Source organism: Chenopodium quinoa, unplaced genomic scaffold (assembly GCF_001683475.1).
Source record: "Chenopodium quinoa cultivar QQ74 unplaced genomic scaffold, ASM168347v1, whole genome shotgun sequence".
NCBI lineage: Eukaryota > Viridiplantae > Streptophyta > Magnoliopsida > Caryophyllales > Amaranthaceae > Chenopodium > Chenopodium quinoa.
The window spans coordinates 4,436,347-4,502,800 of NW_018744626.1; the positions used below are offsets into that span (position 1 = coordinate 4,436,347).

Genomic DNA, 66,454 nt, shown 5'->3' on the forward strand with positions numbered 1-66,454 from the left:
GGCAGGCCAACAAGGGCAAATCAAGCCAAACTTAAATGGTTTCACCAATCAAATGCCCTGCTATCAATGGCCTTACATGTGGAATCCGGCAGTTCCTGTACCACCATTTTTCCCTTCAGCTTTCCCTATGTCATTTTACCCCCCTCCTCCTTATTGGAATGGTGCAATGCCTTGGAACTTTCCTTGGGTGTCTCCATGTCCCCCTGGCCAAAAAAGCCCGGAATCCAACCCTAATTCCCCAACTCTAGGCAAGCATTCAAGGGATGGAGAAATGCTTAACCAAAGTGAGAATGAAAAGAGCATAGGAACACCCACTGTTTTAGTACCAAAGACATTGAGAATTGATGATCCGGATGAGGCTGCCAACAGTTCTATATGGAGTACTCTTGGGATTAAGAAGGGTGACTCTGTAAGTAAAGGAGGAGGTTTCTTCAATACCTTACAGTCAAAGAAGAAAGACGATGATTTACACAATATAGACGTTCCACCTGCATTACAGGCTAACCCTGCAGCTTTATGTCGGTCAATGAACTTCCAAGAGAGTGCTTGAAGGTGAAACCGAAACTTAACAAAGGATGAGTTTTCGGAAACTTCACCTACATGTATGGCTCAGAATATTAGTTGATGAGCCTATTATAGATTATTAGTGATCCTTAACCAGGGAAGTGGAAGCAGGGAACAAGTTTCTGTTTAGGGAAGGGTTGGAGCAGAAGCAGCAACCAGAAGCATGTCATCATCTTGTAGAATTATGCAGAGTTTTTTTTTTCTTCTTTTTCTCAAATTTTTCTTGTTTGTGATCTTGTACATAAACCTCTTTTTGAAGTGTTTTGAGGTATAAATAGAGTGGGTGTGACAGATACATTTAGCTATACTTAGCTTCTTGTTGTAATATATTCTATCCAATAATGAAAATTGCCTTTGTTTCACTCCCTTTTTAGATGTTTCTGAAGTACCACTTCTTCAGACTCTGCATGTTTATGCAATTTAAGTTAGTGCCAAAATTGTTGAATCCTTTTTTTAGGAAAACAGAAAATCAGAAAATATCTATGCAATGTACAAGTGTTAGGTTGAAATTTTGATGAATTTCAGAGCTTTTTTGCCTAGATATAATTAATTGTTATCCAGAGAAAGATAATGTTACCAGAAAAGAATTTTTTTTTTTTTTTTTTTTTTTTCTAGTGAATATCTAAAGAGATTTTAAGCAGCCAATAATGACTAGCAGGAAGTACTAGAGGGGTATGAGTGACAGTTGTGGAAAGATGTTGAACAGTCTGTTGATAGCTGCCAAATCAAATAGGATGATAACTGTTTAAGACCTTTTTGCTGTGTTTTGTTAGCTATCTGACAACAAAATAATTGATGGTCCATGCTTGCAGTCTTATATCCATCTCCTGGAGAAAAGTTTGAGTTTGGGTAATTTTGCTTAAAAATCAGCGAAAAGACTAACTGTTAGGTATCTAATGATTATTATGATCACGGAGTATTTCATCGATTTGATAGTTAATTAGGTAACTATAATATGTTAGCCTTTTCAAGTTTTCTTTTAATTTAAATTTGTTCTACTTATTTACATTTGGATAAGCTTAAAATTTAGATAACAATGGTATACTCCCATTTTCTAGGAAAATAGTGAAGAAAATGAAAGAAACAAAAAGAAACTCAAAAGAAAAGACAATCATTAAAAAAAAAACCTTGTAACATTAATACATGTATTGTAATCATGTTTACACTCGAATTAATTAAACTACAAAATAGGAATGCTAACTAAGAAAAACCTTGTGAGCAAATCTAGTCCATGAATTGATAGATAGTGTATACAATCCGGAGATACTCCAATAGTTGAGATCGGAGTATCATCTTTTAACTCGACTAAAATAATAAAATAATATGATATGTCATATTCCCATCCCTTGTGTCTTCATTGAAGCCAAAAGATTAAGATTATTATTCATTCAACCAAGAAAATGATGAATATTCCTAAACAAGGAGTAGAAAAACTGTGAGGCAAAAATATGATATGCCAAATCATAGTGGTGAACTAAGGGGGGTATGTGACCCAGATTTCTCATCAACTAAAAAACAGTCAGATATTTTTTCAAAGTATAAGCAAATGTAAGCCACAACTTGTATTAAAAATATTAGTGTAAATGGGTCCCAAGCATATAACTTATTCACAAGTGCTTTGGCTTTTCTTTTGCTTTCTTTCTCTTTCTTCTTTTTCTCTTGCCTTTTTATTTACCTTTTTATATAGAAAATGTGCTCTTTCACTATCATGGATATATCAAATGTCCACTCACTTTTCTTTTTTTAAATTTTTTTATTACATTATTTAATTAATGTACAGTTTTTTTCCCCTTTCTTTTTGTGCATTTTTGCTTGGAAGTTTGCCCAATGCTTAAGATTATGCAAGAAAGTTCAAGAAACTTTCAAAGAAAATATCTACTTTGAGACCTTTTTTTTTTTTTTTTTTTTTAAAAAATGTTTTCTTTTTACCTTTATAATTATCTTACTTTATATGAATTTAATTTATTTTGATATATAATATAAGTATATTATGTAAAATTAATTAGAAAACTCAATTATAACTATTGGAATTTACTTGCACTTATTTAAGATTAAGCATAACAATTATGGATGACTGTACACGTGAAATTTCAAGGTTACCATTTACGTTGTCTTATGTATAATTTTCCTTCTCACATCCCAATCATGTATGATGACCTATCTTAGACCAAAAATGAAAGGAAGTTAAAGCAGTTTGATCCCCTTAACCTCAATTATAATCTTTGATCACCTAACCACATCGTTACACCTTTTCATGCACATTTTAGGAAACAAATCAGTTATTATATTTAAATAATCTAAAAAAGGTTAATCTCTACGATCGTAAATAAGATCTGTCATTGATTACCCGAGATCCCAGACCCCTAGTGTTTCTTGGCCCTGAAGAATGTGAGATTCATCCTAAATATATATATGTGTTGGAAACTGCAATATAACTCTATACCAACTACTAAGGGCATGTTCAGATTTACTGAGTTAAACTAAATTGTTTATGAGAGAAGAAAATTAAGAACTGAACTGAACTAAACTGAAATTAAGCTGAGGTGAACGGACCCAAAGTATGTAACAGACAATTTGTTTACCAAAACTTTCTTGATAATTATTATTAATTAAAATAATCATCCTAGAAAGTCAAATGAAAAAGGATTTATTTCATATTTTCACTCCATGCTATTAGGGGTGAGCGTAACAGGGTACCTTATAAAATCTCGGGACCTGGAACCGGTACCTATAGCAACAGGTTCCTAAAAATAGGAATCGGAACCCATTCAACAGGTTCCTCAAAATTGGGAACCTGCAGGTTCTGGTTCCGAAACAGGGTACCTTGTGTTTCAATCTAAGCTTAATAGTCGTTTGATAAATTGTTACAAAATTTAAATGTTCACAATAAAATCTTACAACTTTAATACAATACTACAAATATAACAAACCAGCACCGATTATCTAGAATATTTATTACAAAATCACAAAAATACTTATATTAATACCATTAATTAAACCTTTAAGAGTAAGATGAAAAATGATTAAGAGGGGGTAGAGAGGTAGAGGGCGGCTTTTATACAATTTTGATAAAGGGCTTTTGTATTTGGGCCTAAATTATAGGTTTCGGTTTTTTGTATATATCCTACAGGGAACCTAAACTAACAGAGTACCTTATAGATTTCGGGTCTAAAACTTTATTACTCGAAACCTGTTATAACAGGTTCTCAATTTTATTACCCGGAACCGAATCCTAATTTATAAAATTCGGTTCTAAAACCCAGCCCCGTTCCTAGAAATTTATGGGCCCTAGGCATAATGTAAGAAAATGGCCCCTTACGTAAACAATTTTTTTTACACGTAATAGCTTTAAATATAAGACAATGAAAATAACTTAAATTATTTGAATAATAAGTCTCCATACACAATACTGGAGTAATAACTTTGCATAATATTTCGGTAATTGAATAAATATGAAACGGTGTAATTGGAATATTAGAAGAAGAAGAAGAAGTTATATTGCATAATTATCTCCACCTAATTGACATCTAAGTAATTTAATATTAATTGCTAACTAAATGCATTTATTATCTTTTTTAAAAGTAGCTTATTTTTTAACGAGTAAAAACTACAGTTTAGACAGTTTAAATTCTACCGCTATGCAAATTAATTTTTTTTTTGAATTTATGGGCCCTTTCTGGCGTGGGCCCTAGGCGGTCACACTCGAGGCCTACCCCTCCGGGCCGGCCCTAAAAACCTGCGATTTTGAACAGGTTCCGATTCCAAATTAGGTTACCTTCAATTTTTGTTCAGCCCTACAAGCCATAACTCCACATATGACTTTATGACTTTATGATCGAGCAGACAAATATCACGTGAATGTCCTAAAATAAATAGTCAAGCTTCTCTTCTTAATTGTTATCCTACAACTTACATCATGCTAGTTCATCTGATTTTGCCTAAAATTATTTAATTTAAATTTATTTAAATTTATTAATTATTTGAACTTATACTATGTATTACTTTATCTAAACTCATTTTATTTAGTATTTTATAAATCTATTTTATCTAATATTATTTTATGTAACTTTATTTTATCTGAAATTATTTGAACTTATTATATATTTTTAAAGTAATTAGGTCTGCTAACGCGCGTATCATAGTTAGTCATGTCCGAAAGTTCTTTCGGCTTGACGTTAATAGTAACGTCAATTAGGAAAAATATGTAAACAAATAGTTTAGGGGTATAAATGTCTACAAGCTATTTTTATTAAGGGGTTTTTTAAAAAAAAAAAATTAACATCAATGAGAAAAAAAAAGTAAATAAACATCTTTGAGACATAATCGTCTTTAACACTATTCATAAAGTGTGGCCATAATTTTAAAAGGGGTTAATACATAAATAAGCGCTATTAGGGGCATAATAGTATCAACAGTATTAAAAAGTTTTTTTTTTATTTTTAATTTTTTTTTTAACAGACACAATTTATAAGAGTTTGCTCATACTTTTTACAAGGTAGAGTTAAATTAAGATAAGATAAGATGAAACAAATAGATCCTCAATATAGACCAGTACTTCATATTAATCTTAGCTTGGATGATTATGGGCTAGTTCTGATTTACTAAATTGAACTGAACTGAAATGAAATGATTGGAGTTGAATTGAACTGAATTGAGCAGAACTGAATTGTTTATAAAAGAAGGAAATTAGAAATTAAACTGAATTGAATTGAACTGAATTGAAATTAAGTTGAAGAAAACAGACCTTAAATTTAATTTTAGCTTTGCAATAATGTCACAATTTGCCACTCCAACATGCATAAGAAATTAAACAACTATATATTCACGTAAAGCTATGCTTAATTCAAATGAACTCGTGTGAAGTTTTCTAATTTGGTAAATTTGACCTAACTTTGAACTAATTTGTGCATTAATGCATAAGATAATAAATTATCAAATGAGAGCTCAATAATTAGTTTTGTATCAATATATATTTTTCAAATATAAACTTTTTTTTATAGTATTTTAAATCACGAAATTAAAGATATTCAATGATAAATAACAAAAATAAAAAAGAATTGATGTGACAATTATTTCTTAATTAAGTTGAATTAGATGAAGCCCGTGCGATGCGGTTTGTTTGAATTTTGTAAAATAATTTTTTACATATATATCTATGTGCTAAAAACTGTTAAATATTTAGATAAAATTCATGATATTAAAAGATAATATTTTATATTTAATTATTTTAAACTGGATAATCTCATTCACTAATTTTGCTTACGTCAGTTAAATTATTTAATTCTAAAAGAAATGAAAAATCTCGTATTTAATTGGCTACCACTGAAATTTATTATCCTTGGTGGCGCGCTGAAAAAATTAAATCCTACTTTACTCTCTAAAAATTCGGGAAAAGCTCCCTTATATATATATAAGTTCATGATGAAGGTATTATGAAAATTACAACACTCCACCAAAAAGAAAGCTAATTTGAATTTAAAAGAAAATCAGTTCATGATGAAGGTATTATAAAAAAATCGAGGTAGACTTGCCCCTTTATAAATTTAAAAATATGTGCTAATGATAAACATACAGAATTCAGACAAATTTTTTAAAAAAATCGAATCAATTAATAATTAATATTAATAATCTATACTAAAAGCGAACCTAAAGTGACACTTGACATGATGTCATTGAAAAGTTTCCCGCCTTGTTTTTTCTTTCTTTATTTTTTTTTTTGCCAAATTTGAATGACTTCCAATTTTTAACCTACAATAATACTTATCTCCATTTTAAAAACACATTTAATCCAATCATACTCAATTTTTTTTATTATTATTTTTTAACATATATTTTATATAGTAGGAATCTTTTAGTTACAAATTTAGTAACATAGATTAAAATTAAGGTATTGAAATACTTCGTATATCATTATCCAAGATTATTATAATATTATCAATTTTTTTCCTTCAACTTAAAATTTATTTTAATTAAAAATAGAAAAAAAATATTTTGGTAGCATACTTTGTATAAATATTAAAATCATGCATAATGTGCATAAGCACAACCAAACAAAATTATTTTATTATTTTATACTCCTCCATTTTTTATATGTTATAGTTGGATTTGCACATTTGTCCAGAAACAAGTTTAACCATTAATATCTTTAATTAAAGAAATAAAGACTATTATTTTGTTACAAATATTTTTTTTTTGGTAAATTATTGTTAAATTAACATCATTCTTTATAATTTTTGTTATAAGTTTAATTATTACCGCGCATGGCACAGGACTTAACCTAGTGTACAAAAAAATAATGTACCTCTATTATAAAGTTACTCTAAAATGATCAAAAGTTACTCTAATATGAATAAAAGTTATCATAACATAAATATAAGTTATGAAATATTTTTATAAATAAAAGTTACCCAAAAAATTGTAAAAGTAATCTCCGACGTACAGTAAATTACTGTACACCGGATGTATACAAAATTTACTCAAAAACTCAAGGAATGAACACATGTAGAAGATAATATAAATACCCAAAAATAATCCCCTAAAGGATTGAAACTGTAAAGCGAGTAAACATTGAGATCACATGAAAAATCCACAAAAGTTGTCCCATATTGGAGAACAATAGAAGACATATATTACTTTATAGAATCTTTTTAAAATTTTTAAAAAAAAATTATAGAATTGACAAATTCCTCTTGGCATATTGTTCTCACAAGTGCCAAATTAGCCTAATTTGACAATTGATGAATTCGACAATTGATGAACTTGATATATCCCTGACCAAACCCCTCAAGTATATGACCGAGTAACTCAAGTAACCTCTGCCACATGGTATGACCAGCTACATATAAAAATTTGTCATGTCCTATTATTATATTAAAATCTTAGGATGATGTCTCATTTAAGTCGTCATTTGAATTTAAGTCATTAAGTGACTACTACGTCCATATTACAATAATTTTAGGATAGAATCGCGCTAAACACTCACCCTTAAGCTCTCTTCATGCTTAGCTTGTGCCTTTTGGTAGGCCAACAATTACATTGATCAAACTTTAACATTATCCTCCTTTACTTCCAAAAGGAAAGCACAAAAAATTTAAATGATACCGTGTAAGGAAAAGATCCCAAAAATAAAGTCAAAAACTAGAGGCAGAGAAGTGATGTAATATCCACCAAGTAACTTATATAGAGATTGTATTAGTGAATTTTGACAATTAGTCAAATAAAAAAACTTTCACAAGAAATGATAGCATTAACACATGTACGGCCTATGAAAATGAGGGAAAATGCTCCACTCTTCAAAATCAAAAGTGAAAAAAAGGTTTTAGCCACCACCAAAGTTTGCCCTCTTTATTTTGTTAAATTCGTTTTCATTATCGTTAATTGTCAATTGTAGATGTCATATGGCTATTATTAATGAAATTTAATATCTTTTAGGACTTCTTTCAAAAAAAAAAAAGTTTTGCCCTCTTTAATTGTACTTATCACACTTGTTATGCAAGATTTAAAAAAATATACTTCGTATTATAAATTAGCATAGAGATAAATATAAATTTGATATTTAAAAAATATATATTTTGACTATGTTTCCATTTATCTACATTAGAAAAATGCCATAAGTCAACTCACTTTAGTAAGCTAAAGACAAAGCTTCAAAAGTATTAATTGTAATTTTTACAAACACTTAAAAATATAATTTTGATGTTTTTTTTTAATTATGTATGTTTTATATTAAATAATGATGTGAATTTGAGTGAAACTACCTATATGTTGTAGTTGAGACTGTTGAGAGAGGATCTCTTAGAGTCTCAGCCAACTTAAATTACGATGTAGTTGAGAGACACAAGGATCTATTAGAGTCTCACCCAACTTAAATTACGATGTAGTTGAGGGAGACACAAGGATCTCTTAGAATCTCAGCCAACTTATATTAAACCCTAGGGGGATAATCGAAGCCATGTTAACCGTGCCCAAGAGTCCGATCCCTAAGAGAATTTGTTCTTAAGACTTTGAAAACAAGCTTACAATTAGCTTCATTGGTAAAATTAAGGTTTCTAGTTTTCTAATGCATACTAGAATACTAGAAGTAGAAGCCACGTTGGTGTCCACACTCCAAATGCACACTTGCTAAGGTAATGATTAAGCAACTTTTTTAAGCATTTAGCAATATTTATTAGTGCGTCTTCTATGCTTTAAAAATCCTTAATTGTTAGTATAATGGGGTACATTGATTGTATTTGGACTGGAATTGTTTAAGTGTTAAGATTTGGTTGAGTTGGCATGAAACTACTCTTATCTAATTTAACATTTTAGATTTGACAAGAACCTAAATAATGATACCTAGAATGAAATTAATCTTATTTAATTATGCACTAGAGTTTAAATCTCACTTGTGGGAAGGCTTATCATAATCAATAGTTGATCAAAATTGTTCCAAACAGTAAAGACACCAATAGATCGTATTTGATAAGAGATCATAGAGATAAATGGTAACCATTAACATTCTAAAGAAAGATTATTTTAGTAAGTTTTATTTTCCACAATTTGTAGTTCAAAGAGTCATAATTGAAAAATAATGTAGTCGGAATTCAATTTTAAAGATCACTTTCAAATTCTCAATACATGATACAACACAAAGATGGTCAAACACTTCTCAATAGAAATCCACTAATAAAGATCATTCATATAAGTCAACCTTTCTAATCTTATCTTTTACTCCTCTTATTAGAATTCTAATTTAGATTTTAGAGTTAATTCTTGTAAGTTTTTCCTGGTCAAAGTTAAATCACTTTTTTGAGTTTTTCTTTTGAATTATCATGGTTCTTTCCATATCATCATGCTTCTCCTAGTCTCCATCATTTAAGTATGTGTGAAAGCTATAAAGTTCCAGTCAAGCCACCATTTTAGTAAAAATTGGGCGAAAATAAAAGAGTTGAGGGGTTAATTCACAACTTTTAAAGTTTAAGGGTTATTTTGCTCAACTAAAAAATAAATGGGACAACTTAAATTGAAAAGATTGGAATAAAAGATGTGGTAGAAACAGATATTTAAAACCTTTTTTTCTTTCTAATTATTAACAGTAATTACAGTGTTATTCTGAACCTATAAACAATTGCATCATCATACATCAGACATCCAAACAAATCTAATCAGAGTATACAAGTTACGACAGCTTTTGCTAAATGCTAGGCAATGATCATCTCTTAATGAACAATTAACAAAAACCATGAGCATTAAAGGTGGAACTAAGAGTCTAAGATTGTTTTGTGAATATAAAACGCGAGAACAACATCAATTCTGCGCTGTTACTGAATTCTACATACACCTGAATCTGCTCCTTGATGAACTATTAAGAATGTTTTATGAGCATATAACATTAGGACCAATTTGCTACCATTCAGTGTTGTTACTGAATTCTACACCCACCTGAATCTTCTCCTCGACGAACATTACCAAATGCCGACAACTCAAGGAGGTCCATGTCACGGCCTGCAAATTTTTTCCAGAATAGTAACAATAATGAGGAAGCTACAGGGGTGTTACACAAAAGATCAGCAGAAATCCAATATATAAAGCATGGATAAGGATAGAAAAAAGAAAATCTATCTACACAAATATTGACAACTAACACATTCATCATTCAGATTACATTTCATTACAGTGTACTTTGTAGCACCTAAGATCATGCAAGTGAAATGCACAAATGCCACAAGATATGACCAGAATACCAGATTGATTTATGTGTCTAATAAAGCGAGTGCAGAATGCAGATAGCAATATACCTGAAACTCGACAATAGGAACTCTTCTGTATCAGATCTGCTCTGGATATGTCAGATCGATTCCCTTTTGAGCGATTAACAGTAGCCTGACATGATGAATAGCACATAAATGATCAATGTGGTTTGAGATAATGAGAAGATTGTGAGAACTAAAATTCTTAAGAGTTACATTTCAACTTCCAACATGAGGAAGACAATAAAACAAAGTTGTGGAAGGTTGCATGAAAATATGAAATGATGAAGTGAAAGTGACGTGATATGCAGCCACCACAACATTTAACATTTCATTAACATTAACAAAAAGCACACAAAACAAACTCAAACTAGGACTTACCATTGATAGCCTGCCTGCAATGAATCTATTGCCACCAAGGCACCAATTAAGTTGATTAAGGGCTATGTCTCCAAAGCCTAACATTATAAAAGGGAAATGCCAAACGTTGTTGCTATCACACTGGTAAAATGTCAAAATCTTAGGCATCTCTCCCGGTAATATTCTAACTCTTCGTTTGGCCTAATACGCTCATATTAACATGACAGGCTTGACAGCTCATTTAACACCCAAAATTATGTGTGACTTGCTCTTGGAAGCACTAAGAAGTATGATCGTTTGATATCTATTCCTTTCTGAATCCATGCAAGTTGGCCACAATGCAAAAGAGTCCAGGCTTAATTTCAATATCAAAGATGGGGGTTAGGAACAAAAGGCAACATGTAAAGGCTTTGTTCCTTGATCGAAGGATACATACTCCCTCTGTTCACATTATAAAAATAACAATCACATAGGCTACCACTATTTCCGAAAACAAAAATCAATCGAAGAGAGTGATGATGCGGTAAATTGGTGTAAGAACAAGGTGAATTAAGAGAGAAAGTGTAAAAGGTGGCTAGGTGTGAGAAAAAAGGTGGATATAGTAAGAGAGAGTAAGTGGAAAGATGCAAATATTGTGGGGTAAGAGGGGTAAGTAGTAAAAGGGGTTGCCAAAACTGGGATAAAGTGAAAGTGTTACGAAGTAATAACTTTCTGAGACTGAAGAAACGGAAATCAGTAAGAACTTTCGGAATCAGGGGTAGTACTAATTTAGGGTGCTAGGGAAAAAGGCCACATTGTCTAAATCAGTAATGGTTGAAATTATATTTCTTAAAATAAACTTACTACTCCCTTTGTCCATATTAGTTTATCCCATTTTCCATAAAAGGTTGTCCCTCAAATATGAACACGGAACAGACTATTAGGAATGGAGGGAACAATTTATAATGGAAGTGGGAAGGATGATTGCAACTATAACAATTCTTTCAGTAATATTGCCAAATATGAAGGGTTAATTGAGGTGTAGTAATATTTATTAAACTCTACACTTATACCAGAGTTAGGAGATCTTTGCACAAGTTCTCGAATCATTGAATTTAATTATTAAAATGTAAGGCGCTTCAATCTACACTCAAACACCTAAAACTAGATCTGAGTAACATAGCTTCAAGTCATAACTAGATCTGAGAAATATAGTTTCAAGTCCCCTTTGTGCTTCAAAGGTATCATTCCCACTATTTTAGCCTTTTCAAATCTTCTGTCTGATTGTCTGGTCAGTAAGATAACTTCGTACTCACATGACATATTGCTCATCAAATTCGTAGGGTAACCAGCTAAATAGCTAATCACACAAAATGTGAAGAAGTGTAGCTTTGTAAGAGGGGGTTGGGGTTGGGGTAACAAATTTATGCACACACTACGTGCAACACAAGGTTGGAAGAAAATAAGAAATAAGAAGAATCAAAGCAAGGATAATTCATATGCACAAGATTAGTGTACCTGTAAAACCTGACAATTGTCCAGCGTACTTTTCCCCCCCTGAAAATAAAAGCATCTGATAAGAAGAATATCATTATCAAATACGAACAATGAAAAATAAAACTTAGCTTATAGAAGGTTCAGAACAAAGCACTCTGTTGCCAAACCAATACCTAAAGGTATCTCCCAACTGGATAACAAAGATCAATTATAGAGACAAGAAGGGCCCAGATAAGGTAAGCAAAGTGATAGATTATAAACCTGCAATTACTTAGACTTGCCAACTTGCTAAAAATTCTGATCTACAGCACTAAATCAGGTACACCATATGCACAAACACTTATCAGATAGGGATATTGTTAAAATTTTAGAGAAAATAAAAAAGGTTCAAGAAAACCCAACCACCCATAAGGAGGAGAGTTTGGACATCACAAGGTCAAAGGAGGTCCCATCTAAAACCCATTAGTGATATGAATAAATCCTCAAGCTTATAATAGTTATAAAGTGGTTATGTTCTCCCCTCTTCCCTATAGTGGAACCCTAACACGTGCAATGAAGGGGATTCCACAGGTGCACTTTTTATTTAAGTTTCAAGCAACGATCTTGAACAATATTGTTGAAAATTAAAAACTTGGATTTTGTCATTGGAATCTCTTTACAAAGTGTTTAATCAATTCTGTGCAAACCCTGCCACACTTATAGTCTTATAGTAAATAGTTCCGCTAACAAAATAACTGCCAAGTTAGTAGAAATTTAAAAGAAGTATTTGTAATTGGGTTGTATTTGAAGTAACTTGGTGAGTCGGTGTTGTTAGAGCACGTAACAATAGCTCACAATGATCTTTTGTTAAAAATTTGACATGTGTAAGACTATTTTACTCTACATCCTCTACACTTGACTTTCAAAAAGCACTATGGCAAGGCAAGAAAAACACAAACAGACAAAAATGGTCATATGCTAACACTATGTTTGGATAAGAATAGTGAAGAGCAAGGGAAGTAAAGGAAAAAGGGGAAAGGAAAGGGAGGTGAGGGGAGGGGAGGGAGAAGGTGATCTCTCCAACAATGGAGGAATGTGTTCGCAAACATTTTTCCAGTACAATTGGCCGAATAGGGGAGTTTTCTTTCTAAAGAGAGCACTACTGCTAGCTTAGAGCCTTACACATAGGCTTTCTAGATCTACTCTCTACTGTTTACTTTCAATAGTGAGTACATTATAGTATTTGAAATCCTTATTTATTCCTGAACTAGTAGCATTTTTCCTATTGTGATTACATTTAAGGCCGATCTTTTTAAAGAGAAAATACAACTTCAAATCAAACAATAATCATTAATGCTAGAATGGGTTTAGTCAAGTCATTGTCTAGCAAACCAGAATAAGATTTTACTGTGGGATTCAAAGTGGCTTACAGAAATTGTCGAAATTTCTACTATTAAGTCTAATGCATCTGTGACTAGCAAAGATAATAGTAAAGAGTAAAGAAGCTAGAGGCAAAACGGGATCAGAGTGGTATTTTGAGAAAAATCATGGGTAGCGGGCAGGCAGTAAAGATGTTTGCTGTGTCATTCATTATTTTGATACATATAAATGTCTAGCGAGTCTATTCAACCAATCCCTCCTCTCCAGTTGATTCTAAAGAGATATGTGAACATGATAGAATTTTGAGGGAGACATGGAAGGTCATTTGCAAAGAATGAATATTGAAATGAAGGATCAGGTAACAATTCAAAAGAATAGGGTTATCCAACAGTTAATAGTCAATTAAGGTTCATTGTCTAATTTGCTAAATTTCACGGATGGGACTTTTAAGAAATTATGTACCAAGGTGTAACAGTGCAAGTTGAGGATAGAGGCAATTTTATATGTTTCAATTTTATATTCATGAATTTGCACACAGAACAAAGACAATGATAAACCACCCAACTCAATCCCTTTCAATGAAAGTGTTATTGACATTGTTGTAGATCCCAAAGATGATGAGAGAGAAGCAACATTGAGAATTGCAATATTGGATAAACATGATATCATTTGTATGAAATACAGATGAGGATAGATCCAAACTTAGAGATGACTTGGTGATGATTAGAAACAAAATGATGAAGAGAAGACAAATAAAAAGTTATCAGTGAAGGGATAGGTGTAGTGAATAATTCGTACGCCTAAATTGTAACTATTCACTAAACCTAGCCATATCAATGTATAATAAGTACAAAAATGATGAGGATTGTCAAACATTCTAACTATGAGGAATACCACTAACAGTTTATCTAAATCATCACATTCATTATCTTTGTTGTCATCCATCTCCATCTCCAAATTCTTCTAAGTTTGGATGTAACTCACTCAGACCGATACCTACTAGGTATGGCTCCGTAAGTTTGTTAAGGTAGGGCAAAAGTTGAGATGTTACCAATCTACCATATCCATCTAACATTGCATTTCTTGATTTGCAACTTCTCTCACCATATCTAGAGTCAAGATAATTTCAAAATTCTCTACATCTTATTAATTAGATTTGAATTGAAAGTCGTGAAACATTGACATGGAGCAATTGTATTTCTTAGCACAAATTTCTTGAATAACCTCATGCACCATCATGTATCGCCAATCAAACACATACAAAGTAATGTGACCTTTTTACCACACCTAGACCTACACTATACCTTGTGTAAGTTGTGTCATTGCTCGATACCTTGGTATGTAATCTCTACTCAATTGAATTCCATTCAGAAATTGAGCTAATTAAGCAATGGACTTCAATCAACTCATAATTATGCTAGGTAACTTGCACTTGTGAGAATGGGGCAAAGCCAATTTCGATTTCAGATAATGAAACAAGATTGCAAGAGCAAATCCACAAATGCAACAGTCACAAAGTGATCAAATTCACATCAATTCACTCAAATACCTAAAATAGAAGTACATTGATGTATGTAACTATCATCTTATTTAATATTTATAATAAGATCAACCAACAATAGTAAATTAAAAATTCAAGAAAACCCCATCAAATTAGAGCAACAAATAAAGCTAAATAACTAGTTGAAAGAGAAATTGTTCTTAAAAATTTCAATTAATTCGAAAAAATTCATACCTTGGAATAAGGAAGAATGTGGTCGTAATCATGGCACAAGCAACCAGGGCAGCCAACAAGCTTGCGGAAGACGATGTTCCCAAGTGGGTCCCTTCTCCAACGACTTGGGTCTCGACCCTTGATTTTCTCTGCCTTTTCCCAGCATTGTTGCTTCACACTATAAGGAAAGCTTCGTGGGTTGTACTCGGAATTATCAGTGACTCGGAGTTCTTCGAACTCAGTGAGTAGCTCAGTGGTGGTTTGGTCGGAGAGTGAAGCTGATGGAGGGGAAATTCTGGAGGCGCGCGACGGTGAGGTGGTGGTGGTGCGTCCTCTGTTTCTTGGTGGAGAGGATTGGGCTCTTTTGTCCTCTCTTTTTGGTCTCATTTTTGTTATGGAAAATATTGGATTTTTTTTTGGCTCCCATAAAATTATCCAATGAACACAAAATTACTACCGTAGTCCGTATTTCGAAATTGTTTTATATACTCGGGTGCACGGTGCACCTAGAATATTTTTTTTCTCATTTTATCATCAAATGAACAAATAAAGATTTTTGGGTGTACCGTGAACTCGAATATATGTAACAATCTCTCATTCGTAATAGGATAAGACCATAAGGGATAACATCAAAATATTGAAATGGAATTTAAATATTGATTAGTTGGTTGCTTCTTTATGTATGTTTAATTTATAAATTTATATCTAGGAAAAGTACACCGTAAAGGTAGAAAGATTACTCCAAAAATGTGGAGAGGGTTTTCAACGGATATGGAGTAGCAAAATTTATATACTACTTTGAGCTTCTAAGGCAAGAACGCTCCAGTCATAGTGAGAGGTTGCATACCAAGCCAAACTTGGTCTAGTTGTAAGGATTACATCTTCTGATCTTGAAGTTGGGAGTTCAATCATTACTAGAGACATTTTTGAGGGTGGAGATCCCATACCCTTCCCCCTCACTCTCAGAGTGTGGACCAAAAAACCGTTAAGGTTGAGGTATAGTAAGAGTCTTTCTCTTTACCTAAAAAAAATAGTGAGAGGTTGTATAGTTGCACCAACAAAGTGGAGAGTTCTCCCCAATGTAGAAACATCATACTACCTGACCAAAAAACCACGAGGGTTGAGGTACGGCTAAGGTCTTCTCCTTACCACGACTAGGGTCTTTCTTCTTACCTTCAAAAAATAGTGAGAGTTTGCACAGTTGCACTAAGAAAGTGGAGAGTTCGCACAAATGTGGAAACTTCAGACTACCTTGTTGAGATCGCACCTCTAAATTTGTGGATGTATTGATTTTGTGTATTTGACGACATGAAAATACATTATTCGTTAGTTGAAATTTGCAAATTAGGTTTGTGTAATATGCGCATACTAAATTTGGTAGATAATATTTAGGTGTATTATTGCCAACTCTATTACGTACGAAAGTATATGAAATATCTCAAACAAAATCATTTATTCTATAGCAAACTTCAATACAAGACACACTCATAATAGCTTATTATAAGATTGAGATGAACTTATTAATTACTTTGCAGTGTACAGATTGACCTTAACCTTTAATTTTTTACTTGAACCTCGTAATCTCAGCTACTCCATATTTGTTATATACTATTTTGATAATTGCACATGTCATTTGTTGCGTTCGTTTAATATTTCTCGTCTGGAGTATTAGGAAAGAAGGAAATTATATGACTGTATTTTCAACAATGTATATTGCACCCCATAGAAAATCTATCACAAAGCCACCTTTTCCCGAAAAGAATGAGAATTCCGGCAAATGTTATACTCCTGTCAACTTGCAGGTATCCTTTCTTTTCCTTCATTATCATTCATCGCCTCAACACCCTCTTAGGACCTGTTCACTTCAGTTTAATTTCAGTTCAGTTCAGCTCCAATCAGTTAAGTTCAATTTAGCTCCTAATTTTCCTCTCTCATAAAATTAATATTCATTTCATTTCAGCTCATCTCAGTTCAGTTCAGCTCCAATCAGTTCAGTTCAGTTCAGCTCCAATCAGTTCAGTTCAATTCCTAATTTCCCTTTCTCATAAAATATTCATTTCAGCTTAGTTCAGTTCAGTTCAGCTCCAACCAGTTCAGTTTAGTTCAGTTCAACTCAATTCAATAAATGTGAACATGCCCCTAATCTTGTTAATTGAGCCCCTCCTTGTCACAAAACCATTAAACTCCATTTAATGGCTCTAAAAAGGGGGAACTCTACAGTAGCTAACGATTGACGTCATCTTTCATGCCTTTCAATCTCAAGTCATTTCCTTTTGTACTTTCAACCTTGGTATTACACCAATCAACTTTAAAATACAGCATATGAGCATAATATAATTTTAAGTACTCTCTATAACTTTGACAATAGAGAAGCTAATAAATTGACTGATTAGATAGCAAATGTAGGCCATCTAGTAACTACTTCAACATATATTGAGCCTTGTAATAGCCTACAACTCCTCTTGACTCTTACTAGTGAGTAGTGACTCGTTAGGTATAGTCTAGGTCGGATTCAACGAGGTTAAGTCGGGTTTAATTTCAAACCGAGTCATGCTATTTTTTGTTTCCAGAGGGAAACCGAGTCATGTTAAAAATGTATCCTTACAAGTCAAAATGTGAATTAGATATTTTTTGAGTAAATTAATGCTATTGCAGTCAACCAAACACAAATAGAGCCTACAGAATTTGCGCAACTCAGCCAAGAAAAGTCGAAAAATAGAAAAGAAAAAGCTCCTAATTTTACTTTGTAAGAATGAGTTTCACAGCGCAACAACATAAGATAGAGGAAGAAGAACAATAAACAAATTTCATACTACAATTTTCTTCATTAAGGATCTCCAATAAACAAGAGTGGATATGGCTAACAAAACCTCCAAAATTCAAACAATTTACGATTTTTGCAAGAAGATGTTTTCTCTGACTACAATTCCTCCTCCACCTTCTTCTCATGTCGTTCAGAAGCTCTCTTCTCTTCTGGGTATTTTTCCATTTTCCCTTTCTTTTTACATTTTGATTTTTGCTTTTTATGTTTCAAGAATCAATTTTAGATTGATTTTGCAAATGGGTTTTCAGTATTTTCAGTTATTACATTGGAGGTAGTGTTATATGCTGAATTCTTGTTTTGATTTTTTGAGAATTGGATGTTTATGGGTTGTTTTGTTGATGAATTCTAGCTTTTGCATGTGGGTATATCTAATTATGTGAGAATCTGCTGTTTTGTTTGCAGTATGTTGATTATTGTTGTGAATTTTTTAGGATTGGATGTTTATTGGATATAAAACTCATTTTATTTTTCAAGATTGGGATGTTTGTTGGATATAGTTCATTAATTTTAGAATTGGATGTTTATTGGATGTAATGTTCAGTAAAATGTTTGTTTCTGCATGTGGGTATTGCTGATTTTTCAGGAATTAGTAGTTGATGTGTGGAAAATTTGATGGTATGTTGTTAAATAAATACATACAGCATGGTGATAAGGTCTCTCGATTTGTGAATGGGGGATGAGGGTAGCATGGAAGGCTACATATTATTACTTTTTTGCAGTCTATTTTACGTTCCGAGAATCAGGAAGGGGAAGGGAAGGGAAGGGATTGGGAGGTAGTTAACTGTGTGGTAAAAGAAAATTTTATTGTGTATTTGTGTATGATTTGCTCCTGTTTGTGTAAGAAAATTAAAGTTGTTAAAAGAGGAAATTACCCTTCAAGATTATGTTCCTTGCCATTCTTCCCAACTTTGAAGTTAAAATGGATTGGCATTTTGGATGGAAAGGACTAGATATCAACTCTTTTGTGACAGATGTTTAAGTGATCATGTGCTTTTGGTAATACTGGTATAGTGCATTTATTTCTAAAGTGATGGTGGTGTACCAATAAAGAGGTGTTGTACATCTTAGTGTAATTTAAGGATATTCAAACATGTCACATCTAACCTGCAAGTTTCTGCTCTATGTGAAAGATAGGTGGTTCAATCCACTACCTAGAACTAATGGTTCTTTAGAGACGTTAATAAAGATATTGGAGAAGAATCCTTCAATTCTATCCTTTGCATTCCTTCATTATGTATTTATAGTGTCTGGAAAGCAACTATATAGCTGTTATTCTCTTTGTCTCCATCACGTGAGAAGGCTTATACTCATTTTTTTAAATGAGACTATGGGTATTGGGTAGGACAATTTTATTGAGACTTGAGGAATAGAATGGAATAGTGACTAATCAAGTGCTATACAGCTATATCTTTCTATATCTTCCTGTCCTAGATCTGAAATCGATACTTTACTTTTTGTTATCATCACTCATAAAGGGGATACGCTCATCATGAAAGTTATTGTGTTGGATCTCAAAGTTAGATTCCCATGCCCATGCTCATGTCCATGCAACTCTTTTCCTCATTTTCACATTTTGAAGTTTTTTCCCACCTCATTTTCACATTTTGGAGAATTTTCTGGAAATCAATGTACATGCCCCAGACTTGGAAGAAACTGAAGCTACTATATTAATGTAATATTCAAATACACTCTGCTCACAACTTTCTTTTGAAAAAGAAATGAACCATCAAATTGGAGAAACTTGTTTTGGAGAAACTTGTTTTGTATAAGAGAATTATTATTGTTTACCATTCGGACTTAAGGGCAGATTGCTGATTCTATCTATAATAACTGATTGTGATCAATAAAAGGAAGAAGTGAAAGAAAGACATAAGAACTGGGAGCACTTGCATTGTTTCCAGCAACTTATTGCCAGATTTATGAGAAATTGGGCTTTAAACACCTTAAGGAGGTTGGAGTCTTGAGGGGTTAGACTGTTGGAGCTGAAAAATATGGATATGGTGGGGAAATGCCAAAAGGAGAACTCAGAAGCTGGCGAGGAACAAAGGATGGGGTTGAAATCGTGGGTGTGCAAGGGTTGTATTTTTTTCTGGCAGCTCTGTTCTCTATTTCTTTCAAGAGAGTTTTTATACTAACTCTTGAGTGTTTTTGTTGTATTAATAATGCTTAAGTTTACTTTGTCTATCTAATCTATTCTATGCTAAGATAACTAACACTTGAATGAGTTAAATAATCAAGATTTTTTTTGGAGAAGTTTATATTTCTTTCATTTGTGTTTTTTAAATTAGGGATACTGTTTGTTGATGGGTGAGTATCGTTTCACGATCTTATATAATTGATAGGCTTACTATATAATTTAAATGGGGAAAAATGAGTATTTGAAAATGCTCATGCTTTGGTGTGCCATTTTTCTCATCTTTAAAATTTTTGAACAAAATTAAATATTCAATTTTCAAACCACTAGTGAAGTTTGCTATTAGAATCAGCTGTATCATAACAGTTACTAATTGCCATATAGGATGTAAATCAACATTTTTCTGTATATTTATTTTTATATGGAAAATGATAAACATAGCCCAAGGGTTACATATATAAGCTGTAAAAGATAATATTAAGAATTAATAAACGTCAATAACACTGATCCACACGTATTTTTGTCTTGAATTCTCAATTGTATACTATTTTAGAAAAGTCATTTGGTATTTATATGTATTCCTATATATCATAACCTTTTTTCTTTTTTTTTTTTTGTTTTTTTTCCCCCTTAAATGTATATACTCTGAATTTTAAAGGTAAGTGTAAATCAAGTTTATTTAGTCATAAAGAGCTATATGATCTTTCATTCTGATGTGAAGGAGAGTATTTTGGGCGTTTGAGGGTAGTCCTCTGACTGTAAGATATTTTATAGTCTCTACTTTCTCCCTTTCCTCCCATCTTTGTTTTCCCTAATTCTCTTCATAGAAGCAAATCCATAGGTACCTAGATATTATAGATTATGCAGAAGCCATGATCTGGCTTAGGTTGATTGGGTTTTTAACTGCAGAATATCATACAAGTATAATTCTTAAATTATTTATGATTAATAATGTATCTAGCAACTTGCCAAAGAAGTGCTTGCAGTTGCTTATCTTGGAGAGTAGAAGGAGATGTTTATTGGCCTCAAAAGAATAAATTATTTTGATTTTCCCTGAAATCAAGGAAAGAATGTTGCTAGCGCTTTGAAGTATGAATATTTGACATTAGAGCTTCACATCAACTAATAAGTAATAAATGAAGTGTGAATGCAGAATTTACTGGTTCTTTTCTTCTATTTATGCTGCTACAGAAATTCAACTTCTCTTCATCCTTCTTTTGCTCTTGCACTTACAATCTCTTTAGTTGCTCAGATGAATTGTAAAAAGAACAGTTTTATAATTTATGTAGTGGAACTGTGGAATATCATGTTATGGACCTAGAATCATCATTTGGTACTTGTCTTAGTTTGAAGATTGCTAGCTTGCACAAGGATTTGATACCTGCATGTTTCTTTTGTCTTTGAATTAATTAATTGATGTTGTATCGGATGTAAGATGTAACACGTAAGTGTATACTTCCTTACTGGAATCATTCAAGTAAATGCCACTTTACACTCAACAGAAAAAGGAAAAGGCCACTTTAAAAACTGAGATCCTTGTTTCAACTTATCGTGGAGCTCAACTATACTACAATGCACCACTGCAAAATTTAGGAAAATCTAGTTTAATCTATGCATTTTTCAACATTTCTTAGTCACTCGGCTGTAGTACTGTTGGTACTCCAATGCACAAGATTTCACTAAAAATACTAACCACAATATGTATTACAAATCTCTTAGAATGTATGATATGCATTTTCGTTAGGCTCTCTGCTCTTTGTATTTAAGTTAATGTCTCTTGACAAATGTAGCTCTCCAACGCACAAAATTTCACTAAAATGCCAAGCAGCCTGTATTATTGATCTCTTAGAATGTATGCCTAACTTCTTCAATTGTAAGAATGCTATTTGTACTAGCAATTCATCGTTGCAATCTCTGTCACTAAAAAGAATAATATAGAACTTAAATTTTTTTTTTTTGAAGAAAGGTGTAAATATGACAGGACAGGTTATCATTAAATCTAAATTTCCACTTGCAAAAAGTTGTATTGGAAAGTTTGGTGAACATCACCAGGGTTGACCCATTTTTAATATCAGAACACTGAACATTATGCTAGAATCAGGCCACATAATGGCGCCTGGATTGAATGCCATGTTTCCTAATATTTCAATGCTAATAATTAGTTTAGCTATACTCACATAAATTTCTTCTCATCTATCTATTTGTGAACAAACAGGCTATAGAAATGTTTGTAAAACTAATTGTGTGCCAGATGGCTTCTTTTTCACAGCATGAAGACAATACAAGATATCTAGCTTTAAAAATTGTGATCTGTGATAATATTCTCCTTTGCAGACTCTGTAACTCCCGCTGATGTTGGTCTGAAAGAGGAGAATGTAGATGATGACCGAGGATATGGTCTTTCTTTGCTGAACCCATTCAACCGAGCTCCTAGATGGGCTCAACCTATAACGTATCTGGATATCCATGAGTCTGACACCTTTACAGTAAGACCATATCTCCTTTTCTGTATTACTTTCACTGACTCATGTGCGATGAACTTATTCATGCATCTTTAACCTGGAACTCTATTCAAGTTGAAGTTCATAGTTCAAATGCATAAAACTTCAAATGTAATTATATTTGTTCATTTGTTCAAATACATTAAATTGTAATCGTAGTAAATTTGTTCATCTCTTTAAAGCTTTAAACTTCAGATGTAATTATTGTACCCATCAAGTTGACTCTTCTTTCCTTTGATTCATTACATCTGTTCAAAGCGTAAAACTTATTACTGTAGATTATTTGAGGTGATGCTTCATTTGTTTAAAGATTTAGTCTTGAATTCATGTTACCAGTTACCAATCATTGCGGACTAGTTTTGTGTTGTCATTATGTCGTAGTGCTTAAACTTAATTATGCAGGATTCATTGCATTAGCATGAATGTGTTAGTACTGACAGTCCAGTCTCCAGTAAGCGCTGACATCCTGGTATGATTATGCAGATGTGCATATTCAGCTTTCCCACATCCGCAGTCATTCCTCTGCATGATCATCCTGGAATGACAGTTTTCAGCAAACTTCTGTATGGATCCTTGCATGTGAAGGCCTATGACTGGGTTGAACCTCCACAAGTTGTTCAGAGCAATGGCTCTGAGTACTCTCAAGGTACAGTCAAAAATTGTTTTATATATTTATTTATTTATTTATTTAATTCTGGACCTAACACTGCACCGTCTGCACGGTCCAACACAATTCAGTCTTTGTGGGCCAGGCTCTTGTACTCCTCAGAGTTGGGGAGGGAAGGGGATAAGGGAAAAACTCATCCAAGAATCTGCAGGTTGTAGTATTTATGAATTAATTTAAATATTGCAAATATAAGAGAATATTTTCATCTCTTGATTTTAATTTTATTGCTATTCTGAACATTTTGAATGGAATTTATCTGTCCTAGATTAAGGTGTATCATGCTAAGATCTTATTACTTCAGCCCCCATTTACTGTTAGTAGAACTCTGTTTCTTGAAAAGCACGATTGTTGACCACCTCAGGTTGAAGGGATTTTACAACCTCTTTTTCCTAAATGTTGGTTTCCCTTACAGTTTAATCTTCCGAAGTATAATCTCCATGCTATGATGCAGTCTATGCAGATGAGTTTGTAGCAAATGCCTGTTTCCCTTACAGTTTATGGACTTGTAAAGTTGTAGGAGTTTCTACTCTAAGTTCACTTTTTTGGGACTTAAAATTAATCATAACACCAAATAATAGCCTCAGATTAGTTTCTTTTTATGTGATTTTATTATATCCCACATCAATTTTGTAATGCATGTGAATGTTGATAGCTTCAATGATTTGACGAAAGAGTATCTAGATAGGTGGATTTCCTATTACAGTTGGTTTAATCAGCTTGCTCGCATAATTTACCATCTGAACTATCGGACTAATTTCTTGAAGTTGGAATAATCTCTCGTCCAAGTTCAATATCTCACCTTTTTTTTCTTTTTCTTTTCTTTCTGTGAAGATTTCTTCCTCCTAGCACCAGCATTTTGACCCTGGCATGAGAAGATGCAATCAAGAGTTTTCAACTGGTTGCTTCTGTTAATGTTTTCATTATAATTTATGCAATGCGAAAAGTAATTCTACAGTGTATAGGTTTCATTCTCTTAAAGATAATAGACAGAAATGTGAATGCCTTTCACTCACATTAGAGTGTCCGGATGTCTTGGAGGTATAAATAGAAGATTGAGTTTTGACAATTACGCATGTTCTTGTTTTCCCTGCAGGGGAAAATGTTAAGAGTGGGGTGCAGTTGGGATGTTTTTTTTTTCTTTTTTTTTTTCCCTTTTGATACTGGCCTACTGGGGGCATTGGTTTTGGGTATTGATTTTCATTGGAACCCTTGTTAACGGTGTTACCCTCTTTACCTCTTTTGTAATTACTTAAATTTTCAAGGGTTGTTTTTTCAAAAAAAAAATTTCAAGGGTTGTACAAGTTTGTAACAACTAATTTGTCCTGTTCTTTTTCTATTTTTTTCATAATTGCTATGGCACATAAAAGTTATCCTCAAGGACATTGCAACTCTTTCTTATTAAGATTCTTGTTTTTTCAGTGAGGTTAGCAAAGTTGGTGATTGACAAAGTTCTAACAGCACCTTGTGAGACCAGAGTTCTGTATCCCAAAAGTGGGGGAAATCTACATTGTTTCACAGCAGTCACCCCTTGTGCCGTGCTTGATATTCTCACACCTCCATATTTGGAGGATGCAGGCAGAAAATGCACATATTATCATGACTATCCATATTCAAGTTTTCGTAAGTTTCTCACTTTTGTCCTTATTATATTAAAATCTGTGGTGGCAAGTTGCAGAAAAAAGGTTGTATTGCTATAGTGTTCAGTTTTTTGATTTTTTTGTTTTTGAAAGTCATAAGATACATGTCATATAAAGAATAAAGATATTAGTCAAATTGATTGAAATCATTATTATATAGAAAACTGAAACACAAAATCACTTTAAAAAAATTAAAAAAACTGATAACGAACAGGTCTGAGTTATTTGCAATCCCCTGACCTTCTACTATTGTTATTTTAGCTACAAAAGAAGCTATAGGTGATGGAAAAGAAGAGGAATATGCATGGCTTGCGGAGATAGAAGCGCCAAATGTCCAAATGCGTCCTGGAATCTATGCTGGTCCTTCTCTTCTGGAGTAATGGTAACAGTGAGCTAATCATCAACCAGTTAGAATCTAGTCTCGAAGTTGAATAGCTGTTCGTGGAATGATCTTTGCTTTGTGTGAAAGAGTTTGGTCAAATATACTTGCAAACTCTTCCACTCAGGACATGGTGATCACAACTTTGAGACTGAACAAAGTAGAATAGACATGTGTAAGATCTGTTTATGAATGCTCACAGTTGTAACTTGTAAGTGGGTTCTGTGTTCTCATATATTTATTCAATTGTACAATTTATAAGCATCTGAAATAGTTGTTAATAGATCTCTAAGTGTTGTAAAGGGTGTTTAAAAAGTGATGAGGTTTGAGTCTTTGAGACTCTTTGACTGTAACAATCTTGCTTCATAGTTCATAGTTGTGCAAGCACACTGTTAAGCGATAGAGTTCGACTTTTTACTTGCTCATTTCAAAGCTTGGCTTAAGTTAATTAGAATACTCTGTAATTATTATGTTTATGTTCATTCTAGTTCTTGGCTCTGCCTCATACGAATCAAAAAAAAAAAAAAAAAAAAAAAAAAAAAAAAAAAAAAAAAAAGAAACATCGCAAATGTTCATCTTAAATCTACCATCTCCAATTCTCCATAGTGTAGCACAATAGCACCATTACATGTTGTTGTTAAGTGATTATTTGCATTTTGTATTGCTTGGTAACATTTTATGTAATTTTCAGAGTTTCACTATAATAGGCAAATAGTGTTCGGTGAAATAGTCATTGTAGGTAGATTTTAGTATTGCGAAAAATCTTTAAAATCTACTTTTCAAATATCAATTTTTTTTTATAATTTTTACAAAAGTATAATTAAAGATATTGATAGCCAAAGTAATGCATTGGCAAGCGTGAAACCCCTTATGGTGCAATAAAAAAAGAACGGAGGAAGTATATTTTATGGAGCCATTGAGGTGGTACTTTGTTCTGTCTCTCCAAATCATATTGCTAGTTGGACGGAGTAAGAATTATGCTGAAAATAACTTTTAAAAAGTAGTCACATGACTCACATCTAACAATTACGGAGTAGTTCAAAGTCGATTAATACAACTAATAACAATAACAATTACTCTTTTGAAAAACATTAAGCAAATCTAGAATTCCCACTAATGACAATAACTAAAAACACTTGATTACAATCTGCCAAGGCCTAATCATCCTAATTATATTTTTGCGACCACAAATGACATGACATTCATTAATAATGTACTTATTAATGAGATCGGGTCTGCTAGTACAAATATTAAAATGGAGAACTATCTTGTTCAAATATAACCATGAAAGTACAAGAAAAAAGATCATGGATGACAAGGTTGCTAAGTCTAACACAATAAAATGCGACATTGAAATAAACCTTCATTCCACCCTTGTATGCTCGTCTACACTCGAATTTGCTGCTTCAACTGTCTTGGTGTTGTTGCTATCAATGAACACATATTTGCTAGCAAAGAACGTAAAATAGAAGTAGTTCATGACTCCTACACAAGCAACAATGGCATAAAAGTAATCAAGCTTGTTTTGGTTAAGATTATGTCCACCCAACCATGCCACTCCTTGGCTGTTTCGAGTAGCCCGGTATATGATGTTAACAATAGCCGTGGCAAAGTAACTGGCCATAGACAAGCTAATGAAAAAGATCGAGCCAGCCAATGATCTCATGCTTTCAGGCATCTGTGTGGTGAAGAACTCCATGATGGTAACCGCGGCAAAGGCCTCAGTTAAGCCAGACAGTATCTGTTGTGGTGCTAGATATGCCACACTAAGAGGAGAAACATAGGAATTATTTTTTAAGGCCAACTCACGTCTCTTAGACTCAACCACCGCGCTTATAACCATACATAGTATTGACATAACTATTCCTATCTTGATCCTCGCTTTGACTGACAACCTCACATCATTCTTCTTCAGTAGTACTCTGGCTAAGGGTAGAAAAATGCGCTCATATGATAGAATCCACAGGGTGAGAGCAGCCATAGCCGCGAAACTTATCCAAGCAGGGGGAATGGTGAAATGTGACCCAAGTTTCCGATTCATTTGAAGTGCTTGTAAAATACCGAAAGTGTTCTGTTGGTCCATTGACACAAAAGACAGAATACCAGCCAACCAAACAGGCAAAATTCCTATTAGGCATTTTAGTTGCTCAACTTGTTGAACACTGCAAAGGCGCCAATTGTTCTTGGCTAGTCCTACACGATTTAGCTCATCAGGCTGAGTAATCAAAGCAGCTTTGTCTAAGAACATTAGTCGATTCGTTCTAGTAAGTTTAGGCACCATTGATTCTAACCGATCATCACTAATAGGAGGATCATAAAAATTTTGATGACTTTCATCATTTTCCTCTAAAGTCAACTTCCTTTTTCTGAAGGCTGCAACAACCACTCTAGCCATGTCAATAAAGATGCTCCCCTGAGGCTTCTTGTATATGTAAGTAGGGCAACCAATCAAGAAAATCGAGCTAGAGAATGCAAAGCACACGGTTGGGATAGCAAACCCGATAGTCCAACTAATGTTGGTTTGTACATAGACTACTAAGGTGAGTGCTACCAAGAGGGAAAGTGTGAAGGAGAAGTACCACCAGTTGTAGAAGCGCGAATATGAGGCCCTGCCTTTTTCTGTTCTTATGTCAAATTGATCAGCACCAAAGGCAATGTTGCACGGTCTTATGCACCCGGCTCCTATGGCTAGCATCATTAGAGCTAGGAACAGAATTGCGAGTTGCCAAGATGTTGGTGGGATACAATCTGCTGGTGGTGTACAAGGTGGTGGCCTTAGTTTTGATATTCCTGATCCTAGAGTCAATATTCCCATCCCCTGTAATTTCAAATGTTGGTTAGAATCAATCCATTTATTATAAACTACATTGTTACTTTTCACTTTGTTAAAGTAATTTGTGTACTAAAAATACACTATTGAATCACTCGTGTAAAAAAAAATGCAAACAATTGCTTTGGTTTCTTGATAACAAAGAAGTTTACTTGTAATAGTACCCCCATTCAAGATACAATTTGAATTTTCTTACAAATATATAGAACGTTGCATCGCGGAAACATTTCCATTATACATGGGAGTATTGTACACCTACTTTATTAATTGCTTATTCGCATTGGTGGGTTTGTGTGCATGGTATACTATAACAATGTATAATGGACATTATATGATCATTATTTATTGATTAGAACATCTCAATTAAATACAAATTAATAAATCCCATTTTTATTTTGAATAGTAATAGATACAGTGTATTAACTAATTTTATTGTTATTATTAAAATTAAATCATTACTAAATTCTATAGAATCACAGTCAAAATAAGTAGTACTTCACTACTTCATTAGTGGATCAAGTGTTGAACAGTTCAAACTCCCCCCTCATTTTTTTCTTCTTTAAAATAAAAAAAAATAATTTTGACCAAATACAATTTTCTTTTGTAAAAAATAAAAAAAAAATGGAAAAAGTCAATTTAAAATGCGAGGAAAATGGGAAAAAAATCTTACCAGCATAGAAATGACAGAACCAATAAGCAAAGTCCAGAACCTACCAAGGTAGGCATCAGAAAGCAAAGCACCTGGCATCGTCAAAAAATTGCAACATCCTGACCATATATTAACTACATTTACCAATAATATTCCATCTATATTATATTTTGTGCGCAAAAACACTGTTATATTTGAGATCAAGCTCATTGACGCCAGCTTCTCAAATGTTTCATTTGCTGCAACACAAATTTTAACCAAAACTATATTAGTAACAACCTTATATTAATTAATATTTACTTATTAACACATGCATTATATTACATGCCCGGCCTAATTTTGACATGATAACAACAAAGAGAAGATAGGTCCGCCCTGTAGTGTAAATCGGACCTAACACATTTTAATACATTAATATTGACTTATTAAGACATGCATTACATGCCCGGCCTAATTTTAACATGATAACAACAATGTGATAGGTCCGACCTTTAGTATAAATAGGACCTAACACATTCAAATACGTAATAGTAGAGTAATGCATATATGTTGTTAAATAGTAAGAATATATCGGATTTAAAAAAGAAACATGAATAGGCATTACCTAAGATATATTTGACGGCCCTCCAGCCTCCTTTCTTCTTGGTCTTACTAAAAATAATGGAAGAATTTTGAGTAAGATTTTCCTCATCTCTTCCTTCACTCCCCATTATAATGGAGATGTTAAAAATGATGAGAGGAGGAAGAGAAGAGCAATGGTGGAGGAAGGGTAAAAGAAGATAAATGTTGTGTTTTTATGAGCAAAGAAATTATCTTAAACCTAGGATTTTAAAGGAAAGTTGACTTATATGATCCAAAAAATCCGGTATACTATCAAAACAAACTATGAGACAGATACACCAAACATATTTGTTTTAAAAAGAGAGAAATGAAAATAGGCAAACAGCTAGGAAAATTAGTTTCTTATAGTGATAATATCCAACTTCATTTTAGGAGGTGCAACAGTACAATTCCAACTACTTTGGCACAATACTACACTAGTTTTTTTTTCTTTGTAATTTTTTTTTTTTCTTTTTGGTCCGAATGAACCACAATGACAATCCGACAATAATACCTCATTGGTACAACATTACAATAGTTCTTTGGCCAATTTTGGTGAATTTAGTTAACGTTACTCGTTCACCACCATGTACATAACACAATTAACCCCCCCCCCCCCCACATCCATTTTCATTCCCTCTTATCCCAACAAGGAAACAATACATCAAAATGTACACATAACAATCATAGCAATTATACACAGTTTTGATAAAAAAAAATAAAAATAAAAGCAAATTAATTTCTAGATTTTTAGCAATTCTAGGTTAAAACTTACAAGTTAAATTACAAAAATGAAGTTTGTACGTAGTAAATATTATTTAACATACTAATCATTCATGTATGGACATAAACTCACAAAAACCTTAATAATAACAATAATAATAATCTCATTTAATTTCAAAACCTAATTGTCACAGCCTCACAAATCACCTCTTAAGCCACCTAAACATTATAATTATTGGCCTAATTACTTTAGGTTTAAGAGGTTGCATTATGTTGAGAAAGATGTAGAAGGTGGCTTTATTGGTAGAAGTTCAAGGGAGGTTTTTAAAATTATGTTGCAAATCAAATACATACGTACTACATAGGGTTGTACATATTCTAGTTTGGACTAATATGTGGAAATTATACTTTGAATTAGGGACCCGACTCACCCAGGTCCTATAAAAAAATCACTTAACAAGTTTAAGTTGGTCCATAATTGAATTGAACCTGAAGAGTTGGGTTAGGATCATTCTAGACCCAAAAAGTTTCGATCAATCAATCTCTTGCCCACCAAAATGGAAGATCCTAGTGATCTAGCCAATTTGGTGTAGTCCGATTAGGACATGTGAAATGTTATTCAAATGAGTAGTCTAGAATGTGCTTTTAGGTATTGATATTTAAATTAGTTGGAGGATTGCTTTGCTTATAAATATGCAACCAGGGTCATTTGTAGCGGTCACTACAAGAAAATCCATTTATCGCAACAAATGTTTGGCAACAACATTGTAGTCGTTGCTGAAAATTTTATTAGCAACGATAATGTCGTTGCAGTTGGTAAATTTTCATTTCCCTCCACACCATGCCAACGCGCGAGATTGAATTAATTCACGGTCCATTTTTTACAACAACTTTTTTGGTTGCAATATATTGTATAAAATACAGCAACGACTTGCTTTGTTGTTAAATATTCAATTAATATACCACAACGACATCTTTGTAGCAAAAAAAAAAAAAAAAAAAAAAAAAAAAAAAAAGGTAAAAGTTTAAAAGATTGTACTAGTGGACTAGAAGCTTCTTTTTAGAGAATGTCTTACTTTACTAATCCCAATTGTAAAACCCTACCCTCATTCACGCGCCATTATTTCGCTTTCATCCCGCCACCGTTCTCGTTCTCCGGCAAAGTAATCTAGCCACTAATTCTCATCTCATCGCTGCAACTCTATCTTTCTATTGCATTATTAAGTAAGAAAAATAAAAACTGAAGTCACATAAACTAGTAGAAAGATGTGGGTCTCGATAATATTGAGGGTGTCGAACATTACTGGTGAATGTTCCTTCTAGCCCTTGCGTTATATTTGTTGGCGGCAAACTTTTTTCTAAGTTTATTCTTTTCCTTAAAAAAAAGGAGGTAAAAGAAGAGTTTAATTTTGATCATGTTAATTGTGGCAGATATATTATCGACCTCTTAGTCCTATTTAATTCAAAAGTTTGAGGTTCAAGAATGTCATATTGCAGACAACTCCAGGGAAAATTGAACAAGCTTAGTACCTCTTCTTAACTTATTTTGTAGTTTATATACATGTAGCCCCTCCAATTCTTTGTTTTATCTCGGCTTTCCAAAAATACTTCATTTTAAATTTGGTCACCTATTTTTTTTTTTTTTTTATGCCCTTGACAATCCTCTATCTTTCTTAGAGTACAGAGTAAGCTAACCTCCTTTGCATTATTTAATCTCAGGAACCAGTGATATTTGATCTCAAGTAGTAGCACTTGACGAGGCTTAGTGTTTTGATCACGTACTTCACTGGTCAAAGAGATTGAAGTAGCATAATAGAAATTGATTACCTCTCTAATTGTAAAAGGTTAGTCTTTAATGCTAAATAAACTGAAGTTGTATGGTTAGTTAAAGTTTAAAGTATGATATGTTCATTTGGCTTTGAGAAATTTGTTACAAATTGTAATACATTTGAGATATGTTCTCTGATGATTCATATTGATTAATAATAAGTTTATCTATCATTAAATTATATCTACAATTTTCATGACAATGAAATTTAACTAAAGACCCCTAAAGAAAGAAAAAAAAATTAACAAAAGATATACAATCAACATTGTATAACAGCATGTATTAGCAGGTAGATAGTTGGATTTTATTGTTCACTTTTCATATTTACATGCGTTATCATGATTAGGATTAAAATTGAAATTGCTAAATAACTTTGAGTTATTAATCTTTGTCTTCTACATGTATTGTGTATTGGTAATAAGATTATATCTATGATTTTAATTTTACTTTACTTATTCCACTATCAAATTTATTTTATGCTTAATTATGCAATATGATATATCTTAAGATATATGTCTTCATTTGGATTGTGGACTATGTGGTGGGGAAAGGAAAATGGGGAATTGTATTAATATGGGCACTATCCTATTATTACTACCTCCGTCCCCTTTTGATAGTCCCTTATGGGCATTTGTCACGGGAATTAATAAACACAAATAAGAATAGTTAAAGTACATTGAAAAAGTAAATTGACATTGGGTATGCAAAAAAGTAGAGAGAGAAAGTAATAAAAGTACATGGGAAAACAAAATTTATATTTGAAACCAAGATCAGGGTACTTCCGTGGAAAGGGAACTGCCTTGCCTGGCTTCAGCAAAGGAAGACATCAATTAGAGCATCAAAGCTTAATACGTGAGCAACAAAAGAAAATTCAGGAGCAACAAGAATTAATTAAGGAGTTGCAAGAGAATCAGGAAAGAACTACCAAACAATTAGAAGAGACTCAGGAAGCAACAGCAAGACAATTACAACAACAAAAAGAGGAGACACAACGTGCAATGAATGCAATGAAGGAAGAATTACTCAGAGCACTTGGTAATAGAGTTGCAAGTTAAACATCAAATATTTCCAGGTAATTTATTTTGTAAATCTTTGTGTGTGTGTGTGTGCGCTTATTTTATTTTTTATTTTTACTCGAGTTGGGTAAACTTAATCCTCCAAAACTTCCACACCATCTTTGTCTACAATTTTCCAAGATGCTCCATCAGTACAACCTCTGTGAAAAAAAATAAGTTTTATAGTACGTGCTACACTTTGTTTTTATTATAATTATTTAGTTTGTTTTTGTGTTTCTACTCCTCTCTCTCTCTCTCTCTCTACTTTTCTCCTCTTAAATCCAGGGTTCTTATGTGAGATCTTTGCTCCCTTTTTCTAACTCTCAAATAAGTTTCTTTGAAAGTCATCATCTCAATTATAGTAGTAATTATAATACATTAAAAAGCAAATGATTATAATTTTTTAAAGGAAGACTAAGTTGGCTATCAAATGTGTGCTTCATATGTATATGGTATAAGATTTCTATGATCATTTTATTTCTTAATTATGCAAACTTTGTTACAGCAATTTCTAATTTTCTTTCATCAGAATCATGCTTATAGTAAATCACATACATGGATGCCAATATAATTCTTATAGATCTTTTAATATTTATCAAAATTTCTTGAAATTTATTACATATATTATATATAAAATCAAAAGAATAAGTGATGCTAGATTTTGCATTGGGTTCTTCATAATTCTAAAATTATATCTTCCTTTATTTTGATAATGCAGGTTATGTTGGAAAAGTATTAGTAAATGCATGGAGAAAGTGTGCAGATGATATGTAGTATAGGTTTTATTTTGCACAATGACTACTTGTTGTACATTGGTGGGATGACTAGAAAATTAGCCTTTTGGAACAAAGATGGATGTAATCTTTTGGGAGAAGTCATGTTTAATGTTGACTTAGACTATTAGATGTATATATTTATCTAATGTTTTGGATATAATCACTTGTGTTATGTTAAATATTACACATGTTAAATAGATATTAACTTATTAGCAATTTACCTATTTGTATTTCCAATAAATTAATAAATAATTCTACAAAGATTTATCGCTAAACCATAAATTAGCAACGACTTGTATTGTTGTAAAAAATATAATGCATTATCACAACAATAAATGTCGTTACAACATACAACTATTTTGAAATGACATTTAATTTGTCGTTACCATACACCAAATTAAATAAAGCAACGATATTAGTCGTTGCACTAAAAGGTGTTTTTATAACGACAAATGTCGTTGCAAAAGATTATTCAACATATTGCAACGACAAAAGTTGTTGCCATAATTTCCTTCTAATAGTTTTGGATTTCATAGGTAAGGCAACGACAAGTTTAATGCAACGCTAATAGTCGTTGCAAATTATTAATTTTTCGCAACGACTTTTGTCGTCACACCGATTTTTAGTGACGGAGGTACCCGCAACGACCTTGCAACGACAATTGTCGTTGCTATAGATTTTTTTTGCAACGACTTTGTATTTTAAAACACTTGTGATCTCTCGGAGTCAATGTCACAGCTATATATATAAATTTTTTTTTTATACTTCAACTCGGTTAGATCCGTGTGCACGGTTTATATAAAATCTATTTGTAATTTGTACATTTTTTTTAAAAAATGGCTATTATACAGGTATATATATATAAGTATTACATACAAAAAATATTTGTACGTCGTCTGAGACATAGTTTAATATAAGAATTCATTTATTAGTTAGCTATTTAAAATTGTTTCAATTTCCTACGATATTGATAGTTGTAATGAAGAGGTTTCTAATATAATTAAATTTCAAAAACATTAAATAGGATATCTCCACACCAAAAAAAAAAAAATGACATTATTATTGCATTAGGGCGGAAATTTTTTTATCGAGATGGATGTTACTATGCCTTTGCCTGATCATGTTTGGGTTGAAACTAACCCACTTTATAAAGTTGTATGAAATAAAATAAGGAAAATTTTCAATTGAAAAAAAAATACATTTCACAATTTAAAATAACTAATTAAAATTAATATTATATCTTATTGGATTGTCAATATTTCCTTACTAAACCATATATCTAAAATTGCTATCATTTTAAATATTGTATTATCCGTATTTTATTTTTAATATTACATCAATACTGAAAATTCATATCATTCCAAATAAGATGAAATGTTTCAACCAGGTTGAAAACATCATTTTGCAGTCAATTGCTCTTATATATATTGAAGTTTGTTCAAACTTTGCCATAATAAAAGAACAAAAAATAATGATTTTATAATGTAAAATTATTGTTAATAATAGATATAATGCGTTTGGAATTGAAATTCACAAACAATATATTCCCTGTTTATTTCATCACTTTATTTTTATTTATTTCAAAAATAATAAATATAATGTGTTTGGAATTGAAATATCACAAACAATATACTTCTTTTACGGTATGAAATCAATACATATTTAAGCTAGAAAATTTGTTATTTACACTATATATATTTCAAACCTAAGTTATAACAATAATATTCTCTATAAAATGATCCAACTACATGATTATGTTTTAGGGTGAAAGTGTCATAAGTTAAATATAGTGTCAAAAGTCCAACTAAAAGTATAAAAAAAATAAAAAATAAAAAATAAAAATTACAAAGGAAGTATTAAGCGGAGAAAGCATCCGTACATATTTAAAATAAATAAATAAGGGTTCGTTTGGTATTGCTGTGGTTTTTTGTTTTTTGTTTTTTTAAAAGTATATGATATATGCTCCATAATGAATCAAAAATTATTTTAACTTATTAAAATTATTTTAACTTATTAAAATTATGATAATTTTGAAAACTGGTAACAGAAAAGTGGAAACACCTTTTTCTTGTTTCCTTTTTTGGTTTTTTTAAAAAAAAAGAAACTGAAAACAAAAAAATGATGCCAAACAAACCGTAAATATTTGGTTTTAACTTTTAATTGATGCTAAGTTAGCTTGAAACTCTTTGATATACAGTATATTATGAAAATCGGATTTACACAAAAGTTTTTGTAAGTTGTAAGGGTCATTATATAAACACTTTATAAAACTCGATTTTTAGTAATCAATCTAATCATAAAGTTCACAAAACAAAAGCATATAAAGATGATATTAAATCCAATTAATTATAAATACAATTGGACTAGAAACCTAATTCATACGATTTGTAATTGAGTCAAACCGAAAGCCGAATTTTCACCCACCACCCCGTATACAAATCACGCATTACACTAGCGAGTGTTTTTCCCGGGAAAATCGGGAAATTGGAACAAGAAATGGGTGCCTAGAAATGAACCAAAAAAGGGTTCATAAATCAAAAGCTTAGCTCCCCTGCAATTGCAAACAAAAACAACACAATTTCAATTTCAATTTCATGGTTGATAAATCTGTTTCTCTCTCTTCCTCTCCTTGTGATTCTCCAATCTCCCTATTTCACTCGCAAACCCAACGCACAGAACTTTCTAACACCGCCCGATTCTCCAGCCTCTACCCCCCGTAATCACAGCTCTACCTGTCAACCCCTTTTTTTCCAACTTCCCTTTTTCTCTCTCTTCACTCTTAATTTTCTTCCATATTCATCATCATCATCATCTTGATTCTTCTATCTATCTATACCATTTTTGGGTTTCTAATTTTTTCATTCTTTTCCCCTTTTTCTGGGTTTTTCTCTTTTTTTGGATATCTATCTTGCATGGTATGTCCTATTTTTCCTTGTTTCTTTTTTTAACTTGTGCAATTTTTGTCTTTCTTTGTTTTTTTGCATCTGGGTTTTCAATTTTTCATCATTTTAATTATTTTAATAATCATAATAATGATATTGATGCATACCCTTTATTGTTTATAATCGAAATTCCAATTATTAACCTATGCAATGTAGACGGGGTTTGATCTCAGGTCTTGGATACCACCCCGGGATTAAGTCTCGGGTTATTTGCTATATGTTTGTGGTACATTATGTTGATGAATAATGTGCTAATTTTGACAAGTTTATGTTGTTAAGGATGCATAAGAAAAAGAAGTTGCAAAGGTGATTGGCGGTTGTTTGGCCGGAGAGCATTTGCTAATAATCTTGAAGAATGGGAAGGGTTAAACTAAAGATCAAAAGATTGGAAAGCAGTAGCAACCGTCAAGTAACCTATTCGAAACGGCGTACCGGAATCATTAAGAAAGCTAGGGAGTTGGCTATCTTATGTGATATTGACATTGTTTTGCTCATGTTCTCTCCCACTGGGAAGCCAACATTATTCCTTGGAGAGCGTAGGTATAATTTTATTAAGAATTATTGATTTGCTTGGTTTCTCTTATTTGTGAATGTTACATCAATGTATGTATGTAGGACTTGAAACCATGTTATGATTTCGAAGAGGGGAGAAAGTGAGATTGTATCTAATCATGTTTCCTTTGGAAGAACAAATGTTTGAAAATTTGATTAGTGACATGATTAGGAAGGATTATAATGAAAATAAGAAATACTTGTTGGTTGGTTAACTATAAGAGCTTGGGAAACTATTAACTATGTATGTTAGGAAGGTTTCTCTTAAATTGGTATGAAGCCACTTTGAGTTGTGAAGGGTGTATAAAAGTGCTTTTGGATGTTTTTCCTCTCTACTGTATGTCAAATTGTTGCAAATAATATGGGATGGAGGTAGTATAAAACATTATCAAAGCGTAGTCTATCATTATATTTTTGAAAGTTTGAAGTTTTGTACCTGTATGCATTTTCAGCAACCTTGAACAAGTCATCACCAAGTTTGCTCAATTAACTCCACAAGAAAGGGCAAAAAGGTTTGAATTAACCTTTGCATTATTATCACCAGTTTTGAGATTTTGATTTGAAAATCGTGTCTGACTGTTTGTGTTTTTGTTGCAACAGGAAATTGGAGAGTCTTGAAGTAAGAATTTCCTTTCTTCATGTTACAATGGTTAGCTGTCTTTTATATTGAATTTATGTATTCTGATTCTTTCTTTCTTTTATTCATAGGCACTAAAGAAAACTTTTAAGAAGTGTGACCATGATGTAAATATAGAAGATTTTGTTGCTTCAAGGTATGCAATTATAAAAAAAATTTTGTATCGTAATTAAAAGGACAAACTTTGAAAGGATCTGATGTTATATTTTGCTTTGCAGTAGTCAAACGGCTGAGGTATGATTGGTTGCTCGTTCACTTGAGTGATTTACATGAGACTAGCTTTTTCTTTGTGCTTAATTTCCTGATTTGAATAGGAACTGGCTAACCAAGTGGGGCTATTGCAAGCACAGATTACAGAAGCACATAAGCGATTGAGGTGCACCTTTGACTTTTAACTATTCAAGTATTGCTTTTGACTAAGCATTTTCTGGCAAGAACATTCACATATTCATGTAGACTATGCTCCAAATTTGTTGCAGTGTACATGAAAGTATTTAAATTTACCTTTCTTATTTATTGTTGAGATATTAAGGGTTTTCAAAGTTCTAGCTCAACCTGCCAATATTATACGAAGCATTTGCTATACTTCATGCATAGGCTCTGTGTCTTATCTACTTGTGCAATTGATCTAATATGATGATTGCTATTCATAATGTGTCTTTTACATGTTTCTAGCTTTCAGAGGTATTTAGTAATCTTGTTTAGGTTTCTATTGTTATCTAGGAAACTCGGCAGTTTATGTAATTTCATGTAAATGGTGAATGCTAATGCTAGACCTTTCTTTTCTTCAAATTTACTGGCAAATGAAGCTGTGTCGAACTTGCAGTGAAATTCTTATATGTTATTCTTTTTTATGTAATGCATTGTTTGGCCTACTATTTCAGAAATGATATAGGGGAGTCTGTAAACCTCAATTGTACCATGTCTGGATGCACACCAGGATGATAGTATCATGCTGTCTTTCTATTAATAAGGTGTTGTGTGTTGAGCATAATTTCAGTCCATAATTTTTTTCCACGGTACTTTTATTGAACAGCTGTTGGAGTAATCCTGATAAGATTGACAATGTGGAGCATCTACGGCAGATGGAAAACTCCTTGAAGGAATCACTTAACCAAATCCGCTTACACAAGGTACAAATATGTTGCACCAGCAATATTTATTTATTTATTTATTTTTCTATTCACTTTACCTCATCATTGCTTAATTCTACTATTACTTCCATATTAGAGCCTAGTTTACATTGCTTTAGGGCACATAGATTAAGGAGGGAGAAGAACTGAAGAAGTAGGGCGGGATGGTGGGTGGGTGTGGTTCCAACTTAAGAGATATATTAGAGAGAACAAAGTGGTCAAAAGTAGTATGTCAAATTGTCAACATAGCTATAAATCCTTAAATGATAGACGTTAACATAGCTTTGGGATGGAAGGAACATTATCATTACCTTGACTTTTTCAAAAAAATTGGTGGTGAAGGTTATGGTTAAGGTTTCCTAATGTCAGTAATAGTATATATGTACATTGTGCTAGAAAATTGTTGCAAAACATCCTTACTATAGACTTTAAAGGAAATGATTTTTTTTGTTGGTTAACTTGTAATCTTGTCAATAAGTCATAACTTATCCTACAATCCAACTGCTGAACTTCATTTGTAACTAATGCATGCAATTTTCACCTAACAGGATAATATTGGAAAACACCAATTTATGTCTCTAGATTGCAGTAACCAGGTAAAGTACCTACACACATCCATTGAGGTGGAAATCATTCTTTTACTGGCTGGCATACTTTCATTGTCTTTGGAAGATCATACAATTACTTTTCATATTCCAGTTTCAGAATGGGATGCATATTCCTTTGATGATGGGTAATATGCAAGAATGCCAGCTGTTATCATGGCTTTCGAGTAATGACAATCAACATCTACTGCTGTCTGAAGACACAAACTTTTTATCTCATAGGTGAGTCCTATTCCTTTACTACCTTAAAATTTCTTTTGCCAAACTGTATAAAATAGTCCTGCAGTACTTTGCAGGATTTTGTAAATAAATTGCCATTATGTATTGTTCTGTAAAATCAATATCATGATTAGTTCTTTCAACAGCAGCAGTATCTTTCTTCTGCCTTTTCTTCAACATACTTATGTCTGTTCTATATTATCAATGTTTTCTTCAGAGATATGAAGTGCACCAGTGATGCTTCTCTATCTGGATACTCTGGATACTACGGCGATGCCAAATTGGAAATGGAAAATGCCAGACAGTGTGAGAACGCGAGACAAGATTGTGGTAGCTTAAATGAGCTGACTGCAAATGCATGCATGGGAGTTCAAATTGGTGAGCAGTATCCATACTCCCCATATGGAAATATTAATCTGCCCGAGGAGAAGAAAGTGATGCCAGATAATGGGATCAATTTTCAAGGCAATCCGATGGATTACCAAATTCCTGGTCATTTTGATATGCCTAGATCTATATATGATACAAGGCCTCAACCATGGGCTCCTGCTGCTTTGCAATGTCCCATTCCTATGTTCAATGAAAATTCATACCCACAGGTTGGTTCTCAATAGCATCTGATATTGTGTTGGTTAATTCCATGTCCGATATCTTGATTTTTGCCATTCTTTTCTAGGTTCCCTGTTAAGAGAGTTTCATTAATGCTTTTAATGGTGTATGATAATGCGGTCTTAAGAATATTCTTGGAGCTCAAATGCTGTCATATGGCTTTCTGGTGTGTCTTCAGAATTTTTCTTTCTTTATCCTTCTTCCTTCGAACAAGTTACAGCTATTTAAACAATTTGCCAAGCCACAAGAATCTGAAATTCTGTCTCGCCAATAGCCATGCTGTGAAAATCATGTTATTTGGTTATTCACCAATGACCACAGGGATTAAACTGCCATCTGTGCACCATATGACTCGCATTCTCTTTTTGGTTTTAGGTCTGTCTTGGCTTACACTTACTCCTTATATCTTGCACATCTTCTCTAGCTGCCAATTACCGCTACAAGTTCAATGGTTTAAAAAAAAAAATCTATTTTATGATGAAGAATACAGCAGATAGAGGTATCCATTTCTTTCATGGACTTGACAACCCAAGCTTCAATTGGACTAGAAGTCAACATAGAGCGTAAAGATTATAGAGGAAATAGATCGGAGGGAAGGGAAGGAGGGGATGAGTAAGGAAAGGGAAGGGAAGGGAAGGCAGGGCAAGGCAAGGCAAGGGAATGTGTATCCGTGCATTAGTGCATTGTCCTACCAAATCTTTTCAACATTTGGAAGGATATGGTTTATATAAAGGGGAGTAGAACTGATCCTGCTCTCTCACCCCTCTTTTTTCCTTCCTCTCAAACAAGGGGAAATGGATACCTCTACTTCCCTATCATCCAAATTCTTTAATTTTACATGGTTCACCTGAATTAGGCTAATTTAATTACTGTCATGTGTGTTGGTTGCCTGTGAAAGATGTTATCCGGGGAGTTTATTTTGATCCTTTCATAAGCAAAGGAAAAAGTTTCTGGCATGAGCCTTTGTATATTACAAAGTTTAGTTTTACTCTTTGATGATTTCTTTCTGTTATATATTGGTTAATAGCTCCATAATTGCTTGATAACATCTTAATGTGAGAACACAGTGTCACAGAAAAAAAAAAAATTATAAAGGCCAGCAAAATCAGGATGCTGACACACTTTTCTAAACTAGTACTTGTATGTGTTTAAAAACTTCTCTGTTGTGCATGTATGTGCTTAGTGTCTACATGATACTCTTCAACTAAGAATTGTTTTAATCGTGCTGCAGCCTAATTTGTGACTGAGGTATTGGCTAATCCACGATGGCGACCAAGAGGATAGGGCGCATGTTAGCAGAGGCTTAAATCCGTGATGAATGTCAATTATGGGAGCATAAAAGTTCAACTAATCAAATCTTATGTTCTGGGTGATACATTTGAGGATGTCTGATTTGTTGGGTTGTCTGATTTACCATAACACTTGCTGTATAGTATATTATGTATAGAAAGTATAGGTGGATACATGTAGCACATTCTTGAAAAAAATACAAAGTATGTCAACTGTGAATAGGGCCTTTTTACTCTTTTTATCCCATTTTTTGTTTTTTCCTCCCATTTTGGGGCAATTTTGCTGAGGTTTCTAGTTACAGATCCTGTAAATTAGAGTTCTGCACTCTGCAGAGTTTACTGTAACTTAAAACATACTCCGAATCACATAATACATTACAATTTTTTGCTTAAAAAGATATTGAGATTGGTCTTCTCTAAGCAACTACTAGATTGGTAACCTTACAACAAATTGATGTAACCTAATAATCACATCTACAATGATGACAAACGGGTCTGTTCGGGTATTTTCAATTTCATTCACCTTTAGGTGGCGAATTATTAGATGTTTGGATCAGGTCGAATTATGATTGATTGTCAAAAAGTTTGGTGTGGTAAATCCAATCTTTGTATTCATATATATTTTCAGATAGTTCGTATATGAATTGAGTGATACTGGGTATGCTCAATGCGAGATGGTTACTTTGAAGTGAAAGTAGCTCAGGAGTCTGAGAATAAGAGCAGTAAAGACCATCATTTTATGAAAGCTAAGATTAGTAAAAACAGAAGTGCCAACTTTAGTTGTCCTGTACATTGAAAACCCTTCAATAATTACCAGAGAAGCTCAATATCATATAGTCCACAAAAGATTTGATTTGTTACAAAAGAACTATGATAACATGGTCTTTCCATCTACTAGTCGAGTTGGACTTAGTTACCATACAATGTCTGGATAATGGTGTTGTGCCATGGGTCTGACAGATGCTGCAGAAGGTTGTCGAAAGGCCCTTTTCCGGTCACATTGTGCTGCACGATGAATCCTAAGAATGCCAACATAGCCAACCTCCCTGCCAAAAATGAAACATACAAAGATCAGCTCGATTTTGACAAATATTTCCATCAGATTACCTCAAACTCTAGTCCTACTTCGCTAAGCAACTGCATATTTAGCTAAAACAGCCACTTACAAGGCCTAGTCTAAGTCCCACAAATCGACTAACTGAAAAGAGAACGAAAAACAGATGCATATTGCAAGCATTAGAAGAGGAAAAAGGCTATACCATTAGCAAGCTCCTTCTCCTTGGCCTCAAGAGTAGGTGCAAAGTTAAGAGGGTTGAATATACCACCAGGGTAACCACATTCATTAGGAGGCAAGCTGTATTGCTTGAAAATGGGGTCTTGGTTAACACATCCAGGGTTCTTGATGTCCTGCCATCTCCTAATCTCGACATAGTGGAATAAGATGAACTCGATCACAAACAAGGTTGATGATGAGGCGAAGTACTCTGACTTCCCTGCATCATACCATTTTGGTACGTTGATGATACCAATACTTGTGAACACCTCTGGTAGCAGCATACCGGCAACTCCAAGCATTGCCCACCGCCCATTCACTAGCTCGGCTTGCACGAACCACCTCAAGTTCTCTGGGTCCTCAGCTAGTCCCAAGGGATCAAATCCATTGTCTCCTGGAAGACTGAATTATATTGTACACAAAAGTGTTAAGTTCAATTTGCAAACTTGTACTAAAAAATGTCTATCTACTTCACCAAATATCATCTACATATTTACATACATCTAAGATAAGTGGCTTAAACTAAGGGTATGTTCTCATTGACTGAACTCAGTTGAACTGAACTGAATTTATTAGAGTTGAGCTGAACTGAATTGAATATTTTATAATAGAAGGAAATTAGGAGCTGAACTGAACTGAACTAATTAGAGCTGAGTTAAACTGAAAATAATCGTATGAGCACAGGCCCTAAGGCCACAATTCTTAAGGCAACTTGTTATTGATAATTTTTCAGCTAGATTCTTTAAGTTTGTTATTAATCAGTTAAAAACAACAATCATGATTTTAATGTAACAACTGCATTGGCCTCTAATATTTACGATCGGATGATTAAATGATTTTGCCTATATAACTTTTTCTGAACATTTCATGACATTCATGTTCCGTACTATCATGTAACTAATTATTTTAAGTAAAGGGGTTACAATTTTAATAAAATAAATTGATTTTACTAGGTGTAAAATACTCTTAACTCTTAATGATTCTGTTGTTAATTTAGAAGACTTGATCAAGTATAGTTTAAAAGAGTTGAATAAAGTGTTAAATGTTACCTGCCAGTAAGATAGTCAGGAGAAGCCAAACCAGGCAACCACTCTCCTTTCTTAGCCTCAACCTTGAGAGAACTAGTAGTTGTAGTAGAGGGCAACCTAACATTGCCAACACCACATTCCTTGTTAAGCTTCCCTGGAACACCACTCAAAAACCTTGATTTCGACGCGCACGGGCGGAAACCGGCAATCGAAGCCTGTGTTGTCACGGCTGCCATCCTCAATTGATCAATTAAATTTTAATTCAACCAAACTAGCTTGTTAGCTAGGCAGGAACAAAAAAAAGATGTGTAACAAAATGTTGATGTTATGTTACACTATCCCTTGTAATTTCATTTCTAATGCATGTCTTGTGGCTCTTGTTTATTGGGAATGAAGTGTTATTTTGGTGACTTGGATTTTTTTTGGTGGGGTAATCCAACGGCTAAGATTGGGTTTTGAGTCTTTGAGAGTTGGAGATTAGCCAATGAGAAATGATTTTTGCTATCCTTATCTAATGTTATATCCATATATCTATTGCTTTGTTTCTGCTGGTTTTTATAGATTATATGGGTCCCATTTTGATGCCACGTAGGAAGATTTTTCATAACTTGAATTTTAGTTACCCATTTAGCAATTGACAGCTGGTAGGCTGTATTTCTTTCAAACCATCCATATTATATCTAGGATGATATCAAAATGTGTTCTATTGTTCCCTACTATGATGAGGATTAAGTAGGATTTGAGTTAGTTCTTGGGTAATGTTAGAGAGAACCATATGATATAAACAACAAAGAAATTTTAAGCCATCTTGTAATTTTTTATTTTTTATGTTTTAGTTGATGAAGCTTATCTTCACTTAATATAAAGTCACTGATTTGATTAGTTAAATAAGGGTTATATGTACATTAATGGCTAAATTGACAGTTTAAAGACAAATAGATAATTGAAACCACATAATGACTCAAATGGACTCTCAAAGTATCGTGGGTTCAATAAACACCTCGACCATTCACATTTTCAGGTCTGTTAAAATCAAAAAATCGTCTAAATGCGAAGGTTATACACACAAAATCGTATCATTTTCAGAATTTGTAGGACCTAATTCATATAATGGGCTCTCTTGGTGCCCGGGGGTCTATGGGTAGCATCCTAACATCTTACATTTTTTTATCTACTAGAAAAGCAAAAAATTATCCAAAACTGCAACTAAGGGCATTGATTGAATTGAATTGAACTGAACTTATTAGATCTGAAATGAACTGAACTGAATATTTTATAAAAGAAGAAAATTAGGAGCTGAACTGAACTCGACTGAACTGAACTTATTAAAGCTCAACTGAATTGAAATAAAAATAATCATATGAGAACAGGCCCTATTACACAAAATCAAATCATTTTTGGAGGTTTTGGGACTTAGTGTTGAAAATTTTCAAGATGGTAACTTGATTAGTGATGCTATTGAAGAATAGACTTCCCAATATCACCACATGTAATAGTCTCGTATTAGTCGAAAGAAGAGAGTTCTAATCACTTAATAAGGCTAAGAGACTACTTCTCCTCCTCTTTTTTGATTTGTGGGTGTTGCCCAAACACGTATTTAACTATCATGAGATCATAGTCTTGGAGTTTATGAAAAGCATCTCATTCTCTTTAATTTTTTAAGAGTTTGAAAAAGTCGAAAATTATTCAAAATTGATGAGAGCTCAAGCTCTCGCCATTATTCTTGTAAGACCACGGGATGCGAGTTGAACACAATCCGTGACTGTTTGTGTTTGGTGCATCGAGTAATGGGCCTGGTCAATTTGTGAACAAACCATGATATTTGTGTAAGAGCTAAGCACAATCTCCCATGTCATCCTCATTGGGCTTGACACACTTTTTGACCAGCCTGCTCAATTTTTTCAATCTATATTTCTAATTTGAATTTTTGAAGAATAATGGTCTGGGCTCTAAAATGTTTACCTGACGGACCAATCTGATCTACTGAATTTTGATCATATTCGTATTCATATACTTTGTATATACATTATACAAGAAACAAAACTAATCATAGATTTGATTCTTCTAAATGTATTTGTTCATAATATCTAATTTTTAATGACGTTGACAATACTTATGTGGTAAGATTTACCAATTTTGAAGGTTTTTTTTTTTTTTTTTAATATATATATATATATATATATATATATATATATATATATATATATATATATATATATATATATATATATATATATATATATATATATATACATATTTCTTTTTGGCGGAGGTATGGTTTATTTCTAAAAAGAATAAGAGTCTGTTTCGATTTATTGAACTGAATTGATTGAAACCGAACAGATTGTTATATTGCTAAACAATTTTCTCACTTGGTTGACCATTGAATATAATCTTGTACTCCGTATGATTTAATAATTTTCATGCAGTTGTACAGCTTTAATATTGCAATTGATGTTTGGTTAAACATCACATTGACTTGAGCAACATTATGTAACTGAATAATTATTATCGAATAAAATTATAAGCAATTAGTAGTTACGAGTACATATTTTTACTATGATGCCACACATATAAAACGGAGGAAGTATTAACTACGGTGCACGATCGGTCAGTTCCTATGGTCGGGCAGTCCTATGTACAAGCAAGAATAAATAGAGTCATTTAAGTGTCTTTATATCTGGCTGTCGAATCATTGACATCCCACATGATCTTCATGCAGGCGTGCACATCGACAGGTAGAAAGTATCTTGTACTAATATCATGGCATAACAACAAACACAATACAATAACAAAAATAACTTTCAATCATAACTCAAAAATATAATAATAACACCCTTTTATACTCGTAACAAACTACATAATTTAACTTCTAATGCAGTGATTACACTTGATTTTGCTTAAACACAAACTTAACAGACAATAATCACTTAACTCAACTTTCAAACCAAACTTTAATTATTCCTAAAAAAAAAAAACTCACTTCTAAAATAACCAATTAAATATTGGCGGGTGGTAAAAACCCACCCCTGCCTAAATTCTGTCCCGTTATAATATCAGGACAGAAATAAAATAACCCATGACCCATAATTGAATTTTTTAGAAAATTAAAAAATATGAAATGGGCTTGGTGTTACAAAAAAAAGCCCAAATCAATTTTTTAATTTTCCTTTTTAAATTCAGGACTGATATATAATAACTTAATAAGGGTTACACTAAAATTAACCCTTATTATTGTGTACCCCACACTTTGTATTAATAAAAAAAAAACTACACTTAGTTTAATTAATTATGCCCTAGTAAAATTATGACTTTCCTTTTTTTTCTAGTGATATTTATGTTTTATTAAAATTGGCCACCGGAGTAAGTCTGGCCAAAGGACCAATTAGGAGGAGCCACGTTAAGGGCGGTGACGGTTCGGCCGTCACTGGCGGTGACCTTAAAGGAGAGGCTTTGACCATTGAGGAGAGAGTTGGATTGCCAATTTTGCCCCCAGTTTCTTGACATAGATTGCCAATTAGTTCTGGAGCCTTTGATTGAGGCTGCATGAACATCTCCTGCACCTCCAACGTTGGTGATTAAAACCAAGTTGAAGTAAGAATGACCGTTGATTGTGAATCTGATTCCACCCTTCTTTCGGCATGCTACCCTGCATTCACATACATAAGATTATTATTAATATTATGCTTTTCTTTTTAATTTAATGGCATAGTATTTGGACATGTCACATAAAAGATTATGAGTAATTGTTCTTGTTTTTAGGGTTTGGTACCTTTCCAAGGTGGATGTATAAAGAGGTTTATGATTTTGATGTGGTATGGAAATATGGAATAAAGTTTGGTATATTAATAAGTTAATCATAGCTTAACTTGAGTAATGAATTGTACTCGTAATATCCTACATCCGTTTCATATTATTTGTTACGGAGTACATGTAACATAAATGAAAAATGTGATATGGAGAAAAGATAAATACTTAATTGGTATAGAGGGAGTACCATATTTGACAAATTATTAACACCTAAGACAAAACTAAAAATGCCCTTGTAATAAAAAGGTAGGGACAATATTTTTGGGTAAGTGGCGGGTTTAATATGCCAAAAGTGGTCTTCTTGCATTCTCACTTTAACTTTATTAATCTAACGGAGGAAGTACATATGAATACACGATGGCCTTTTGTGCCTTTTGTTGTCAAAATAGACAAAAATCAATGTTAATCATGATTAACCAAAGTTCTATATGCAATCAAGTTCAATTATCCTTAATATTTGTAAGAAACTAAGAATATAAGTTTGGTGCATACTTATATTTGTGTGACTTTTTTATATATGCATGAATGAAGAAACATGCCAAGCTTATCAAACAATTATTGTTCCTTTCACAAATATAAACTACAAAGTACAAACACATAACATGGAACTAGCTAAAAGATGAGCACTAGTGTATTCTTTCACTACCAAGTACATTTACTTTTTCTGAATTAATAAAAAAGAAAATTACTAAATTAATTAACTTTATCCCCCAACTTACGAAAAGCAACCCCCAAAACAGTTAAAGTAAAGAACTAACGACAGTTAGAATTAAACTAACAAAAAAAAATTAATGGTTAATGATATATGCATAATTAAATCACATGGCAATAGACTACCATTAATATTTATTTTAACTTCACATTCCGTAATTTTATTTTTAGCTCCTTATATGTAACCCGTGAACCCGAGTAACTAACCTTCTATAGGAAACGGGGACAATTCCAGCCTTGTAGTGAGCCATTTGTTGGAAAACAGGTTGAGCAAGGTCAAAGTGCTTCAAGGGAGGGTTACACCAACCTCCTGCGTTGTTTGGCAACGCATTGTTTGGTGGACAGAAATTTGTTGCCGTCACAATAATTGACCCAGGAAGACACCACCTCGCGTCGTTAACGCACCGCATCTCGTAGCACGCACCGCAGCTCAACCCGTCGTTGAACAGCGCCGTGCTCAATGCCGCCGTGTTCGTACCATAGCCTTGGCTGTACAAATTTCCATACCCACATGCCCCTCCTGAAAAAATTTGTACCAAAATTTCAACAATTAATCAACATGCATTTACATATATAATTATTTGCTAAGAAACTACATTTTTGTTAGTAATTAAATTATTGGACCGTCTTATGGTCTGGCTTGTTAAATTGGACTGTATCTATTTTTAAAGTGTTGTAATTAGTATATCATCCCACCTCCTCGTAATAAAGTATCTATCCGCTCACTTACTAACTAAATTGAGTTAGTGTATCAGCTAGAGGAGGTGGGATGATATACTACAGTAAGTGAGCGGATAGATACTTCAAAATTTGAAAAAAAAATAGATAAAAAAAAAATGGCATACCCATGGTGCCGGAAGCGTCGCCACCACCGTAAAAGGTGGCGTGAGCTTCGGTCCAACCTTGACCGGCATGGGGATGAGCAAAGGAAGAGTAAAAAAGAAGAGAGGAAATGGTGAGGACAAGGTAAACAACGTGAGACATGTTTGGGTTCCTTTAGTGTAAGAATTTGTGCACTAAAGGAGTAAAGAGCGAGCTAGAAAAGGCGCAAAAGTGGTGAGGGAAGTAAAGAAGTTTGGGATGTGAGTTGAGGAAAAATGGGAGCGGGGTAAGGGGGATTAAATAGAGGGAAAAAGTGAACTGTGAGGTTTGGTTTTTTGGACTAAAGAGGCGCAAAGTTGGAACTTAACTAGCCCACAAATACTACACTAGGGGTTTGATGAGGTCAGAATTAATTAAAAGTTGCTAAGCTAGTCATGTTACTAAATGATTAGAAGTGTGGTTCACTTATTCCCCAATTGAGAAGTTGATTATAATCAAAGTTAAGTTAATTAATATGTTTTGAGGTTATGAATATTCTATGTTATCCTTACATTTATTTCTTAATTGTAATTAGAGCCGGGCACGGGCTAGTGTATCTGATGCTTTAGCGGATTGTGCACTCGTGTCTAAACAAAGTTGTATTGTGCATAGCTTATGATGAATTTTATAAACGAATCAGTGTGCGGTTAGGTCCATGAGTTGTGTTAGCGAGTCTCATTAATTATAATACTTTGTATTATAGATTGGTCAAAATAAACTAAGCGAGCCGTCGTACTCGTGTCAAATTTTGAAAATGTTGTCCACGTAACCCATTGCCCACTTGCATTTACTTCTTTTAAGGCCTTTACGCTAGTTTTATGTCATGCTTGCATGATTCTCGATCATGTGTCGTGTACTCGTGTCAGCCTTATTCATGGAAAACTCTTATTTTATTACACTCTTATCTTTATAGAATTGAAATTATACTTTACTTGAATCCATACCCAAAAGTGCATGCTTCACACAAGTAAAATATAAAATGTAACTAAACAAGATAAGTGAAACTGTCTCAAATCAAAATTGACCCAACCTAAACAGATTTGATAAAAATCAAATATATTTATTTGAAATTTTTATTTTTGCATGATAAGCTCATTTTCAATACACCAAAAACTAAACCAGCCTGAATAGTCAACCCGAACTTTAAATGATGGCCTCTTTACATGAATTTTTTACCATAATTGAATGGGTCAAACGCAACCTGAATTTTTTCCAAAAGCCAACTCACTACTTAAATCCAAGCCTAATTTGAAGTATTCCAAAGCATTCTTTGTTTTAGTACTACTATTGATATAATCATATCATATAAACATTATTTAACCCAAAATACCTTTTAAAAAAAAAATTAAAAAAAAAAATATACCCCAATGCCACTATACTAAGCTAGAGATACAACATCATAATTGCCAAACAACTAATTGCAAATCTGAAATTGTAGTTATGATATTAACCTTGAAAATCAAGGCATTAATTATAAATTATTTTTGTGTAAAGTTTGAGCAATATAATAAGAATGATGAATGAATCCACAGAAATAACCTTATCATTTCAACTACATACATACGTATGTACTCAACTCGTATTTCAAAAAATTGAAGATGTGATATGGTACCAAGTTTATGAGCCGTTGGTTTTAGAAGAGCAAGACAAAGTTGAATGCCACAACTATATATGTTATGTTATGAATTCAAGTATGGCCCTCAGCTCCAAACAAGGACTAGTTGCCACAACTAGCTTCTGTAATTCAACCCTCAATTGTTGTCTGTCCTTTTCGTTATTTAGCGACTCCATACCAACGTATGTACATGCTTTCATAAATGATAAAGGTTTTTTTTAATCAATATGACGTATTTATTTATTTATTACTTATTTGGGATACAATTTTGGACGACGTAACTCAGGATTAAACAACTGTTAAAAAAAATAATAAAAAAAAAAATTGTGCTTTTTTTTTTTTAATATTTAATATTTTTTTAAGGATTGAAAATAAATTAAATTCTTATTCTAGTGTTTTTTCCTGACTAAACCTTTTTTCAATGTGATACATATCTAATTAATTTCCTTTTCATACTCTATTTTATCTCTATTATTAAAAGTATATTAAATACTATCCATACGTGCAACTTTTCTTAGAAATTGTAAGTTTTTATAATACTCCCTTCTTCTCTATATTACATTCTTATTTCTAAATTTACATGGGAATTAAGGAACTTGGAGTACCTAAAATTAAGGAATTTGGAGTAACCTTAAAACCCATAATTAGAGCCATTCAAAAAAAAAAATACTAATTAGAAAGTACAATGAGAATTACAAGACATTTAATTTATTGTTGTCTTTGAATAAAACAAAACAGAATGATATTAAATGTCTGCATATGTCATCAATCCTTTGAAAAGAAAAAGGACCAATCACATTTGTTTATGAAAAATAAAATGATCAATCAAATTCATTTATTGTGCTACATATGGATTGCAATTGTTCACATGGACTAATCAACTTATAGTTTCTGTGTAACCATTAATTGTCAAACGGAAAAGTAATTAAATTAATGCCACATCACACTAATTTAGGGATAATTTGGGGACATTTTGGGGAATAAACTTGGAGAATAAGGATAATTTGGTAAAAATTCACTTACTAAAAAAGGATTTTGAAACTCTAAAAAGGAAAGTAGAAATGTAATTTAAGGACAGAGGGAGTAATAGTTGTAATAATTATCACATTTAAATGTCAATGCAATAGTTGAACAATTTTAAGCATGCAAACTTCTTAAAGTAAAATAAAGTGTATAAGGCCCTATTCTTTTGAGTTGTTCTTCTCTACTATGTTGAAATGTGTTTTGCACGGCTTAAAAATAATAATTAATAGTAATAACAATTGATATTTAATAATAATAGCATTTAATAATAACTAATATATAATTATATAATAATTAATAATTAATAATAATATAATTAATATTTGATATTAAAAATAACATTATTTTTATTATTATTATTAATAATTATTAAATATTAATTATAAATTATTAAATATTAATTAATTATTATTTACTTTCAAAAAAATAATAATTAATTAATATTTAATAATAAAAAGAATAATTAATAATAATATTTAATAACAATAATAAATATGCGATAATAATAAAATTTTATACTATATATGCTGAAATCTTATCTGCTCTGCCCAAAAGCTCAAAGAACTGGGCGTAAATGTGTTAAAAAAAAAGAGTAAGATATAGTAAATGAAAAAGGGTGAATGAGTAGATTGGTTACTTTAAACCATCATTTACGGACGAGTTGATAGAATAAAAAGGTGGCCGGTTTGGAGGTGTAGGAAATTATGGAAAGTTAATAAATAATGGATGAAAATGTGTATGTATTGCGAGGTAATAATAATACCTCAAAACGGGTAAATAAATCGAGAGTACACAACTTTTATAAAAATACAAGTACTATACGGAGTAGTTTGCAATTCAATGGAGCAAGGAAAAACTACACTAAACATATAAATTCCATGTCACGAACATTTCTAAAGATGATCTGACATGTCTCATGTTTACTATTCCTAATACGATTACGACTTCGACCTACACGCAAATTCATTAATGCAATAATAATATTGCCGATTGAAGCTTCATGCGACATTGGTCCGACATGAACACTAGAAAGTTAGCTTATACATATACAAAAATATTACTTCAATTTTTCAATTTAAATAGCCATTGACTTAATTACCCTATATATAGCCTATATAGGGTTATTTGTTATATTGTTATACGTATCATGTTTCTAACCTTATTCTTACGACAAACTTCTTAAAAAATCGGATTTATAATAAAATATTATACATTCATTATAAAATTATCCTTAAATAAGCAAAAGTAACCCCTAAAACGAATAAAAGTTACTCAATACAAATAAATATTATCTACGCTTTATTAATAAAAAAATCACATTTTAAATTACTAAATATTAATTATTAGTGGTTGAATGTAATTAAATTACCTTTATAATTATTTTTTCTTGTTGTCTATATTATTAAATTTTACCCAAAAAAGGCAAAAATTTATCCTGAAATTAGCTAAAAGTTACCCTTATACTGCTCGATGTATACTAATATTAGTGTAAACCGGGTGTATACAAAAAATTTTCATCCTCTTAAGTCGTGGTTACAACTTACAAGGAGATGCGCTTTGTTTATATGTAAAAAGAAATTTACAAATTTCACCATAAGTAATAAAGTCATTACTTGAATTTAATAGCACTTAGTTAAGTACGTATTGGTCTATTGGTTGAGCCATTGAGGCGATTTATGAATTTGTGCCTACCTTGAGGAGTTGAGGCTTGTGAGTTGTGAGTGTGACCATAATTCAAGAAAGTCAGAGGTCATATGTCTGGAGCATACAACTCTGATTTTTGAAAGTGAGGATGTAGAAAATATACGTAGATCTTATTGTCGTCTTATACTTTGTATATATTGATCAATGAAAATCACTCCTAAGATAAACAAAGATATACTATTACTCGTACAAAATAGGAACATATCCTACACCTAATTCTCCGTCCATACCCTCACCCCCGATCCTCCAAAAGTCTAACCTATGTAGCTAAAATAGGTTGATTATTAAACTCTGTAATGGTTAATTTCAATCGAATCAGGTCATTCAATTCTCCCCCATAGATCTACAAATACAATTGATTGAGGTTTGACCACTATAATTGAGTGTAAGGTGGCAAAATTTGGAGAAGGTGTTTACACCTGAATGATCAGTGTACATGAGTACATGCATAGGTTGACACTTTGGCCTTTTGGTTCTGATTATTGTGCATGAAACTTTGAAACGTGACTTACTTATTGTAACAACAACTGTTGCACATTCAGTTGCAAAGTGTTTTTTGGACATTTTATGTTCATTTTGTTATTGTCCCACTTGTCAAAAATGAAGTAACCCTACTACATACAAACTCAATTCCGAATTTGTTTCCTTGATATAATGATATTTTAGTTTGTTGTTCCATTAATTCCAAAGTAGCTCACAAGTACTACGGTTTCGTGATTTCACTATGTTTGGTTGTAGTGCTTTGTATAGTGAATGTGTTGTTTAGAGCATTTGATGTTGGTTTGTAGAGATAACATCGGGTTGTGTTAGCAGAAAAAGTTGTACAGGCGAATATATGACAATTATGTGATCGTAACTAGGCATAGTGACCTAACATTTAGGTCCCCTACACTGTGGATTGTCACTTGTGCGTATGGGGGTTTAGGGGTTTTTGGATGGCAACATAACAAGGGCTGAGTACAATGAGTTAACACGAAGAAAGTCGTGAACAAGCTAGCATGGTTCATTACTAGCTACCTAATCTCTTTTGTCTCTCTTTTTTCTATCCGTCTTGCTTCGTATATGCTATGTAGTATAAATTTGTTAAGGAGTACCTCACTAAGCTACATAAAAGTACTCATTATGAATTTTTGAATCTTCATAAGAAAAATACTTGACACATTATTTTTTATTATATTAATATTAGATGGTTTAGTATCAATCGCTAGTATATATATTTTGGAGCAACATATAAAATGTTTACCATAATATAAATACAAAGTATATTTTTAATTAGAAGTTAATGAGAAAAAATTGTAACCTACTTAAACAACTTCTTTTACAAAACAACCCGTACAACGGCTAATTATGGTTTAGTCTTTTTTAAATTAAGTTTCAAGTGTATATTATAATTGCTACCTTTAGCCTACATAAAATCTCAATTTGAGAGGTCAATTATTGCATGCTATCCAAATTTAATTTACAGTTATAATATAATACTCTTACTACGTTTTAAGCTCTAATAAAGTTAAAATATGCTCAAATAATAAGAAATACTTGTAGAATCCCAGCCCGATTTTAACTACCTTGCTCTTTATAAAATAATTAAAAATAAATTAATAGAAATTGAGGTTCTTTTGCATAATTGCCCTAGCTTTCAAAAGTGTAGGAAATATTCTTAGTTAGTTAGTGAACTTACGTATATGGAAGATGAGCTCAAATGCGGTAGCAAAAGTGAGACAATATGATGCTCGCTTTAATTTTCCGCTTCTATCTGTAAAGCAACTTTGATGATTGTTATCAATTTAACTCAATTCTTCTTTTAATTAGTTCATATTTTGTGACCTTTACGTGATCCTCTTTGTCAGGCTTCACTGCTTTTTACTCCTTTTTACTAATTAATCTAAATTATTACATCTTTCTAGCTAGACGTTACTTCATTAATTCTTCAATTCAGAATTAGTCGTCACATCACATTGTATCCTTGCCTTTCAATGAAAATATAACATGATTTTACGCACTTATGTTGTTTCTATTTTAATTTCCGTATCAACTTAGACAATTCAATCGGACTCTATGTACATATAAATATTTTCTCTGCTTTTTATTAGTTGCACCGCTTTAACTTTATTAGAGTAGCAAATCTTTAAAGATGGTATTAGCACCCCTGCTTTAATTTAGAAGTAGCATCTTCAAAAATGACTGGAATAATTTCTTTTGTCAGAATAGTTTTGTTTTGTTTAATGTTGGTATTTATTCCTTTATGAGACAACATGCAAAGTTGTCAACTGCCAAAACCGAAAACCGCCTAATCCATTTATAGATTTTTAATTTGAAGTAATAAACCTAGTCTTACTTTAATTTATACACCTTATTATTGTCAGTTGCCTATTTTATTAACTGCCATTGCATGTGGCACTAGCTACTGGACTAATGTAATTGCATTTAGCAAGGTTATATGCTTAAGAATGTGTTTTTTTTTTTTTTTTTTTTTTAACATTCATTTTTCTACTCTTAAACTAGTTTGAATTTTAAGGTGATGATAAATACTTAGGCTGTGTTTGGTAAACAACTTATTTGAGCAAAATTAGCTTATTTGACCAATATTAGCTTATTGACTATTAAATAAGCTAATTAATTCAAAGGTGTTTGGTGGTAAGCTTATTTGAAGAGCTTATTCCACTAAATAAGCTCTTTTTCAAAAAGTTTATGGTGATGAAATGACACTTATACCCTCATTTAATTTAAAATCCTACCTAAACTACCTACCCCACAATTAGCTTATTGGCAATTTCACATACTCAATCAAATTTAAGCTATTAGCTATTTACCAACACACTTTTATACAATCAGCTAATAAAATAAGTTAGTCAAATCGGTATACAATTAGCTAGTGAAAATCAGCTAACATAATCAAATTCAGCTTTCAGGTTTAAATTATTCACCAAACATGGCCTTAATATAATTTGTTTCATATAAGATATAAGTACCAGAAAACGAAATGGCAAAAAGAGGTACTTTGTATTCCATTTCTTGGACTGAAATATTATTTTGTACACAACATTAATAAATGCATGGAATGTATGTAACGTATGACACTTATTACCAAATACACATTTGATACCTTTTCTAAATTTGTACTCTGTATGATCATAATAACATACTCATGTGTCGATCGGTGTGATTAATATTCTACTTCACTAATTATTTTCACAACTGTTAAAGGACCAACTCAACCAAAAGCTTAAGTTGATGGTTGAGACCCAGGAATATGTTTTATACTCTATCAATAACCCTTATCATTTCCCTTCTACGTCAAGGTGCAAAAAAAATTCAATAATACTTGGTATTTCCATATACAACAGCTGATCTGATCTTCTCCTGAACTTGTACGTACGACTTGTAGAAGAAGATTGAGATTAGAAAAAAATTAGAAAAGAGTAAAATAAAGAAGATAATAGGGTGAGAACTGAGAAGGAAGAGTAGTTGATATTTTATCGTTGCCATAAAAATGAAAAGTGGGGGAAGGAGCATGGACCGCATGGCCAAGTAACGGCCTCAACGCCCAGCCTACGACTCTGTACCCATTTCAAGGTGCGGTGTTACCATTTTTTAAATTGGGCGCCTGCAAAATTACAATTAAAATATACGCACACAGAGTATCTAATTCGAATATATAGCTCAAATTTTGTATGTCAAGCTTCGAATAACTCTTTACTATACTCTATTCCAAAATAAAATTGCACACTTCATATTTAAAGTGTTTTCTACACCCTCCGTTTTTAAATACTTGTTACATTTATCTTGGACACGTATGCCGATGCTAATCTTTGATCAATAATAATATCTAATTACTAATAAGTATGTATTATAACAATTGAAAATTAATAATCTATTTATTGAGACGATTCTAACATGTACCCACAAGGCTATACTACCTCTGATTTTTTTTTAGTATATTTGTTACTAGGTTAGTTTCCGTAAATTTCAATAACCATTTTTTTTTTGAAGAGTTCAATAAGCATTATCAAACAATCATTTTTATAATTAATAAATGTAAACAAAAAAATTCTAAAAATATAGTTGACAGAAGATTTTTTATATATATAAATGTGTGTTTTAAAGATATAAAACGTATCAAATCTTTTTTATTTTAAGAAATTATATATAATTTTTTGAAAGAATGTTTTAAGTAATTATATTGTATAAGGTCATACAATTATTTTTGTAAATAAGATTTATTTATTTAAAAAAAAACTAAGGACACACCATAAAATGACACATGTCATTGTTGGTGTCATGGTGTGTCTTTTAGTAAATGATTGATTGATTATGTATAAATAACAAAGATTAGTCAAAGTAGGACAAATAAATAGTGTAAAAAATAGAAATAGAACAAGTATTTAAAAATGTCAGGTTATTTTTTAAATTGTGAGAGTTTTTAATAACTCTATGACTATTTATATTAATCCGTATTACTACGGTATTAGATATATGGGAATGAGGGAATTGTTTTATGTATTAGGAGAATTATTTGAGAAAAAGTAAATTAAAGAATCATGAGAAAGGTTATTTGGAATATTTATACAGAGAGGAAGCACATGGAGAGTGATGTGTGTAATGACATAAGAATACGGTTAAATGAACATATGCGCGCTCTTTATCATGTCATGACTCATGAACTCAGATCATAAAGTCATAACCAGAAATATAAGATGGTCCAAGCCAATTACCACTTGGCTCCTCTCATTTAGACTTATTAATGTGTATACAGTACACTCCATTTTTACATGCATTTCTTTTGTTTTTTTTTTTTTTAAAAAAAAAAAAATCAGTATTGTTTACAAAATACTGTATATGTTTATATAGCAATAATTTTATGAAAAATTGTAAATAATCATCCCTCAAATTACCTAAAAGGCTAAAACTGATTTTACCACCTTTTTTTTGTTTATTTTAGATAACCACCCTTTTAAATAAAAAAAAATCACCAGGCCACCCTTTAAAATCAATTTTAGGTGCTTTGAGGGGTCGTTATTAACAATTCTTCCAAAATTTATATACCTAAGCTAATCAATTACCACTTTGTTGATAATCACCTCAAGATTGGTTTAACACTCTATTATACCCCTTCATATGAGAGCCAATAAGCTTAAAATATTGATACAGTACAGAGTTATAGACTTTTTCATACCGGACCGTAAATATTCCATTATCTAAAAGAAGTGGTGTATGAGATTTAAATATATGATACTTTTTTCACTTTAATTCTTAATACAGAGTATCGATCATATTAAAGAACAAATTCAACCAAAACCGTCTTGAAATCACCTATAGCACGGCCAAGGATTGTGTAGGGTTTTGTGAGAAAAGAGATAGAAAACCTTAGTAGGGCTCAGATACCATGTAGAATAGGGTAATTCTTCTTGGTGGAGGCTTTCTCAATAATTGAATATATATATAGGATTTACAACCTAATTACGAGGTAACCTAAATTACACAAGATATATTTTACAGAATATTCACAAGATAATACAAACCTATTATATAACAAGGATGATAATCAAGTAAAGAATGAAGCACGTTGTTGGCACCACAAAATCCGGTGAAGTGGTGATTAAGCTCATAGTGTGTAGTCGTGAGTGTAGTCTGTGGTACTCAGCAACAATTACATAATACAGTATAGAGTATAGACTACAAAATACTCGAAAGTTACAACGACAAACAGTGCGTGTTACCTGGAATTCTGACTGTAAAAAGCACTCTATCATCATATTACATGTTTTTTTAATAACCGTAAGAAGTGATTTGGAGGGAAAATCAAACCCAACTGCCAATTTCATGTTAATTGGTGATTCTGTTGTGCATTTTTGTCCGCTATTTCATTCTCGTATTTCCCATCTTTTCTACTTTTTCATGTTTTAATCCTTTTTTAATGCGTTATTTGACCAAAGTCTTCGTAATTTCATTTAGGACATACTTTCATGCAAGCAAGAGTATGTAGGCGGTTACGCACTCTTCATTTCTATATTACGGTTATTAGTAGTAACTGAATACAGAGTATGGAGTATTTTGTATTTTAAAGTTGTGGTGGAAAATTTATTTTATTTTACTCATTAATTAGGAGGTGATTCGCATATTTTTCCCATCTTCACAAATTTATAGCATGATCTCATTGACCGAACTGAGTTGAAATGAACTGAATTTATTAGAGCTGAACTGAACTGAACATAATTTATAAGAGCTGAACTGAATTGAACTGAACTAAATTGAAATGAATATTTTATAAGAGAAGAAAATTAGGAGTTGAACTGAACCGAACTGAACTTAGGGCATGTTCTCATTGACTGAACTCAGCTGAACTGAACTGAACTAGGCTGAGCTGAACTGAACTGAAATGAATATTTTATAAGAGGAGGAAATTAGGAGCTAAACTGAAATGAAATGAAATGAAATGAATTGAAAATAAACGTATGTATGAGAACAAGCCCTTATTAGAGTTGAACTGAACTGAACTTATTAGAGCCGAAATGAACTGAACTGAACTTATTAGAGCTGAACTGAACTTATTAGAGCTAAACTGAACTGAAAATAATCGTATCAGAACAGACCCTTAGGTCGTACGTTCTGAAAGGGAGTAAATGAGCCGATACTATTCTGAAACCTCTTTTATGTTTTTGCCTATTATACTCAATAATATATACTTTAAATTTTTTTATTTTTCAATCTAATCAAATCGGCTAATCTAATGAAAGAAAAGAAAAAAAAAAAGGTGCGTGCATACAATTTCTTTAACCTTGCTGCTATTGAAGAAAAGGCTAGAACAAGCAAATTAATTATGATGTCCCTAAAAAAATTTAACATGATTTTGAAGTTGCATTACTAATGTTCTTAACAAATTAAAGTTATCTGTTGATGTGGACTCACAATTAGGTGTCGGAGTAAATTATTCACTTTTGCTAATATAATTTCAATCAATGAGTTAAATTGTCTTTGTAATTTTCTACGAAATAACGCCATGTGCATGTTTGTCGTAATTATAAAGACGTAAATTAAAAGTTGATTGTTTTAAAAAAAACAAGACGTAAAGTTGATGTTTTGGATCTCTAAGATTAATTAAGGAGACGAAATAATATGAATTCTCTTCTTAAATGTTATTACAATTAGGGAGTTTATTGATAAAAGTTAACTAATCTTAAGATACAACTATACAAGCCCAAGAAAAAAAAATGTATTGATGATTTACTACCATCGTTTATGATATTTTTCCACATATTCCAAGCTAAGGAAAAATGAATAAGATAATGACGGAACAAGTCTTTCTGCATATATTTTGTGGAGAAACGGAATGAGCAGCAAAATCAACATATATCTCACATAATGCACCAAATAGGTTTAGTAATTAAAGTTAGTAAGATGAATTTGATTCCTAACTTTAAAAGGGTGTCACACACTGCACTTTATAGGGTTCCTTGTCATATGTTACAATATGTAACGTTCATAAAATTATTGAAAAAAAAAAAAAAAAAAAAAAAAATACTTTAGGGTTTGTTGTATGTGGGTGAAATAAGTTGAATAATTATCAAATTGAACAACTCTTGATCGTTTTAGAGAAAGAGAGAGAGAGAATGAAGTTGAGATATAAAAATGGATTTGTGCTATATATTCAAGGTATAACTAGTAATTGTATGAGGCATATGTTGTAAATACGTAATAGATTTATTTAATATATTTCTGTTAAAATGTATATCCCGTGCAAAAACTTTAGTGAAGGTGAATGCGGCAGCGGCATATTTGAATAAAACCATGTAGAGAAAAAAAAGGAGGGAATGAAAATGGACTCCTTTAAAGTATTGAAAAATGGGCGGGTATTTCTAAGTAGTGTGTATTGAAAGGTGATTATTTACAAATTATCCTTTATTAATTGAATTCAATAGTCCCTTTTTAGAATTTTCATGTAAATATACTTTCTTTATTTAATTTTGTTCTTCTCATTTTCAAATAAACTAAATGGGAGAATCTATTCAAAAAAAAAAATACAAAAAAACTAAATGGGAGAATATATAAAGTTATTTTCAACTTGAAAAAAAAAAAAAAAAAAAAAAAAAAAAACAAAAAAACATTTTTAGCATATAAAACATAATGCAATCATCTTGGATCTTTAAACATACAAAGTATATATTAATAGTGGAACGTGTGTAAGAGATCAGAGAAGGTAAAAAGGAAAGGTATGAACCTAACTAAAATAAAGGTATATAAGTAAGTAGTAACTATTAAATTTAGGGCATGTTTGGCTCTAGTTTTTTTTAGTATCTTTTAGTGGTCAAACCACTACTTAACAAAAAAATGTGAGTGTTTGGTAAAGTAGTGTGGTTATGGTAGCTTTTAATGGTGGAGGTACCTTTTATGAAAATTTAAAAATATTAGCTTTTGAAGTTAGATGTAGATTTTGAAGTAGCTGTTGAAATTTAATCTATAGTTTTAAAAAAATATTGATTATTATATGTAATAGTTAGCCAACCGCTACTTTACCAAACACTAACTCACAGCTAATAGCTTGTTGACAGCTAACAACTATCGACACATCTAACAGTTACATCCACAACTATATCTTGTCGAACACGCCTAGCTAGGTGTTGAAGAAATACTGCACTATTGCTGTGACGGAGTATTTATTCTAAAATAAATAAATTGACTAAATGCAAATATCTAACTAAATATTTAACATTGTAACATAGTTAATGAAGATGTTACAAAATCAATGAATTAAACTTTTATTGTTAAAACTTAGTTGAATTTACATATATTTAGATAATATGATTTTACATTATAAATAGCTTTGTTTATTTGTAATACGGAGTATATATATATTTCACCTAGTTAAAGCATGTTTTATTGGAAATCTGAAAATAGTTATATATATATATACACATATATATATATATAAACAAATATAAACTAACGAAATTCATCAAATAATAAAAGAAAATATTTTCAAGAATCATTACTCTCTAATTTTTATTTTCCAGTAAATCAGTTAGATGTCCAATCAAGGGACCAATAAGAGGGATGCATGTAAGATGAAACATTAAACAGATGTAAAGGTGGGCATCGTGTCGTGCCGGGTCGTGTCTGACTGTGCCTGGGGGTGGCTCGTGTCGGGCAGTGTCGTGCTTATTTTATGGCGGGCCGTGCAATGCGGTGCCACCTTGTGGCTCACCCCAGCTCATGGCACGGCAGTGGGCCGCTTCAGTTTTAAATGGTCGCTTCAGTTTTTTAAAAAAAAACAATATATATTTTTTTGAACAACTTTAAAAATGAGTATATTTAAATATTTTATTAATTTATGTTTATGTTTTTGTATTATTATATTACTCCGTATTATTTAGCAAAAAGCAACAATTCATATAAGCCGATAACTCAAAAATTGATGAATAACTTATTTTATTATATGCCGGTACAATAAATCGATAATACAATAATTTATAATGATAATTAAAATTCGTACAATAATTGGTGAGTAACTTAATTTTATAGCTTATTTTACTATATGGAATACGGGGTTTGATAATACAAAAACTGTACAATAACTTTGCACGTGTGGTGTCGTGTCGGGCCGCATGCCGTGCTATGGGCCGTGCCACGGGTCGAGTGATCGTGCCGCCCGTTGGGTTCTGATTTTCAAAAATTTGTTCACGGCACGACCCACAATTGGGCCACCTTGTTGGGCCTTGCCTCTATCGGGCTCATGTCAGGCCGTGCCGGTTTTGTGTCGGGCTCGTGCCGGCACGGCCCATGCCCACCTCTAAATAAATGCATTTAGATGGATGTATCCAAATCATTGGAAAAGTAACGGTACTAAGAATATTAACATAGATGATGATTTGAATGAGAAATTAGTTATTGATTTGGGTGATGCTCTGGATCAATTAAAAGTGCAATATGCCACCTAAAAAATATTACCTCCAGTGTCATAAGAAATGAGAATAATTGAAACTTACTACCTTCAAATGTAAATTATACGCACTTACTCATAAGAGTAATTGAAACTATATCACTTGTACGTATATTATGAAATAGACCTAAAAATTACATATAGACACATGCTACAAACCCAAGCCAATTCAAAAGATAGAAGAAAAAAGTACGAAAATAAAAACCTTAGCATACAATTTCTTTTAATTGAAGTTTGAGTTAGAAAAACAAAAGAATAAGATCATATTAATAACATCTAAATTTTATTCATTTTACGTTTACAAAATCAAATAATAAGCAATGAACTATTACTTTGTAAAATTGTTTGATGCTTATTGGATCTAATGTATAAGTATCCAATGAATATCATTTAATATTAGGACTTGTTTATTTACCTTATTTTTACTTTTCAGGACAAATAAGTTTAGATTAGATTAGATCAGAAAAAATAAGTTCAGATTAGATCATCGTTTATGTGCAATTTTTTACCGCTAAATGTCTTTGATTTCGTAATAAAAAAATTATGAAATATTACATATTTAATTAAATAAATATTATAACGAATCTAATAAAATCACACTTGATATATATTTTTACCTACAGTAATTGTACACTTAAGGTCATAGATTGGTCAAATCAAACAATAAGATCTGATCAAATTAGATCAGATGAGACCAAACCAGATAAGGAAAAAACAAGTGAACAAAACTGGGCTTTAGCCTCCATATATTCTAGCTCAATTAAATAAGAATTGAATATTAAATGTGCGACATGTCATACTCACATAACATGCCAAATGTCATCATAATTTGTAATTCTTGAGTTTTATTGATATTATAGATATGAAATCAACAAAGTGTTTGAATATATAAGGGAATAAGAGTTCATGATTGAGTCAAAAACAACAATTTTGTAAAATCAATTTAATTTCAGGGTTTAGAAAATCTCTTAAAAGATATTTGATATCATTTAGGAAAAATTGATATCACCATTATTAAGTATGATCCTTTTACTTAAGAAGGACACAACAATCAATTAACTCATGGCTAGGGATGTCAATATTAAGTGGATATCCACTAACCCGCTCCACCCGCAATAAATGAATGGATGAAAACCCGAATTAAATGGATGAAAAGCGGGTGACGGATGAAGCGGATGATGGATCGGATCGGATATGGATGATACTTTTTTCTCCCGCTAATCATCCACCCACCCGTTTAACATATATTAATTTTTTAATCTAAGAATTTTAATAATAAAATCTGAAATGTGCAAGAAAAGTATATGTATTTTTTTGTTGCAAATTAATTTTTCAAACAATATATTGTTATTGTTTCCTTTTTAATTAATAAAATTAATAAAACTATTGTACAAATAACCGAAAATTAAAGTTATGTGAGTTTTTTTCAACTTTAATACTCATCCATTAGTCATCCGCTCCACCCGTTTCATCCGCGGATGATGGACGGATGGATATGGATGATGGGTGAAGCGGATGATGGATGGATGTGGATGGAGCGATTAGAGTAATGGATGGATGCGGGTGAAGCTCCACCCGATCCGAATCCGATCCATTGCCATCTCTACTCATGCCCGGCAATTCCAACTTTAAGAGATCGTTTTTAAAAAAGACCCTCTAAAGTTATAAGCATCCTAAGTTATTTAGAACCTTTTACATACTAGTCCTAGTCAAGCACACTGCACACTTGCTTCGCGATCCCATCAACAGACAAATCAATCAAAGCATGTGTAAGTAAGAGTGTTTGTATGAATGTTGCGAAGTATTTGATAACTTTGTGATAATTACAATTTGTGGATTAATATATACAAATGAATTGGATTTTTTTATTTTTTATTTTTTTGAAAAAGGATTTTTTTTTATTTATAGAATCCAAGCCAATAAGGCCCTAAGCCTAGAGTCATCTTGAAGTTAGATAATTCTAACCTTCTCTCAAGGAGAGTTCTACTTCTACACACTAACTCAAAAATATGTACAATAGATTTATTTCTTGACAATCCACAACATCACCCAAGTGGCCTTTTAGAACACTCTAGTCCCTTCCAAAATAAACACCACAGCTATGCTATGCACGTAATGCAAATTCAAGAGTTCATCTTGGGAATCAATTTGGCCATCTTCACAAATTCTTAGTTACACTAAGCTGCTGATATATGAACATATAACACATAAAAAATGAACATATACTTTTTCCCTTCTTTTTATCTCAACACTCTCTCTCTCCTTATTTCTTATCTCTATGAATTTTCTTTTTCCTCTGTTTTCTTTTTTATTCAAAATTTTCTCTCTCCTCTTTTTTTCCTTTTCTTATTCGTTAATTTTCTTCAATCTTAACACTTCTTTGTTCTTCCACTTCGAATATTCTCCAATTTGTCACTATTGTTGCATTCTCCATCATCATCATCTTCGTCACGATGGTGATCTTGAGGTAAATTTGATTTTTTTTTAATTATGTGAATTAATTTTGCATTTGTGCTTCATAATCTACCATGTTATAGATCGATAATTGTTGTCTCTATGATGAATAAAAATTAAATTTAAAGTGAATATTTAAATTTTTAGAGTTAAAATAATTACAATCGAACTTGTGTATAATTTCCGTAAAAAAAATGAACATGCACTACTTTAAATTTGAATATTTTATAAAAAATAAATATTTACTACGC

General features: G+C 32.1%; 7 protein-coding genes and 1 long non-coding RNA gene across 10 annotated transcripts in view; 4 read left to right on the forward strand and 4 right to left on the reverse strand.

The window, feature by feature from the left end:
- Positions 1 to 930, forward strand: part of LOC110700605 (cyclic dof factor 3-like) — a 3,366-nt gene extending 2,436 nt beyond the window's left edge. Inside the window, exon 2 of the mRNA XM_021878164.1 lies at positions 1 to 930. This exon is cut by the window's left edge and continues 683 nt beyond it. Within this exon, the coding sequence (XP_021733856.1) occupies positions 1 to 550 (550 nt within the window). The 3' untranslated portion in view covers positions 551 to 930.
- An 8,666-nt stretch (positions 931 to 9,596) lies between these two features.
- LOC110700606 lies at positions 9,597 to 15,652 on the reverse strand. The gene is made up of 4 exons (XM_021878165.1): positions 15,223 to 15,652; positions 12,150 to 12,188; positions 10,341 to 10,425; positions 9,597 to 10,047 (listed from the first exon to the last, which is right to left on the reverse strand). Exons 1-4 carry the CDS (start codon positions 15,586 to 15,588, stop codon positions 9,965 to 9,967), a joined length of 573 nt encoding a protein of 190 aa, XP_021733857.1. The 5' UTR covers positions 15,589 to 15,652; the 3' UTR covers positions 9,597 to 9,964.
- A 2,222-nt stretch (positions 15,653 to 17,874) lies between these two features.
- Positions 17,875 to 25,825, forward strand: LOC110700607 (plant cysteine oxidase 3). Its single transcript, XM_021878167.1, has 5 exons — positions 17,875 to 18,178; positions 22,494 to 22,645; positions 23,144 to 23,306; positions 24,747 to 24,947; positions 25,226 to 25,825. The coding sequence occupies exons 1-5, from the start codon at positions 18,058 to 18,060 to the stop codon at positions 25,342 to 25,344; spliced, it is 756 nt and encodes a 251-aa protein (XP_021733859.1). The 5' UTR covers positions 17,875 to 18,057; the 3' UTR covers positions 25,345 to 25,825.
- A 535-nt stretch (positions 25,826 to 26,360) lies between these two features.
- On the reverse strand, positions 26,361 to 30,031 carry LOC110700803 (protein NRT1/ PTR FAMILY 2.8-like). Its single transcript, XM_021878396.1, has 3 exons — positions 29,427 to 30,031; positions 28,844 to 29,061; positions 26,361 to 28,161 (listed from the first exon to the last, which is right to left on the reverse strand). Exons 1-3 carry the CDS (start codon positions 29,530 to 29,532, stop codon positions 26,707 to 26,709), a joined length of 1,779 nt encoding a protein of 592 aa, XP_021734088.1. The 5' UTR covers positions 29,533 to 30,031; the 3' UTR covers positions 26,361 to 26,706.
- Positions 30,032 to 32,731: 2,700 nt separating this feature from the next.
- Positions 32,732 to 34,028, forward strand: LOC110700804. The gene is made up of 2 exons (XR_002507278.1): positions 32,732 to 33,045; positions 33,747 to 34,028. It is a non-coding gene; the product is annotated as an uncharacterized LOC110700804 (long non-coding RNA).
- A 2,223-nt stretch (positions 34,029 to 36,251) lies between these two features.
- Positions 36,252 to 42,384, forward strand: LOC110700608 (agamous-like MADS-box protein AGL65). Of its 3 annotated transcripts, none has more exons than XM_021878168.1 (12): positions 36,252 to 36,719; positions 37,026 to 37,286; positions 37,751 to 37,810; positions 37,899 to 37,917; positions 38,007 to 38,071; positions 38,154 to 38,169; positions 38,250 to 38,311; positions 38,972 to 39,068; positions 39,617 to 39,664; positions 39,768 to 39,895; positions 40,110 to 40,491; positions 41,733 to 42,384. In XM_021878168.1, the coding sequence occupies exons 2-12, from the start codon at positions 37,102 to 37,104 to the stop codon at positions 41,742 to 41,744; spliced, it is 1,074 nt and encodes a 357-aa protein (XP_021733860.1). In that variant the 5' UTR covers positions 36,252 to 36,719; positions 37,026 to 37,101; the 3' UTR covers positions 41,745 to 42,384. The 3 variants fall into 3 exon arrangements, 2 of the variants coding, with proteins under 2 accessions (XP_021733860.1, XP_021733861.1); XM_021878169.1 differs by having other exon boundaries at positions 38,157 to 38,169; XR_002507249.1 differs by lacking the exon at positions 36,252 to 36,719 and adding an exon at positions 40,569 to 40,667 and having other exon boundaries at positions 37,102 to 37,286.
- Positions 42,385 to 42,542: 158 nt separating this feature from the next.
- On the reverse strand, positions 42,543 to 44,470 carry LOC110700609 (chlorophyll a-b binding protein 4, chloroplastic-like). The gene is made up of 3 exons (XM_021878170.1): positions 44,113 to 44,470; positions 43,050 to 43,465; positions 42,543 to 42,836 (listed from the first exon to the last, which is right to left on the reverse strand). Exons 1-3 carry the CDS (start codon positions 44,325 to 44,327, stop codon positions 42,700 to 42,702), a joined length of 768 nt encoding a protein of 255 aa, XP_021733862.1. The 5' UTR covers positions 44,328 to 44,470; the 3' UTR covers positions 42,543 to 42,699.
- A 2,410-nt stretch (positions 44,471 to 46,880) lies between these two features.
- LOC110700610 (expansin-A10-like) lies at positions 46,881 to 49,806 on the reverse strand. Its single transcript, XM_021878171.1, has 3 exons — positions 49,458 to 49,806; positions 48,820 to 49,132; positions 46,881 to 47,740 (listed from the first exon to the last, which is right to left on the reverse strand). Exons 1-3 carry the CDS (start codon positions 49,594 to 49,596, stop codon positions 47,437 to 47,439), a joined length of 756 nt encoding a protein of 251 aa, XP_021733863.1. The 5' UTR covers positions 49,597 to 49,806; the 3' UTR covers positions 46,881 to 47,436.
- Between the last annotated feature and the right edge of the window lie 16,648 nt (positions 49,807 to 66,454).

What these genes read in the sequence shown, in the direction of transcription:
- LOC110700606 (XM_021878165.1), bottom strand. Translation starts at nt 15,588, where the DNA reads ATGAGACCAAAAAGAGAGGACAAAAGAGCCCAATCCTCTCCACCAAGA. An exon ending in ACAATTGTCAGGTTTTACAG is followed by an intron (nt 10,426 to 12,149) that starts GTACACTAATCT and finishes TCATCATGTCAG; the next exon opens with GCTACTGTTAATCGCTCAAA. An exon ending in TTCCTATTGTCGAGTTTCAG is followed by an intron (nt 10,048 to 10,340) that starts GTATATTGCTAT and finishes AAAAATTTGCAG; the next exon opens with GCCGTGACATGGACCTCCTT.
- LOC110700607 (XM_021878167.1), top strand. Translation starts at nt 18,058, where the DNA reads ATGGCTAACAAAACCTCCAAAATTCAAACAATTTACGATTTTTGCAAG. An exon ending in GAAGCTCTCTTCTCTTCTGG is followed by an intron (nt 18,179 to 22,493) that starts GTATTTTTCCAT and finishes TCTCCTTTGCAG; the next exon opens with ACTCTGTAACTCCCGCTGAT. An exon ending in ATGAGTCTGACACCTTTACA is followed by an intron (nt 22,646 to 23,143) that starts GTAAGACCATAT and finishes ATGATTATGCAG; the next exon opens with ATGTGCATATTCAGCTTTCC.
- LOC110700803 (XM_021878396.1), bottom strand. Translation starts at nt 29,532, where the DNA reads ATGGGGAGTGAAGGAAGAGATGAGGAAAATCTTACTCAAAATTCTTCC. An exon ending in GGCCGTCAAATATATCTTAG is followed by an intron (nt 29,062 to 29,426) that starts GTAATGCCTATT and finishes TTTGTGTTGCAG; the next exon opens with CAAATGAAACATTTGAGAAG. An exon ending in GTTCTGTCATTTCTATGCTG is followed by an intron (nt 28,162 to 28,843) that starts GTAAGATTTTTT and finishes TTGAAATTACAG; the next exon opens with GGGATGGGAATATTGACTCT.
- LOC110700608 (XM_021878168.1), top strand. Translation starts at nt 37,102, where the DNA reads ATGGGAAGGGTTAAACTAAAGATCAAAAGATTGGAAAGCAGTAGCAAC. An exon ending in GAAGCACATAAGCGATTGAG is followed by an intron (nt 38,312 to 38,971) that starts GTGCACCTTTGA and finishes TTTATTGAACAG; the next exon opens with CTGTTGGAGTAATCCTGATA. An exon ending in ACAAACTTTTTATCTCATAG is followed by an intron (nt 39,896 to 40,109) that starts GTGAGTCCTATT and finishes TGTTTTCTTCAG; the next exon opens with AGATATGAAGTGCACCAGTG.
- LOC110700609 (XM_021878170.1), bottom strand. Translation starts at nt 44,327, where the DNA reads ATGGCAGCCGTGACAACACAGGCTTCGATTGCCGGTTTCCGCCCGTGC. An exon ending in CCTGACTATCTTACTGGCAG is followed by an intron (nt 43,466 to 44,112) that starts GTAACATTTAAC and finishes AATATAATTCAG; the next exon opens with TCTTCCAGGAGACAATGGAT. An exon ending in GGAGAAGGAGCTTGCTAATG is followed by an intron (nt 42,837 to 43,049) that starts GTATAGCCTTTT and finishes CATTTTTGGCAG; the next exon opens with GGAGGTTGGCTATGTTGGCA.
- LOC110700610 (XM_021878171.1), bottom strand. Translation starts at nt 49,596, where the DNA reads ATGTCTCACGTTGTTTACCTTGTCCTCACCATTTCCTCTCTTCTTTTT. An exon ending in CGACGCTTCCGGCACCATGG is followed by an intron (nt 49,133 to 49,457) that starts GTATGCCATTTT and finishes AAATTTTTTCAG; the next exon opens with GAGGGGCATGTGGGTATGGA. An exon ending in GTCCCCGTTTCCTATAGAAG is followed by an intron (nt 47,741 to 48,819) that starts GTTAGTTACTCG and finishes ATGTGAATGCAG; the next exon opens with GGTAGCATGCCGAAAGAAGG.